The sequence below is a fragment of the Neovison vison genome, chromosome 1 (assembly GCF_020171115.1).
Source record: "Neovison vison isolate M4711 chromosome 1, ASM_NN_V1, whole genome shotgun sequence".
Lineage (NCBI taxonomy): Eukaryota > Metazoa > Chordata > Mammalia > Carnivora > Mustelidae > Neogale > Neogale vison.
The window spans coordinates 96,089,875-96,161,963 of NC_058091.1; the positions used below are offsets into that span (position 1 = coordinate 96,089,875).

The following is a 72,089-nucleotide window of genomic DNA, read 5'->3' on the forward strand; positions in this document are numbered from 1 at the left end:
TTTTGAAAATTTTAAAAATTAGCATCACAATCTTTATTCTTTAATCCCCTGTTAATTCTTTGTTAAGTACTTCCAGACATATTTTGAACACTTGAAGTAATGACATGCATATTTTAATTTTTTAAATATATAATATTTGTTATAAGTTTTTAATATTCTCTATCAGTTTATCATATCTCTTAATTAGGTCTAATAATTTTCTTTCCATTTCTTAATATATTGGGGAAATTGAGAGAGTTACAGGCTAATCTAAGAGTAGGAGACAAACCATATCTCCTCTAGTATTCAAAGGTTCAGGGTATATGACCCCTGAACTGCCCTGGGATCTCTGTACCTCACTGGTGAAGGAACAGTGGTGCCTTTCCATATTAGGGAAAAGAAGCTCATGTCAATGCTGTTCTTTGCACACGTTTAAGCCTTGGGCACATTTTAAAAATTCACAATGATCCCTGAAATTTAGGCCAGCTGTTAGTCTGCACATCTTGGATTGTTCTATTGTCCATGCCCCCATATAAATCTGTACAGAGCCCAGTTTTTAATATAGAGTTCTTATCATTGAGAATCAGGAGTGTGCTATCGTTGCTCGTGGTATCAAATAAAAGTCATTCAGTCTGGCTTTTCTTCATGTTTTCCTGTAATCTGGATCCATTTTTGTGCCCATTTGCTCTCCACTGTGAAACTTAAAACCTAATCAGATCTGTCATCAATGCCGCTCTTTTACTATCTTTGCTTCATGGGTTTTGTGGACATGTATTAGTATACACACACACACACGCACACACACGCACGCACATGTGTGTTCCAGCTCTTTAGTCTAACCATGACACTTCCCGTGACAGTGACTCTGAACTTAGCATGAGATTTCTTTCTATAAGTAAGTGTGTTGCTTGTGCACAAACTCTCCTGATAAGCTTTGGTCATGGGAGTAATGTTAGGAAGCATTCAACAAGTTGCATTATAATTTGTATCACATTTCCTTGGAGATGTTTAGCATATGAAATTTTGGAGGGGTGTCACACAAACAGTTCTCATCCCTTTTTTTTTTTTTAAGATTTTATTTATTTATTTGACAGAGCTAGATCACAAGTAGGCAGAGAGGCAGGCAGAGAGAGAGAGAGGGAAGCAGGCTCCCTGCTGAGCAGAGAGCCCAATGCGGGGCTCGATCCCAGGACCCTGAGATCATGACCTGAGCCAAAGGCAGAGGCTTAACCCACTGAGCCACCCAGGTGCCCCAAACAGTTCTCATCCTTGAAGAAAAACTTGGTTTCTATTGCGTATTTCTTCCTTTCTTTCCTCCCTTCCCCCTTTTCTCTCTCTTCCTTCCTTCCTTCTCTCCTTTCTTTCTTATTTTTTTTTTAAAGATTTGCTTATTTATTTTAGAGAGAGAGAGAATGAGTGGGAGGGGCAGAGAGAGAGGGACAGTGAATCTCAAGCAGACTCCCTGATGAATGTAGGAACCTGACCTGGGCTCAATCCCACAGCCCCAAGATCAGAACCTGAGCTGAAAACAAGAGTCTGATGCTCAACTGACCATCAGACGCTCCTCCACTACTTCTTATAAATGACATGGCAGATGATGAGAACCTAGAGAATTTTTGTTTATATAAACTCTTAGAAAGAAAGAACATAATTACGGGGCATGAGGGGGGAAGCCCTGAAACTGAAAACAAAACAACAGGTACTAGAATTTCTGTGTGGTCATACACTTCTCCAGGTTACTTTAATATTCAGACTCACTAATATTTACATCTTCATTTGAAATAAGGCATACAATGTCCTCTATAGATGCATTACATTCTGTATGTAATCAGTGCTGAGCACATATTTTGTTAATGTAAGGAACACAATTTTCCTTCACTTTACAAATGTTTACAGATATAATAATAAAACAATGAGACATTTAAGCCTCCTCCAATTAAGCACTTCGCCTTGCAAGTAGTAATACTTGACTCTTCATTTGCTTTGTGGATTTTTTAATTGCTCAATTTAAAATAGAAATAAGGTTATGGAATGAAAAATTACACTGCAGGTTAGTTGGAATTTTGAAAACTTCTTTTGCAGTTGTAAAACAGAAGTTAATGTTAATGGGTTCAAAGATGGTTAGATCCTTTTGTTTTCTTGTCTTCTTGGGAAGACATCAGGAAGGTTGGAGACATGGGGAAGCAGGGGAAGGACCCTCCTCTAGCAGAGGTTATTGTCAAGGTGGCCAGTTAAACCATCAGTTGAATTTTGTCAACATGTTTCAGGAAGTATCAGGACAGGAGTGGGTAGAATTGATGTAATCTATGGATGCCCATAGATGATTAGTAAAATTTAGCATCTCTAATATAATTAAAACCAAATGAAACTTAGCAGAAGCTACTGAAGGAAAGTAAAAGATGTAATCCAGTGGAAATTTCCCCAACAGCAAATTATACCTGCAAATAACAAATATTATTTTATTTCCTTGTCACAGAGACAACTAGCTTTGCAGAATTGTTGAACTGACTGGGACCCGCATCCGAAACTTCGTTTTTGTGCCTTACAGTTACTGTATTCATCATAGTAGAGGCAGGGGTTAGCTGGAAGAAAAAAGCATGTTTACACTATATTACCTCCAAAATTCACCATTAATAAAGAACGAGATAATCTTCTTAAAGACTTCAATGGAACTATCCAACTACCCCGCCCCCCGCCGCCCCCATATCTTAATTGCCTCTGAAAATGACCAATCTGTTTCCCCTATCTGGGAGTTTGGTTTTCCACATACAAGTGAAACCATATAGTGTTTGTCTATGTCTGACTTATTTCACTTAGAATAATGCCTTCAAGATCCATCCAGGGGTGCCTGTGTGGCTCAGTGGATTAAACCTCTGCCTTCAGCTCAGGTCATGATGCCAGGGTCCTGGGATCAAGCCCCATATGAAGCTCTCTGCTCAGCAGAGAGCCTGCTTCCCCCTCTCTCTCTGCCTGCCTCTCTGCCTACTTGTGATCTCTTTCTGTGTCAAATAAATAAATAAAATCTTTTTTTTAAGATTTTATTTATTTATTTGACAGAGAGAGATTACAAGTAGGCAGAGAGGCAGGCAGAGAGAGAGAGGAGGAAGCAGGCTCCCTGCCGAGCAGAGAGCCCGATGCGGGACTCGATCCCAGGACCCTAAGATCATGACCCGAGCCGAAGGCAGCGGCTTAACCCACTGAGCCACCCAGGCGCCCCAAATAAAATCTTTAAAAAAATCCATCCATGTTGTCATAAATGATAAGATTTCCATTTGTTTTATAGCTGAACAATATACATTATATATAATGTATATATATATATTATATATATAATATATATACACACATAAATATACGTATATGTGTGTATATACATATATATTTATTTATATTATATATTATATATTTTTATACACACACACATACATATATATATATTTATAATACTTTATCCACTAAATCTGTCAATGGATCCTTAGGTCATTTCCATGCCTAAGTTACTGTATCTTCTTGAGTTAATGTTTTTGTTTTCCTCAGATAGCTATCCAGAAGAAAAATTGCTGGATCATATGACCGTTATATAGTTAAATTTTTGAGTAGCCTCCATAAGTGATGGCGCCTATTTACATTCCCATCAGCATTGCATAAGGGTTTCCTTCTCAATACCCCCTTGCCCCTACTTATTACCTCTTGTCTTTTTGATGATAGACATTCTAACATATATGCAGTATATCCTTGCATTCTCTTATGATCAGTGATACTAAACACCTTTGCATGTACCTGTTGGCTGTATGGATATCTTCTTTGAAAAAATATAAATTCAGCTTCTTTGCCAATTTTCTAATTGGATTTTTTATTCAGCTTTTTCAATTCTTTATATATTTTGGAGATTAACATCTTATCAGACAGAAGATTTGCAAATATTTCATCTCATTCAATGGGTTGTCTTTTCATTTTGTTGATAGGGATGGTTTTCCTTGCTGTGAAGCTTTTTAGTTAGATACAGTCTCACTTGTTTATTTTTGCTTTTGTTATTTTTCTTTTAGTGTCAGTTTGCCCCATGATTTTCTTTTCTTTTTTTTTTTTTTTTTAAGATTTTATTTATTTATTTGACAGACAGAGATCACAAGTAGGCAGAGAGGCAGGCAGAGAGAGAGGAAGGGAAGCAGACACCCTGCATAGATGACTCAGGGCAATCCCATGACCCTGGAATCATGACCTGAGCTGAAGGCAGAGGCTTTAACCCACTGAGCCACCCAGGCGCCCCTGCCCCATGTTTTCTTCTCATTTTATGGTTTTAAGTTTTATGTTCAAGTCTTCAATCCATTTGAGTTGATTTTTATGTGTGGTGTAATATATGATTCCTGTTTCATTCTTTTGCATGTGGCTGTCTGTCTAGTTTTCCCAGTACCATTTATTGAAGAGACTGTCTTTTCCCTTTGTATGTATTTGGCTTCTTTGTTATAAACTAATTGACCCTATATGTATTGGTTTATTTCGGGGATCTCCATTGTTTTATATATATTTTATTATGTTCAGTTAGCCATTCTGTTCCATTGATCTATGTGTCTGTTTTTATGCTAATACCATACAGTTTTGATTACTATATATAGCTTTGTAATATAGTTTGAAATCCAGAAGTATGATACCATGAGCTTTAGTCTTCTTTCTCAAGTTGGCTTTGGCTATCTTTTGTTATTCCATACAAATTATAGGATTATTTGTTCTAGTTCTTGAAAAATGGCTTTGGAATTTTGAAAGTGATTGCACTGAAACTGTAGATAACTTTAGATAGTATGGAAATTCTAAAAAATATTAATTCTTCCAATCCATAAGCATGGAATATATTTTCATTTATTTATATCTTCAGTATTTCTCAGCAATATCTTATAATTTTCAGTATATAGGTCTTGGTAAAATTTATTCTTAGTTTTTTTCATCTTTCTTATGCAATTAAAAATAGGATTTAAGAAAATTTCTTTTTCTGATAGTTTGCTGGTAATATACATAAAATAACTGATTTTTGTATATTGATTTTGTATCCTACAATTTTTTAAATTCAGTTATTAATTCCAATAGTTTTCTAGTGGAGTCTGTATGGTATTTTATATATACCATCATGTCATCTGTAAGTAGAGACTGTCTTATTTTTCCTTTCTGATTTTAATTACTTGTATTTCTCTTTCTTGTCCTACTACTCTGAGTAGGACTCCCAGTACTATGTTAAATTAAAATGGTAAATGTAGGCATTGTTGTCTTGTTCATGGTCTTAGAGGAAAGGCTTTTCAATTTTGATTGGTGAATATGATGCTTGTTGTGGGCTTCTCACATCTGGCCTTTATTATGTTGAGGTAATGTGATACCTGTGCACCCAGCTTGAGGTTTTTATCATGAAAGAATGTCAAATTTTTTCAAATGCTTTTTCTGTATCTATTGAGATGACTATATGATTTTTATTCTTCACATTATCTGATTTGTGGATGTTGAGCCATTTTGGCTATCTTAGCATTAATTACACTTCATTGTGGTGTATGATATTTTCAATATATTGTTGCAATTGGCTTGCTAACTTTCACTGAGATTTTTCCATCTATGTTCCTCAGATATATTGGCCTGTATTATTTATTTATTTATTTATTTATTTATTTATTTATTTATTTATTAGTATCGCAGTGTTGTTTTCTGATATTAGTATCAGGGTAATGCTGGCCTCATAAAATGAGTTTGGAAGTGTTCCCTTCTCTTCTATTTTTTTGAAAGAGTTTTAGAATTATTGGTACTAAATATTTAAATGTTTGGTAGAATTCACTGGTAAAGCCATCTGGTCCTGGGCTTTTCTTAGTTGGGAGATTTTTTATTATTGATTAAATCTCCTTACTAGTACTTAGTCTGTTCAGATTTTCCATTTATTAATGATTCAGTTCTGGTGTGCTGTGTGTTTATTTCTTCATAATTTAGTCTTTGTAAGTTGCATTTTTTTTTTAAATTTTTTCCAATTTATTTATTTTCAGAAAAACAGTATTCATTATTTTTTTCACCACACCCAGTGCTCCATGCAATCTGTGCCCTCTATAATACCCACCACCTGGTACCCCAACCTGTGGGTTGCTGGGGGGAGGGGGGTTGGGAGAAGGGGGGTAGGGTTATGGACATTGGGGAGGGTATGTGCTTTTGGGTAACTTGGAAGGGGAGATGAACCATGAGAGTTGTATTTTTTTTAAGTTTAGTTTTGTATGTTGTATGTACAAATAGGATAAATTCCTATTTATCCAATTCTTCAAATTAGTTAACCAATTTGTTGCTATACAATTGTTCATAGCAGACTCTTATGTTCTTTTTTTTGTTTATATATATCGGGTGTAGTGTCTTTGCTTTAATTTCTAATTGTAATTATTAAACATCATCTATTTTCTTTTCTTTCTTTTTCTTCTTCTTCTCTCTTCTTTACTCCTCCTCCTCTTCCTTCTTCCTCCTCTTCTTCTTCTTCTTCTCTGCTTCTTCTCCTTCTCCTACTTCTTTCTCTTCCTCCTCTTCTTCTTCTGGTAAGTGTGGCTAAAGCTAAAGATTTTTCTATGTTGTCTTTTAATTAAAGAGCTCTTCCTTTCATTGATCTTTTTCGCTGTCTTTTCACTTTCAGTTTTATTTATTTCCACTCTAATTTTTGTTGTTTTTCTCCTTCTACTAACTCGGAGCTTAGTTTGTTCTTTTTGTTTTGAAAATAAAGTTCATTTGTTAAGCTTTTATTGTTGTTGTTGCTATTATAAGTATTTGTTGTTATGAATTTTCCTCTTAGAACTGCTTTTACTGCTGTTATAGTATATAAATTATATTAATATATATAATTTGACTTATTTTATACTATGAATTTTATTTTTATAAAATTTACTTGAATTACACTAAACTGCTTTTTTGTGTATATCCAGGTCTTATATTTTAAGCATTGTTTCCATTCCAGTGTGGCCCAATCTGAGATATCTTTCTCTAATAATTCTTATCTTCTCATGCATTTATATGTGAACAGAGTTTAAGATATTCATCTTTTATGGCATAGATTTAATCTTCTTGAGTAATACTTTCCCTTTCCTACTCTCATTTTACTTCTATTACATTTTTATACCATTATAGACATTCCTCTTATGTCTTGGATTAAAAAAAACCTACCCCATCCACCCAACATAGGTAATTAATAGATATTCTATTTTTCTCCAACCACATTTCTTTTCAGAAATGGGATGCAAAAAGTGAGGTTGAAAGAAAGAGAAAAAGAAAAAAAGAGAGAGAAAGAATAAATGAGACTTAGAGTATCTATCTCTCTCTCTAGAGAGAAAGAGGAAATTTGAAAAAAAGTATCTATTTTCCTAATTTTAAGAATTAACAAAGTGACTTATTTAGGTTTGGGAAAATAGGTCTTCTGGCCTTCTAAGTCTGAAGTTAAAGGGCCCTTTTCCTGGGCTAGTTACTTCTCTATAAACTTGTTGAAAATTATCTTATCAAAATTATGCTCAAGGATTAGGAGTTATATTTTCAGGAACCTCTAGAAAAAGGAACCCATTTGGTTAGTACTGCTTTGTAGGTAAGGTTTATTTAAGAAATAGAGCAAGTGCTGTAAGGGGACAGTGTGATCATCAACTGATATCTTCTAATGCGTCAGTGGGAACATGGAAGAATAAGGATCACTCCATAAGAAATTATATGCCCTAATAAGTGGTCAGATAGGTAGGGGAGCTATGGAGCAGCAAGAAGCTGAGAATGTTGGTATCCTGAAAACAATATGTCTAATTTCAAGGTTGCAATAAGAGAGCCGAGGAACTTTTTTATAGAGCAGAGAAAAATATATAGTTATATTAACATCTTATCCAAGTTTTCCTTATTAGGGTCATTAAAGTTTAGGGTGGGGGGCTTGAGTTTAGACTTAGACATTCTAATATTCATTCCCATAAATTTAATCCATCATCTTCTTGGTCACTCACGAAGGAGAAATAAGAAATAATGTTGATTTTTCCTTGTGTGATGATTCAGAAAAAAGTTATAGAAAAGTGCAATATTGTCAATCCTTAACTTGAAGTACACATGGCTCCCGGGTCTGCATTAAGCAAACTGAACGTAAAACTTACTACAAAGTTTATTTTCACAGTCATTTGGACAATCTCCACATGGACTTCCTGCATTATAAGGATTATTCATTTTGGCAGGATCATTTCCCCTTAAAAAAAGGATAAAGAAAAAGGTGATGTAATAATATTGATTCTTAAACAATGCATATAAAATGTTACTCACTATTTATAATCAGCATTGAAAACAATTTTTGAAAACCACTTCTAGATAATGATGATAATCTTTAAGATAGGTTTAAGATTTCTAGACTTGCAATGATGACAATTTATCTTTCTGAATGTGTAACGGGCAACTGTGGGCTCCTAAGAACTTTAGAATTTACCCTATTCAGATAGTTAAGTTCTAACAAGACTGGAATCTATGAACAGTGAAATCTTTTTTTTTTTTTAAAGATTTCATTTATTTGACAGACAGAGATCAATATAGGCAGAGAGTGAGAGAGAGAGAGGAGGAGGAAGCAGGCTCCCCGTGGAGCAGAGAGCCCGATGTGGGGCTCAATCCCAGGACCTGGAGATCATGACCTGAGCCGAAGGCAGAGGCTTAACCCACTAAGCCACCCAGGCACCTCTGAACAGTCAAATCTTAAGCAGAAGAGCTTTAGAGCCATTTATAATTTGTCACTTTTATTTATTTATACCCATAAGGATTTGGTAGGCACCCATGTAAAAGGACATGTTGAGAACATTTTAAGTGTGTCAAGTTGGAAATGTTCTAATTTAATCTTGCACAAGATCATGAGAAACTTGATACATGTTTCTTTTGTGTAGAAACATATGGAGCATTATAAAACACGAAAATCTGTCAATATGACTAAATCTAAAGTGGTAGATTTGGGGGAGAGAGAGTGGATGTGAATTTTTAGGTCTAAGCTAATAGGAAATTCAGATAAGACAGTTTTACCTGCAGATATCTAAGAAAACAAGGTGGATTATAACTGAATCTTACATAATGTGCTTGAAAAATAAAGTAAATGTTCTGGTTACAATAGCATTCTAGTTGATATTGTTCCCTTTGATATCTGAATTGTTAGAATTTTATTTTATTTTTTGCCTTTTTTTTTTAAAGTAAGTTTTATGCCCAATGTGGGGCTTGAACTCATGAACTGGAGATCAAGACTTGCATGCGCTACCAACTAAGCCAGCTAGGTGGTCCCAAATTTCACTTTATAAAAGGAACTTATTCCTGGGACGCCTGGGTGGCACAGTTGGTTAAACAGCTGCCTTCAGCTCAGGTCATGATTCCGGCATCCTGGGATCGAGTCTCACATCAGGCTCCTTGCTTGGCGGGGAGCCTGCTTCTCCCTCTGCCTCTGCCTGCCATTCTGTCTGCCTGTGCTCGCTCTCGCTCCTCTCTCTCTGACAAATAAATAAAATTAAAAAAAAAAAAGTATGTTTAAAAGGAACTTATTCCTTAATTAGAGATTTTGTCAGACTCTTGGTCTAATCTTTGCTGCAGAATATTCTCTATCACAGTTCCATGTGTTTTACTTCTGTAATTGTCAGTTCACCCACCAGAAACCACCACTAGCCCCTGAAAGATTTAGTACAATTGATGTGTTGTAGATGCAAAGAGATCTTACTGACTTTGGTGCTAATTATATAGATAAAATCATAAGAAATATTAACTACTAAAATCAAGACATGATAAGACCAGAAAATAACTCATATAGAGCACTTATATAAATATATCTATTGAATCTACAGATACTAGAGACCTCATTTAAAGTATAAATATGGTAACATATTAACAGATAAATAATTTTTACTGATTCATATTGAACATTTTTTATTTTGCAACACACATGGGGGAATAGCTGTTAAACATTATGCTTAGAGCTCATAGTATGATGGAAAATTTGCATATTCAACTATATAGGTACAGATAGCTGAAGGAGACATATGCAGACCACTCATTAACTTTGCTTAGCAGAATATGTTTAAACAGGCAGTTGGAGTGAACTATTAGAGGACTATAGATCAAGCTCTGAACAATCTCTAATTTCTCATGATTACCACTGGAACCACACAGTGTGCTCCTGTGACCTTTTACAATCATCTTTGTCTGAAATTGATCGTGCCTATAGAGCAACCACAGTTGAAAGAGCAAAGGAGTCCACCTTCTCCTCACTGAGGCAATCCGACTATCTCTTCTAGGAGTGGTTACTCACACCTTGATCACACATAAATTTAATTTCTAAAGAAAAAGCATATATCAATAGTTAGACCAGAAAGCTAAATAAAGGAACACTTTAATTTTCCATTTGTTTATTCTTGATATGCCACGATATTTCTGCCCTTGCATTCTAAATATACTTTAGAATGGTTGAAGTAGATATCCTTGTTTTTTTGCTTATGCTAATCAATAACACAGGTAATAGCTTTGAATTTGGCATTCTATTAATAAAATATAAATAAAAATTATTTTAAAAATATGATATAAATAAAATTGTGTGTGTGTGCGCGTGTGTGTGTGCAATGTTTTTAGGCATTAGCTAAATGACATTTTATCCCTAAGGTTCCACTTAAATTAAATGAAATATTTATTTGAGTTTTCTTATATATTCTTTGATAAACTGGATTATGTAAGAGGGATATATTTCTAAAGGCTTTGTGACACCAAGCTGTATAATACATACTCATGACAATAGTGACAAACATAGAGAAACTGAGTTGCCAGTCTTTTGGGGCATGATGATATTCCACAGCCAATGAGGTAAGAAGTGGCCCAAACAATCTGTAATGATAAAGATTATTTTATTAATAATTTGACTTGGGCTAAATGATTACAATATGAATATTGTTATCCATGGCTGAAAATAAACATGTTTGCTTTTAGAATGCTTTGAGCATGGCTTATTAGGAATTAATAGAAACAGAAAGATTTGCATGTGTCTGGATAACACACATATATATGCACACTTATTGGTCATCCTTAATCCTGGCTCATTTTATTATCAACTGTATATGGAAAATCAGGGAATATGATGAAGGCTGGTTGGTGATTGTATAAAAATCAAATAACGGGAGGAATTTTATTTAATTATCAGAGAAGAAGTATGGTATAGAGTAGAATTTGCCTTTAAGGCAAAGTATCTCAGTGTCAAATTCTATTTCTACCACTTCCTGGTTGTATGGCATTTACCAGTTTATGTTTTGAAATTTTATTTTTCTATTTGTAAAATTTTATAAAATATTAGTATTATCTTCTATATCACAGGTGTATTGTGGGAATTGGATAATAATTTTTCTTAAGTGTTTGGAAGAGGAAATATTAGGTTACCATCTGAGTGTGAACTAATGTCTTAGTGGAACTAATGGTCTTAGATATATATAGTGAGTTTGGTCTACATTTATCTAAGAGAAATAAAAGGTCAGAATTAATGTCACAAATCTGGCAGATTTTTAGTTCTCTGGGTGATCATTTTATTTGTATTCTCTGATTGTTTGATAAGGCAAATTAAATGAATAAAGAGTCTAATGTTATAACATTCTTAGATTCCTAGAACATATCCATTTTGTACAAGGGTATAAATTTTAAAATAAGAATGCTATTTGCTGGTCTTTTATTTAGAATATCTGCATTGTTATCCATAAGTGATTAATTCTTTGATTTTTAAATGGGCATTCCTGAAAAAGCAGACCAAAGTTGTAAGTCTTATGCTTTCTAATATCAAACCTTACCACAAAGCTATAATAATTAAAACACTGGTAGTGGCATAACAATAGACATATAAACCTTAGAACTAAACTTGAGTCCAGAAATAAATCTTCACATGGTCTTCATATATGGAGAAATGATTTTCAAAAGGGTGCCAAGATGAGCCAACAGTGATAAGACTGTCTTATCCCAAACAAAGTTGGAAAAACTAGATATCAACATGCAAATAAATGAAGTTGGGCCCTACCTTTTACCAAATTACAAAAAAATAAGTCCAAATGAATTAAATATATAAGTGTAAGAGCTGAAACCATAAAAAAATTCTTAGAAGGAAACATAAGGAAAAAACTTCACAATACTGAATTTGGCAGTGATTTCTTGGATAAGACACCAAAAATCAGACAGAAAAGGAAAAAAAATAGATAAATTTGGACTTTATCAAAATGTAAAACATTTGTGCATCATAAGATACTATTATCAGAATGAACAGGCATTCTATGTAATAGGAATTGATGTTTGCAAATCATATACCTGCTAAAGGATAGATATCTAGAATATCTAAAGAACTCTTACAACTCAGCAACAAAACCCCAAATAACCTGATATAACCCAGCAATTCTAACTGGAGAAAGAACTTCTACAGAAGTAATTTAGGTTAAATGAATTTCTGAGCTTGGGACCATAATCTGATAGGGCTCCTGTCCTTATAAGAAAGTGCTGGCACTCATGCTTTCACTCTCTCTCTCTCTATCTCTCTCTCTCTTTTTTTTCTCTCTCTCTGCAAGCATGCACAGACAAAAGGAAAGTAAAGTCCATGCACTGACATAATGAAAAGAAGGCAGAAAGAGAACTCTCACAGAAACAAGCTATGCTGCAAAAGTTCATAGACTTCCAGCCTCCAAAACTGTAGAAAATAAATTTCTGTTGTTTAGTCCATCCAGCTTGTGGTTCTTTGTTACGGGAGTCCAAGCAGACCAAAACAGCACGGATGTGGAGAAATCAGAAGTGTCACTGCTACTGGGAATGTGTCAAATAATGCAGCTGTTCTGGAAAACAGTATACCAGGTCCTCAAATAATTCAGCATATGATTACCATGTGATCCAGAAATTCCATTTCTGGGTATATACTCAAAAGAACTGAAAGCAGGATATGAACAGATATGTACACACCAATGTTCATGGCAACATTATTACCCATAGCCAAAAGTGGAAACAACCTAACACCCATCAGTTGAATGAATGGATAAACAACAGGTAGTATATACATACAATGGAATATTATTCAGCCTTTAAAAAAGAGTAAAATTATGACCTGTGCTACAACATGAATGAACATCAAATGAGGATATACTGCTAAGTGAAATAAGGTAGACACAAAAAGACAAAAATTGAATGGTTCCAGTTATCTGTGGTATCTAGAGTAATCAAATTGATAGATACAGAAAGTAGAATGGTTCTTGTCAGAGGCTGGGGAGATGGAGAAGGGAGAAGTCATTGTTTAATGGGTACAGAGTTTGGGAAGGTGAAAAGTTCTGAAAATCTATAGTTGAGATTGCTTCATAACAATTTGAACGTAGTTAAAGCTACTGAACACTAATGCTACATAATTTTAAAATGATTAAAATGGCAAATTTTATAAAATATATTCATATATGCATATACAAATGATTGTTATGTGTTATATATGTATATATGCAAATAATTATATATGATAAATAAAAATAATATATGTGTATATTTTACAGATATACTGTAAAATATACATATTTTATCACAATAAAACAAAATATTTTATCACAATAAAACTAAATAAATAAAACTAAAACAGAGGAAGAGGATTCTCTGTATTATAAGGTACTATTATTTTCATCCTTTAGACATATTAGAAATATAATTTATAAGTGACACTGATGTTTTATGATTTTGTTAATTCCCAAAAGTCCAAATATATAAAAAAAGGAGACTAAAGAGTTAAGCAGCTTCTCTAAGCCATCTATTGAGGGAATCACATTTCCTTATGTTTGAAATTATAACAGGAACTCAGTGGGTCAAGTTCAAGTTTGCAAAAAGTGGGTAGAATGATTTTTCTCAGTCACCTGTTTGCCACGCATTCTTCTAGACATTTAAACAATATGCATATTTGCCAATATGCAGCTTACCTGAGTGTAATGCTCAATTGTTAAGCCATCATCTGTTGATATCTGTTCCCCATACTTGAAATATTTAGATTCATTGTACCAGATTTTAATTACACTTGACCACGAGATAGGATAAGTTGTCAAATGCATATTTTCTCCACAAAAAGTATCTGAAAGGGAGAAAAAAGTCTGTGTCATACTTGAAGAAACTGGGAAATATATTACAAGGATATTTTCCTCATTTTCATTTTACAAATATTTCACCAGTTATCCAAGCAATGTCTTATTTAAAAAACAAAAAGAAAAACAAAAAAACAAAAAAACCTCAGCAATATCTCTGCTGGAAATCTCTGCTGGCAACTTGTGGTACTTAGGTTTGGTGAGAAGTTGATAGGAGGAGGTGATGTGCAAGCTTAGAAATCAGGTCAACATTACAGACTCTGCCACTTCTGAGCTGTTGAGAAGGGTGAAACCAGTCCAAGTAGCTCATGGGTTGTAACAGGACCCATGACTTGAAAACAGCCACAGAGAGGTATTCATTATGCAAGAGCCTTGGAATAAGTGTTTGCTCATTTAGCCATCCACTTGTGATACGGGTTCTTGATCACAAATGGTATTCAGGAGTGATTTACCTTTCTCTGGGGCAGGAAAGATTCTTACTGTTAATTCATGCATCAACAGTGGGCAAAATGGCCAATAATTTGTAAATATGGAAGTTACATTAGTATTTTAAAAATATTTTGTAATAAACAAGTATCTCATAAGTATTAATAATGTCTACTTGTATAGGAAGTACTAATAGCTTTTCCGGAAACCAGCAGTGATTCACCTGATATATATGCCATTGAGATGGGCTCTTCTATGAGCACCTAAATTTGTTCTCATGTACAGCTCAGTAGAGTTGAATAGAACTCACCTCTCAACTCTATTAGTGTTTCAAAGGCAAAGGTAGCCCTAGGGTGATATAGTGTATAGCTGAAATAACTACATAGAATGGAAAGCTTCTAGCTATCTAGCTGTCCATCCAGTTATAGTTGTATTACTCAATTATTCTGTAATGCCAAGAGCTTTGATTCTTGTTTCTGATGATAAGAATCTGAAATTTGAAATTTGAATATCCAAATTTAAAAATTAATAATAAGAAAACAGTGCAGTGGGCCACAATCCACTGTCATTTATGGGGCCATATATAGACTGAATGACTTAACTTACCTTTTGCCAGGTTACTTAATGTTCCATAAGGATTTTTGAGTATGGAGGTGAGTCATGCAGATGTATATACCTACTTGTAATCCGCCTCTTAATTGAGTTGCTTTCTCGTAATTCACACTGCTTTGACAACATTCTTGCATTCTGTGCAGCTTCTTCACTCCAATCCTACAGTGGAAGAGTAAAATATAAGAACTTTGTCTTATTGGCATTTCCATGATAATATTCTAGTTTATTGTTTCTAAAAATCCAAGGCTAGCAATATCCTCAATTTTATAATCTAACAATTTAAATAATAATATTAAATATTCTGGTTGGAAGAGGGAGACAAAACTTTGACTCACCATGTTAGCCCTTGAATTTATAAAATCAAAATTTGGTAATAATATTCAGATATAGCTTCTCTTTCAGAAGTGTGAAAGAGTTCAAGTAAATTCTTTCAATAAAACAGATCAGGGTTAGAAATCCATTCCATTATTTATTAGCAGTTTCATCTCTGACACATTATTTAATCTTTTTGAATATGTTCTTCATCTGTAAAATGTAACCCATCATTCACGCCTAATAGCTTGTTCTAAAGTCTTAATGTAGTAATTTATGCAACACAATTGTAGTATGACAAATCTTATACTATGTGCTCTATAAATAAACAATGGCTAGGTACGGTGTCACACATCTCCATCTAAAATTATAAATAATAATAAAAATAGTAGCTAAAACCGCATGTCAGGATCTGTTACCAATTCTGTACCCATATTTTCAAATTTTGACCCAGAGCAACTCTGTAAGGAAAGTACTATTGTTATCCCCATCTGCAAATGGCGAAACAGAGATGTTGCATAATTTCTTAGGGTAACACAACCAATAAGTAGCCAAAAAAGAATTAGGATCCACATTATTCTGTCTTCAGAATGTGTGCTCTTAACTCTTAATCTGTGTCTATTGTGTTGAATTGAAGCATTTTGTCAGGCGTATCTCCAGGTTAAGTTGAAAGGAGGCAAAAAGTCTATATCGTTAATCATGGGACTTTGACAAATGTTCTTCCTAACACTCTTTAATCCTTACCTCTGCATACAACACATCACCAACAAAAGTTGTAGACTTCAGTTTTTACTACCAGCTTTGACATAAATCATTCACTTACTCTTTAGAATAAGTTTTGGATGACACCTGACTTAGATTTTCACCATTTTTCCTGGTAGCAAAGATGTTTCACTGTTATACGTGTATGCTGCCATCTGGGTTAGTTTTACAGAATTACCCTTCACGTTGAAGAAATTTAGTAAATCTTGAGATGAACTAAGTAAGTCATTAGCCGTTTTGTAAGGTTTGATTGCTTCATGTGAGAAAAGTTATAGTTTAGTAGTGGATATATCTACCCGAGGAAGTGGAGATGATGCAACAATCCTGTGAGGACACAGGATCTCCTGGTGGGAATATCTTCATTGCATGCCTTAGTTAAAAACAAAAACAAAAACAAACAAACAAACAAAAACCCTTGCTTATTATGACCAGATATGACCAACTGATTACGACTATCTATAAGTTATCTGGGTGACTTACAACTCATTGCTTGTTGTATATGCCGTGATGTATTACCAGGCCACTTTCTGAACTGAAGCACTAATTTCCTCTTAAGCTAGGAGTCCTGTCCACTGACAGTTCTACTGTCTGTCCTTTGTAAAAATTGTCCTGCACCCAGGAGCATAACCCCTTCCGTGGGGTAGTCCATACCCAACAACTGATGGATATGGGAACTGTAAATTTCAAGCCACTTCCCTCCTACTCAGAAGGGTTGTCTTGGTTGTACTAAGCTTCTTGAAGAATTATCTGAGCCCTCTGTTGTGACTATATCACAATCCAGCTTTTCCATATGTCCACTGCTGCTTTTCTCTCTACCTCCACAGGTAGGTATCCATCTGGTGATTGTTCTCCAATAAACATTCTGCATGCTAATCTCCATCTGAATATGCTTATCTTGTTGCATAAACTACCTGCATCATTCATTACATACAGTCTGTGGTTCAGACCTTTAATGAAGCTGTCTAGGATATTACCTCTGATTAATACTGGTAAGATGCTCCTTTCTTTCTGTGACAGACCCAGGATTAAAATCACAAATGAATAGTCAGGGTTATTGCATCAAAGCTATGAATTCTGGCTTTAATATGTGGTTCCATTTAATTGGTTTCTAACCCTATGTATGGAAACTTTTAGAAAATCTCTGCCTGGCAGTTGTGATTGCCTTTTCAGCCCTGCTGTAATCTGTCAGTTCTTTTCTAGCCACATCCAACGCATTGTTTATGGAACAGCTCAACTCTCGTATTCCTTTTAAAATATGATTCAGTCTTACTGGTCACCTAATTTATAGTCTTGTTGATCTCTCCTGCCTTTACACTTTCGCACCTGAATGTATTCATTCTTACATTAGGTTCTAAAAGTTCCTTTGTAGTTGCCTTTAATCCACAATAATATAATCTCTGAAATCAGAGTCTATACTTTCCATTTATTCTAAAATTTCTTTAGAACCTCCTAGGTACATGTGTTTGCTCCTCTGGAAACCAAGGAGTTTGGACCCTGTTTGTACTAAAGGAGGTGCCTGGCGCTGTGCCATTTGCATTTGCATCTGTACTTAATTCAGTGCTTACTACTTTGGATGCTAGCTAATTTCTCTGAGGTTCAGACTCATTATCAATAAAATGGAGATGACAGTATTATCTGGATCACAGAACTATTGATTTAAATGAGTTAATGTAACAAAGTTCTAGAAGAGTGCCTGTCAATAGTAAGCACAATATACATGTCAGACACAGCACTCACAATGCAAGAAAGCCTGTGATAGGTACTGAATTTTTATTGTTTTGTTTAAATAACAGTTTCTCTTTTAAGGTGACCAAGAGATGAATTTCAAAATAATGTTTTTCTTCACTTGCTTCCCACTTTCATCATTTGCCTGAGGAGACGTTCCCTTAGAATCACTCTCCAGAGCGAGTGCTAATTAGAATTAGAAATTTCTAATTCTTGTACACTAGACCCATCCAAGCAAGGTTAAAGGGACCAGGATAAGGTTGCAGAGAAACCTGAGTGATACTTCTGGGAGATAAGACTTATGCAGCTAATCAACTGGTACTTCTGAGACTGTCCTAAATTTGTTTTTTTCTGTAGCACCTACTCTGCTCACACACCAGGTTTATAATGGATAGACAATTCTCTTTTTATGGGATGCCAGGGAACTGGGAAATAGGTTTGTCAATATTGGTTTATCTGGCAGGACCCCCTGACTTCGAATCTGGACATCGTTATGCCCCAATAATGGGTCCGTGATTAAAGGAGCGAGACTGATACAAAGCAAAGGTCAAGCAAAGCTTTTTTTTTTTTTTTTTTTTTTTTTTTCAAGCAAAGCTTTATTTCGCACCAAGCATCAAGAATCTAACCGAACGTTCGGGGCCGCACCTCTTACAAGAGAGGGCGACACTTCTCTGCTTCACAGTCTAGCTTTTAAGGGCAAAGTACATGCGGTCAGGCCTGGCCACACACAGGTGACCAGTGAGAATGTAACACACACAGGAAACTCCACAGTGATGCTAGGTGACAAATTGAGTTACAGTTACCCTAGTAGACATTTGAACCAGCCTATCACACCTTGATTGGGATTGGCGCCAAAAAGGGCTCCCAAAGGGTGGGGCCCATACTCCTTGGTAACCAGGGAGACAGTATGCATCCCCTCCACTGATCGATGTCTCAACCTGGCCACCTTTGTATCTGGGCTTTGTTACCTGTAAATCCCCTGGGGGAAGGGGAATAGGGACTGTTTCTAAATAGGTCCTTACAGACATCTTGATTCTCAGATGAGAGTCTAGTCTCGGCTGCTGCCCAATGAAGCCAGTTATGAATTGCCTCTATAACTTATAGCTCGCTGTTATGACAGTACTGGCTGGCAGCATCAGCTTCAGCTGGGAGCTTGTAGGGGTCTCCACTAGAGACTTTCCAGATCAGGATCTCAGACAGTGGGGCCCAGGAATCTGTGTTTTAAAAAGTTCTTTGGCAATTCTTTCAAGATTAAGAAGCACTGTCCTAGGGTACATTAGGAATGAAATTAGACTTTCTGAGTTGGAATTGTTGCTCTGTCATTTAAAAACTAGGTGATTTTGGGAAAGTTACTATCTCTGTGCCCCCATTTTTTAAAATTTAATTAATTTAATTTTTTAATTTTAAGATTTATTTATTTGAGAGAGAGAGGTTACACGCACACAGAGGGAGAGGGAGAAGCAGACCCTGCTGAGCAGGGAGCAGATGTGGGGCTCTACTGGGATCATGACCTGAGCCAAATGCAGATGCTTAACTGACTGAGCCACCCAGGGGCCTCTGTGCCTCCATTTCTTCTGCTGTTAAGTCATAGATTTGTTTGGGAAGACTAAAGTTTTAGTATACTGAAAGTGAAGAGAACTTAATAAAAACTCAGTAAACACTATTACTATTATTGACATCATTGTTGCTGTTTAATTAATCTCACCATCTTGAGCATGTTGCTGGCTGACGGAACTACTCCTCTCCTGAGGGTGTTATGTACAGTAACGATTTCTTCTTGGACAGTTGCCAGTTCAGTGAGGAGAGTATTATATGGAACATATGGAACTGGAGTTGGTTTTGCCTGTGATCAGAAATTTAATTTAATTAGTCTTATTTCTTTTATGTGTAATTCACCACTTATATTCCTAGCAGACCTACAGCAATATGAATTTGTAGTTTATATTTACTAGACAATGATCTATAGGATTTTAAAATTAATGATTGGTCAATAGATTATTTTCCATTTCTCCAGTGCTAGTCTTTCAGGTTTCTGAATGTCATTTTACCTTATACAAGTGTATAGCTTAAAATACAGGATATACTATGATTGGGGTTTTTCAAATTTATGATTGGTACTTTGAGCCATGTAAAAGTACTTTTTAGGGCCATATAAGCCACAGTGAAAGATATCTTGACATTATACTGACTTCCCTTCCTTGGCTCCTATCCCAACCCATTTCCTGCAAGTGTTCTCTTTGGTTCTTAAATAAACCACTTGCACTCGAATACTGTTTAAAGGATGTGTCTAATCTAAGATATTAATTATTGAATACAAAGCCTCCAGTGTCTTCAACTCAGATTCTACCTTTTCTCTTATGCTTGTGAAAAAACATTAGCATTTACATGCATATATGTAAGTATAAAATAGAATTAGAATCAGCTATAATCCAGAATTAATGACTATTCTTTTAATTTGTTTACCCTTTATCTTGCAACTAAGAAGAAAACTAAATGGCTTTAATATTTAAGGTTTTAATTCTATCAAGAGCAACTTCTTTTTTGTGTATACTATATATCACATACACTTCATTCCTTTTGTTTAAAAAGTGGCAAAACATACATAGTATAATTTGAATAGTATCTGTTTATTTCTCAAGTACCATAGGAACATCAGCAATTTCTGAACAAATAGGATCCAACACCATACCTTGCTTAAATTTAGTAGCTATTTCGTTTATTATATATCCACATAAAATAGGAATGGGAAAAAGACATAAATATGGAATCCAGAAGACCCATCTAGAGACTATTTCCTGTGGATATCATTTCCTCAAAAACACAGTCCTATGTGCTATTTTCCTTCATACTTCAGGTAGCCCTCGTCTATACTCGAAGAGAGGTAGGGAACGACCAGATTTCCCTTCCCATATCCAAGTTAAATTTTCTTTGTTCCTCCGAACTCTGCTCCAGTGAAACTCATGACATATTGCTCTTCCATCTCGTTTCTGAACATTCATTCTCCTATAACGTTTTTGTATCACTTCCTCTCATTCATTGAAATTGGGCCTTCTGGTTTTTTGGGGTGTGTGTGTGTGTGTGTGTGTGTGTTTAAAGATTTTATTTATTTATTTATTTATTTTTTGAGAGAGAGAGAGAGAGAGAGAGAGAGAGAGCATGAGCTGGGTCAGGGAGGGGCAGAAAAAGAGTAAGAAGTAGACTCTCTGCTGAATAGGGAGCCCCATGTGGGGCTTGAACCCAGGACTCTGAGATCATGACCTAAGCCTAACACACATGTTTAACTGATTGAACCATCCTGATTCAACTGATTGAAGTTGTTTCAGAAGGCCCAATTTCAGGGGATTGACTGCAGAAATAGACGTGGACAGGATGAATTTGTTTCAGAAGGCCCAATTTCAGACTGAAACAAATTCATCCTGTCCACGTCTATTTCTGCAGTCAACACAAGGGACTTCAGTATTCACATGGATAGTTCCAGTCATCTTCTATCTCAGACTCTTGAGTTTTTTTCTCTCTTAGACCTCTCCTTCAAGTCTCATTAGTCTCCACCATGGTGGTCACAGCCTATATTTTATAATCATACTAAATGCCAAATCACCTGGTCAAACTTTTCCCTGCCTAATCAGAATTTCCTGCTGTTTCAGGTTGCTAAGGTCAATCACTCTATTTTCAACATAATCTATTCTTCTAGCTCTTTTTTCATTATCTCTATTTTCTCTCTCTCTCTTTTTTTCTATTCATGTTCTCTCTCTTTTATAAGATTTTATTTATTTATTTGACTGAGAGAGACACACAGTGAGAGAGGGAACACAAGCAGGGAGAGTGGTAGAGAAAGAAGCAGGCCTCTCACTGAGCAGGGAGCCTGATGTGGGCCTCGATCCCAGAACTCTGGGATTTTTACCTGAGCCAAAGGCAGACACTTTATGATTGAGCCACCCAGGTGCCCCTATTCAAGTTCTCTTATTTCAACAAATTCCTTGCTAAAATTTTGAATCTTTCCCCATCCATGGCCATTTAGAAACATCCCCACTTTGGGTGAGACCACAAATTTCCCTGCCCATACAGAATCAGATGAGCAATAGCAGAAAAATATTCCACAAAATGCCAGGTATTGGTATCATACAAAATCCTGATGTCTAAACTCAAACAGTCCCTTAATTTTGCTCATCAATTCTACTTATTTTACCTGGTTAGTTCACTTTGTCTTTCTTCATAATGTTATTGCAGAATTTTTGCACTCTACCCCAGTTACAGTGATTTCTCTCAATAGATTTTGCTATGTCCTACTTTCCCCAGTAAAGAGACAGTCTCTGATGCCAGCTGTTTCAGCTGCTCTTGGTCAGTCTACTAATCTGCTTCTATCTGTTCTCATTCTTTTCTCCTTATCACTTGTGGTACTACAGAACAGATCACACTTTCTTGTTTTTTAACCATCTTATGGAGGTATAATTGACATGTAAAAGCTACACATGTTTAATGTATACAATTCAATGAGTTTGGGTAAGTATACACCTGTGAAACCATCATCACCATCAATATAAACAAACAGAAGAACACAAACATATCAATCACCTCTCAAAGTTTCCTCCTGCCCCCTTTCCTATAACTATTGTTATTATTTTGTGTATCTTATAAAAACATTTAACATAAGATTTACCCTCTTGGCAAATTTAAAACTGGATGTCCACATGCAAAAGAATGATATTAGACCCTTATATCACAACATACATAAAAATCAATTTACAATGGATCTGAAAGGTCCTATAAGACCTAAAATCATAAAACTCCTAGAAGAAAACATAAGTAAAAATTTCCTTGACATTGGTCTTGGAAAGCACAGACAATGAAAGAAACAATAAGTAAGTAGGATTGTATCAAACTAAAAAGCTTCTGTATAGCAAGGAAACAATAATAAAGATGAAAAGGCAACTTAATGAATGGGAAAATATTTGAAGCTATATATCTGATAAGGAATTAATATCCAAAATATAGAAAGAGCTTGTATAACTAACAAAAACAAAACAAAACAAAACAAAATACCTGATTTTAAAAATACACAAAGAACCTAAACAGACATTTTCCCAAAAAAGACTTCTAAATGACCAATGGCTATATGAAAAGGTTCTTAACCTCATTAATCATCAAGGAAATGAAAATCAAAACCACAGTGATCTATCACCTCACATCTGTTAGGATGGTTATTATTAAAAACAAAATTTCAGGGACGTAGAAAAAAGGGAACTTTGATATACTGTTGGTGGGAATGAAAAAATGGTAAAACCATAATGGAAAATAGTATTCTCAAAAAAGTAAAAACAAATATCTTCTCCCATTCTGTCAGTTGTCTTTTGATTTTGTTAACTGTTTCCTTTGCTGTGCAAAAGCTTTTGATCTTGATGAAATCCCAATAGTTCATTTTTGCCTTTGCTTCCCTTGCCTTTGGCGATGTTCCTAGGAAGATGTTGCTGCGGCTGAGGTCGAAGAGGTTGCTGCCTGTGTTCTCCTCAAGGATTTTGATGGATTCCTTTCTCACATAGAGGTCCTTAATCCATTTTGAGTCTATTTTTGTGTGCGGTGTAAGGAAATGGTCCAATTTCATTTTTCTGCATGTGGCTGTCCAATTTTCCCAACACCATTTATTAAAGAGGCTGTCTTTTTTCCATTGGACATTCTTTCCTGCTTTGTCAAAGATTAGTTGACCATAGAGTTGAGGGTCTATTTCTGGGCTCTCTATTCTGTTCCATTGATCTATGTGTCTGTTTTTGTGCCAGTACCATGCTGTCTGGATGATGACAGCTTTGTAACAGAGCTTGAAGTCCGGAATTGCGATGCCACCAACTTTGGCTTTCTTTTTCAATATCAGATAAAGGACTAGTGTCCAAAATCTATAAAGAACTTAATAAACTCAACACCCAAAGAACAAATAATCCAATCAAGAAATGGGCAGAGGACATGAACAGACGTTTCTGCAAAGAAGACATCCAGATGGCCAACAGACACATGAAAAAGTGCTCCATATCACTTGGCATCAGGGAAATACAAATCAAAACCACAATGAGATATCACCTCACACCAGTCAGAATGGCTAAAATCAACAAGTCAGGAAATGACAGATGCTGGCGAGGATGCGGAGAAAGGGGAACCCTCCTACACTGTTGGTGGGAATGCAAGCTGGTGCAACCACTCTGGAAAACAGCATGGAGGTTCCTCAAAATGTTGAAAATAGAACTGCCCTATGACCCAGCAATTGCACTACTGGGAATTTACCCTAAAGATACAAACGTAGTGATCCAGAGGGGCACGTGCACCCGAATGTTTATAGCAGCAATGTCCACAATAGCCAAACTATGGAAAGAACCTAGATGTCCATCAACAGATGAATGGATAAAGAAGATGTGGTATATATACACAATGGAATACTATGCAGCCATCAAAAGAAACGAAATCTTGCCATTTGCGACAACATGGATGGAACTAGAGCGTATCATGCTTAGCGAAATAAGTCAAGCAGAGAAAGACAACTATCATATGATCTCCCTGATATGAGGAAGTGGTGATGCAACATGGGGGCTTAAGTGGGTAGGAGAAAAATCCATGAAACAAGATGGGATAGGGAGGGAGACAAACCATAAGTGACTCTTAATCTCACGAAACAAACTGTGGGTTGCTGGGGGGAGGGGGGTTGGGAGAAGGGGGGTAGGGTTATGGACATTGGGGAGGGTATGTGCTTTTGGGTAAATTGGAAGGGGAGGTGAACCATGAGAGACTATGGACTCTGAAAAACAATCTGAGGGGTTTTTAAGTGGCAGGGGGTGGGAGGTTGGGGTACCAGGTGGTGGGTATTATAGAGGGCACGGCTTGCATGGAGAACTGGGTGTGGTGAAAAAATAATGAATACTGTTTTTCTGAAAATAAATAAATTGGGGAAAAAAAAGTAAAAACAGGTCGTTCTTTCAAAAGCTATTTATCCCCAGTGCTGTTTACTCCATTCTCTTCCACATTTCCCCAAATCTGACATTACTCATTACCTTTCCACTATAACTTCAACCAATTCATTTTCCTTCCCACTTATTCATGATCATTTTGCTTGTAACTTAAAATAAACAGATAAAACTTTTCATTTACTTCACTTCCCCATTCATTTGCTTTCTATTTGCCTTCCCAATCAAAATTCCTGAAAATGTTGCCAGTTCTCACGGCCTAGTTGTTAGTCTATTTGTTTTCTATCCAGAGTTTAAAAAGAGAATATACCATACTGTTTACTTTTATTGGACAAACAGCAACAGTTTATTATTTCCTTTAACTAGGATTCATGTTTAAATTTTATGCAATGAATTTGTGTTTGGGGCTTAATTTGTCTTACGATGTTGTTTTCTTTTAAAATTCTTAAGCCTTAATTTTCTGAGCAAACTTTCTGTAACCATGCAAATGTTCCAATAACTATCTGTCTATGGAATGTATACCAGTTGTTTTATCAACGTCTTCAACACTCATATTTTTCCTTTGTATTCTTGGCCAGTAAGTAGATGAGGCTCTGGTTCTCCTGACTGAAAGAAATTCTTGTTACATACTTTTTCATCTGGACTTTTAACTCTGATCCTGATTCCTTCTTTCACATGGCAGCCTGAGCCAGGCTGTCTCCTAGAACATATACTAAGTGACCTAGACTAGCCTAGTACTGATTAGGTCTTAAAGGCAAAATTTGCTTTCTCACTGTGTTTCTCCTTTTCCTCTGATGGCGGGTTTGCTTCAGCTCAGCTTTTCCTTACTGAGAAGTGTGAAGGTCCCACTTCCACGTTGGGAGAATAAAATGGAAAGAGAACCAAAGGGGAAGAAGGAGAACTCTTTTTAAGACTGTACTTACAGCATACTGGAGAATTATTGGGTGTTGGATGAGAGCTCTACCTGGTTCATCGTTGAGGACGAGGTGTGAGTGATAAGACCCAAATCAGCACCCCAATTATCTGATGTATAGAGATTTTCTTTTATTTATAAAATTAAATGTATTCCATTTTTAACTTCTCTTACCTAGCACATGAAAACATAAAAACCATTCATTTTCTATACCAAATCTCTTGACTTTAGTTCATCATAAAAATATTTTGAGTACATGGAATGCCTGGGTTTTTCAGTCATTAAGTGCCTGCCTGTGGCTCAGGTCATGATCTCATGGTCCTGGGATGAAGCCCCAATGGGGTTCCCTGCTCAGTGGGGAGCCTGCTTTTCCCTCTACCTCTGCCTGCTGCTCCCCCTACTTGTGCTCTCTCCCTGTCTCTGTCAAATACATACATCTTAAAAAAATATATTTTGGGTAAATTAAAAAATGAATTTTTTTGAATCATTGAGGCTATTTAGAGGTACACGTTGTTGGGTGACCACAAAATATTAAAGACATTCCTTATACCTCTGAGTGTTTTGTTTTTATTTTGTGATTGTTGAAGTTCTTGTCTTTAATGAGTAGTGAGGTGCAGGCCTCATACTCCATTGCTTATAGAGCCTCACACTTCTCTTCTTCTTGTTCACACCTTGCATTTCATATTAATTTTGATGTGTCCAATTCTTGTTATAGTCACGAATCAGAGGGTACAATTGGGATATTGATAAAATACTTTCTTTTCTGGGTTAAAAAAATCCAAACACTATTTTTCCCATTTAGTTTATGGAGAATGCATGGTATATTATAAAGTAATTCCTGCTTTATAGTTTTAGCTGTGTGTGTGTGTGTGTATTTGTTAAGTTGTTATTTCAATTTCCCTAGTTAAGATATGGTGTAATACTAGCTTCAGGTGTTCAATATACTAATTCAACACTTCCATACAATACCCTGCGTTCATCACAAGTATACACCTCAATTTCCATCACCTATTTCTTCCACTCCCTCCCCTCTTCCCTCTGGTAACGAACAGTTTTTTTCTCTATGAGTCTCTTTTCTCTCAAGTTAAGAGTAACTCTCTCCCTTTTTTCCCCTTTGCTCCTTTGTTTGTTTCTTAAATTCCATATATGAGTGAAATCACATGGTATGTGTCTTTCCCTAACTGGCTTATTTCACTTAGCATAAAACTCTCTAGTTCCATCCATGTTGTTTTGAATTATCCAGAAGAGCTATTATGAAATTGGCATGACCCCATGAAGCCAAACTGGCTAGGTTTACTTTCAGGGTCTGCCACTCCCCAGTTACCTGTCATCGCCACATAACTTCACCTGCCTCTGCTTTGGCTCTTTTCTCTGCAGTGTGAAATTACGAATAGTACTTGGCTACTAGAGCAGGTAAGACCAGGGTGAGTAATGGGTACAGCGTCCTCACAACAGTGTCTGAAACAAAATGAATTCTTCAGGGTAGCTCTTATCCTTTTCTGTAAAGCAATTATGAAACATACAATCCTCACATACTTGTATAATCCAAACAGGCAGGAAACCAGTAGCAGCAGCCAAATACAAGAAGTATTTCATTGTCATCCCTGAGAAGAAAACATAAATTTAGATTACTGTCAATTCCTGGGATTACGTTTTATTATAAACCTGTTTCAACCCTCTTTTGCAGTATATTTGCATTTTCTGCAAAAAGAGACCCACTGGATCAAAACAAAGTTGAATATGCTAGTGGACCACAGAGGAAGACAGAACTTCGATTGGAAGAATGATAGATTTTATGTCTTAATCCCTAGAACCTTTGAATATGTTACATTACATGACAAAAGATAACTAAGGTAGCAGATGGAATTCAAATTGCTAATCAGCTGACTTCAAAGTAGGGAAATTGGGGCACATGGGTGACTTAGTTGGTTAGGTGTCCAACTCTTGATTTCAACTTAGATGATGATCTCAGGGTTCTGAGATAGAGCACTACATTGGGCTCCATGCTCAGTGGGGCGTCTGCTTATGATTCTCTCTTTCCTTCCCCCAACTTGAGAGCATACATGCACACACATACTTTCTCTCTAAAATAAATAAATCTTAAAAAAAAATAAATAAGTAAAACAGGGAGATTATCCTGGATCATCTATGCAAGTTTACAAGGGTACTTAAATGTAGAAGAGGGAACCAATGTCAGTGATGAATAATGACAAAAACTAGACCCACCATTGCTTTGAAGACAAAGGAAGGGAACTTGAGCCAGAGAATGTGGGCAATCTCTGGAAGTAAGAAAAGGCGAGGAAATGGATTCTCCCCTGGTGCCTCCTAGTTGAATCTTGATTTTAGCCCACTCAGTGAGACCATTTGGACTTTTGACCTCCACAACTGTAAATTTATATTGTTTTAAGACACTAAGTTTATAGTAATTTGTTACAGTAACAACAGGAAACTAATATAAAAACACAAGATTATATTTGACCTCTATTGCCTATAGAGAAGACATGTGATCATAGTCCTAGTAATTTATATACATGACTTAGAGACATTCTGTATATATGATCACTCTAAGAATGGTTGTCATTGTAAGTCAGGCAAATCAGAGTTAATATACCCTCTCCTTTATTTCTGTTTAATAAGGTTGCTGACTCTAGGGTATTAAATTTATTAGTATAGGTTATTAAATTTGGTTAGTACTTTCTTTAAACAATCTGCCATGCTTATTTCTGAATTCATCCTGTTGAGTGGAAGGCATTAAAAAGCAACAGTTTTGTTCTTATTTTAAATAAAAAATTAAATAACTTGGGCTGAATAATACACGTAATACGATTTGCTGCTGTTCTCAAGCTTCTGCCCACTGCTGAAGAGGGGAATTCTGTAAATCAATTCTTTCAGGAAACATGAACATGGAAACAATCTCCTCTTTATCACTCCTCTTTGCTTTTTTCAACTCTTTCTTTCCCTTCCTTTCTTTTCCCAAAATGTCACATACTTCCAAACCTTCAGATTTATAGTAATATAGCAACATGGAGAATGAAATATGAATTCCATTCTTTTACTTAATCCTCAAAAAGTCCAGTAAAACAGATATTTCCACCTGTGTTAACTGAAGAAAAAATAAAATAAAAAAGAGCTTCTGCAATATAGTAGATTGATATATATTTATCATACACACGTTAATATTTATACCCATCCACAGTGAAGTGTTGTTATTCAAGTTGTTCCCCATTATGAAGCTGTCTGTAACTTTTGTTGCTGCATTTTCTGACTGGAAATATGGGGTGATGGTGTGTGTGCTCATTGTCTTAATGGTTACAATGCTTTCTTGAGTATACACTAACATATATCTTAATTATACCTCAAAAAACTGTTATAAAAGTTTTAAGAAATAAAGAGTTATCCATTTCACATGAATCAGACAACTGGCATTAACAATTTAGATTTTGTCTTTCCAGTGTTTTTTTCCTTATATCCAAATTTAATACTTAAATTTACACCTAAGCAAATAATTTATATAAAATATTTTATCCTATTTTCCCCAGATTTTCAATTAGTATACATTATACTATACTTCATCATTATTATTACTTATGTATATTTTTAACACAGACACCAAGCCATTTTTAGGATTTTTCTTTTGAATAACCATAGGACTCCAAATGGTGGAGTGTGCTCCAAAATTGAAATAAATTTAAATCTTTAGACTTTTTTTTAGATGACATAGATGTAATTTTATTTCTAAGTGTACCTGATAGATAATAGTGTTTAATAAATATTTAATAAATGAATTGGTTTTGGTACAGTTGAAATAATTGGCTACTTCAGACACACACAAGCACACACATGTATCTATTAATTCACTTTAATGATATGATATAATATATTATATCTTATTAATCTTTTAATTAATATCTTATATTATAGATATAATATAATAGATTAGATATAATAAAACTCATTCTGATCCTGGAGTTAAAATACTACTGTTTTATCCTAGGTTCTCCTATTATTTATGATGCTGGCAAATATACAAGTTCTCTGAAAATCAACTTCCTTTTCTTTAGAATGAAATCAGTATGTCAGAGATTCCATATCAGGAATATATAACACAACCAGGTCTTTAGCTTTAATTTTTTTTTATTCAGAATGCTGCGATCTGCTTAATGGGCTTCATAATCCAAGTTTAAAAGCATATCATATTTTATAAGTGAAATCTAATTAATTCTGATAGAAGTCCTTTGAAAACATACAGTATTGCCCATATTATCATAAATATATAAATACACCCTGGACATTTTACATGTAAATATAATAACTTTTGTCTGTCGTAACTGGGTGAAAATCATTATTTTATGTCATAAGATGCATAATGAATTTGACACAATCCTGTGTAGTGATGATTTAATGCCAGTATTTGTATCCTATGCAAGAATTGAGAGCAATCACAAGTAACTATTGCAACTCTTGAGAATGATTACATGACAATTAGTGTCAGTGAGAATTATAATTAACTTGGCATTTTGGGCTCCCAAAAATCTTTGATTTTTTTTCAGTAGCATATGATTTATTAATAACTAGCTAAAGCTCTTTGGTGTCTTGGTGTTAAATATCTTATATTTATTATTGATATATAACTGACATACAATATTATATTGGTTTCAGGTATACAACATAATGATTTTAGTATAATAATAAAATATTGTAAAATAGTCAATGTAAAATAGTCAATGTAAATAGTCCTTGTAAAATAGTCAATGACAATTGTCAAATGACAATAAGTTCTCTTACAAGATTAATACAGTATTATTAACTATATTCCCTCAGACTTAATTATTTATTTGTCTGTTTATTTATTTTTTAGACTAATTTATTTTATATCTGGAAATTTGAACTTCTTAATCCCCTTCACCCATTTCACCCTCCCAACTGACCCCTCACCACCTCCCCTCTGGCAACCACCAATCTATTCTTTGTATCTATGACTTTGGGTTTGGTTTGGTTTGGTTTAGTTTTCAGATTTTGCATAAAAGAAAGATAAGGAGATATTTGTCCTTCTTTGTCTGACTTATTTTACTTTGCAGAATTAAGATCAAACTAAGGACAAATTCAAAGTTAAGGGCAACTGTGCTGGAGGATAAGTGCTAAAATAGAACCCTCAGCTTTTTGAGTCCCAGTTTTGGTTTGAGGTCTATGAATAGGTAAAATGTGCACACTCAACCAAAAACTCCTCAGAGAACAGAGACTATGAGGAAAATAGGAGGATACCTTTAAGAGTCAGACATACACTTGGAGCAACTGAATCGGAACATGAAGGTAAAGGTTAACATGGGGGCAGCAATAGTGTATGTTAAGCATTTTTGAATGAGGCTTGAATCCAGGCCATTATGAAGGTATCTTTTTTGATCAAGAATTATTATGAAGTATGGACTTTGGGGTCTGGGCTAGTCCTCAGAGACAAAGTTTCAAGAGTCAGGCTGAAACAAGCAATAGGCAGAGATTTTGGCAAACAAGGAATACTGCAGATACAATACTACACAAAGGTCCAGACACAGAGGTTAGGATTGGAGAGCATGACGCAGAGGTAGAGTAGAGGTTGTAGGGATGGAAGAATAAGTGGGTCTAGGGTAAGAGGTTCTGGGGACCAGACTGAGGCATCTTCACTGGAGAATTAGAACAGCATCGGTCCCAGGGCCTGGACAAGAGCTAAAACCTCCAGAATGGTCTGAATCATTCTCCATTGCTTGGAGGACTACAAACTTAGAAATCAAGTAGGTTATTTTAACCAAGGAATTATAGATGCATATACTCACGGAAGGGCAGCTTTTCTGAACAGAAATACTATGAGAGCAGCAGAAATATCACTTTCAATACCGGTACCTCGGTATCAGTACTTACTTATCACAATTATTTCAGGTGCAATAGGCAATTTTAAGCCAAACTCTTAAAATATTTTCAGATAATAATACCAGAAACTTGATGCACTGGTTGATGCACTTCTGTTTTTTTATTGTATTTAATCTTAATATATAGGCAGAACATGGATTTTTGCAAGTTAATATTTAGCAGGAGGAAAGATCAAGAATGAAGGAGAAAACTGAGAATTGATCACTGCTTCTAACATGGCCTTGGGAAGACATTCTCACATATTAACTGGTTAGACCAAGACCTTCCCAAAAAGCATGATGTCCCTTCCTGCCTGAACCAAAGTCATAAGAATAAACTGTATAAGGAATATATCATGACTTTTTTTATCTTTGCGTCTGTGAATTTGTCAATTTAGAAAAAATTACTAAGGTAAAAATTATATTTACTAAATTCCATAAATTTCAGTATACAAATTGATACATTTGTGAATGTATATACTGTGCAACCACAACGAAAGCAACCAAGAGGATCCGTCATTCCCTCGTTCAGTCAGTAAGTCCCAAGAATAAAAACCATTCTGATTTCCATAACGGGGGGTTAATGTTATCAATCTGAAATTTCACATGGGTAGAATACGTGTTTTTGGTGTTTAACCTTTCCCCCTTAATATTATGCCTATGAGATTCATCCATGTGGCATGTAAAATTTATTTTTGTTAATACCTGTGCAGTATTCTACTGTATGTAGACAATATAATTTATTTACCCATTCTATTATTAATGAACATTTCATTCATTTTCACTTTAGATCTATTTATGAGTAAAACCTATATAAACATTTTGTCCCTGGGTGTTTTGGTGCATATTATTATTCACTTTTTTGGGGGGGGATAGATATCCAATAATGAAATTATTGAATTTTATGGTATATACATGTTTTCTTTTAGTTGGTACTATCAAATATTTTTCCCAAGGAGTTCTAGAAATTTATACTTTTATACTTCCATCCACTTTATATTTACCCATACTCAGTATTTTCAGCTTTTTTTCTTTTTAATTATCCATTTGGTTTTTGTAATGGTATTTTATCAGTTTTTAATTTGTATTTGTCTAATTACTAATGATATTGAACACATTTTTGTGTGGTTTTTTTTAGTTTGTTCATTTATTTATTTATTTATTTTTAAAAGATTTTTATTTACTTACTTGAGAGAGCTCAAAAGTGAGAAAGCTCACAGAGGGAAAGGGAGAAGACGACTTGCTGCTGAGCAGTGAGCCTGATGTGAGGCTTAATCCAGGACCCTGAGATCAAGACCTGTTTGACTGACTGAGCCACCCAGGTGCCACCCTCCTTTCAAAATTTTTTAAAAAATTATTTAAATTCAACTAACCAATACATAGTACAGCACTAGTTTCAGATTTAATAGTCAACAATTCATCAGTTGTATGTAATACTCAGTGCTCATTCCATCCAGTGCCCTTCTTTTTTTCTTTTTTTTTTTAAGATTTTATTTATTTATCAGAGAGAGAGAGGGAGAGAGCGAGCACAGGCAGACAGAGTGGCAGGCAGAAGCAGAGGCAGAGGGAGAAGCAGGCTCCCCGCCGAGCAAGGAGCCCAATGTGGGACTCGATCCCAGGACACTGGGATCATGACCTGAGCCGAAGGCAGCTGCTTAACCAACTGAGCCACCCAGGCGTCCCCATCCAGTGCCCTTCTTAATGCCCATCACTCAGATACCTCATCCCCCCACCCACCTCCCCTTCTGCAACCCTCAGTTTGTTTTCCATAATTAAGGGTTTCTCATGGTTTGTCTCCCCCTCTTATTTCTTCCCATCCAGTTTTCCCTCCCTTCCCTATGGTCCTTGGCACTATTTCTTATATTCCACATATAGTAATACCATATGATAATTCTCTTTCTCTGATTGACTTATTTCACTTAGCATAATACCCTCCAGTTCCATCTATGTCCATGTAAATAGTAAGTATTCATCAGTTCTGATGGCTGAATAATATTCCATTGTGTATACATACCACATCTTCTTTATTTATTCATCTGTCAAAGGACATCTCAGTTCCTTCCACAGTTTGGCTATTGTGGACATTGTGCTGTGAACATTGGGGTGTAGGTGCCCCTTTGTTCTGCTAAGCTGTATCTTTGAGATAAATACCTAGTAGTGCAGTTGCTAAGTTGTAGGGTAGCTATATTTTTTAACATCTTGACCAAACTTCATACTGTTTTCCAGAATGGCTGGATCAGCTTTCATTCCCACCAACAGTGTAAGAGAGTTTCCCTTTCTCTGCATCCTCATCAAAATCTGTTGTTTCCTGTCTTATTAATTTTAGCCATTCTGACTGGTATAAAGTAAGATCTCATTGTAATTTTGATTTGTATTTCCTTGATGACAAGTGATGTTGAGCATTTTTTCATATGTCTGTTGGCCATTTGTATGCCTTCTTTGGAGAAATGTCTGTTCATATGTTCTGCCCATTTCTTGACTGGATTATTTGTTATTTTTTGTTTTTTTATTTGTTTTTTTTTTTTTTTTTTTTTGGTTTGGTTTGGTTTGGTTTTTGGTTTGACAAGTTGTTTATAGATCTTGGATACTATCCCATTATCTGATATGTCATTTGCAAATACTTCTCTCATTCCATAGGTTGCCTTTTAGTTTTGTTGACTGTTTCCTCTGCTGTGCAGAAGGTTTTTATCTTGATGAAGTCTTAATAGTTCATTTTTGCTTTCATTTTCCTTGCCTTTGGAGACATGTCTAGCAATAAGTTGCTGCGGCCAAGGTCAAAGAGGTTGCTGCTGGTGTTCTCTAGGATTTTGATGGATCCCTGTCTCACATTTAAGTATTTCTTCCATTCTGAGTTTATCTTTGTCTATGGTATAAGAGAATGGCCCAGTCTCATTCTTCTACATGTGGCTGTCCAATTTTCCCAGCACCATTTATTGAAGAGACTGTTCTTTTCCCATTAGATATTCTTTCCTGCTTTGTTGAGTATTAGTTGACCATAAAGTTAAGGGTCCATTTCTGGGGTCTCTATTTGGTTCAATTGACTTATGTGTCATCTAGCATCCAAGATCTATTTGTTCTAAAATTTGTTCCTTACAAATTTTAGGGTTATTTGTTCCCATTCTGTGAAAAATGTCAAAGGCATTTTGAAAGGGATTGCATTGAATGTGTAGATAGTTCTGAGTATGAATGAATGATAGTTCTTGAATATGACTGACTGATTATTTTGGCAGCAGTGTCACATAATTTCTGAAAAAGAAGATACCTATCTTGGTACTTTAGAATCTATGCAACTAGTTGGTAATCTTTGTGGTATTTATTCTTCCAATCCATAAACACGAAATTTTTTTCCATCTCTTTGTGTCTTCCTCAATTCCTTTCATAAGTGTTCCACATTTTTTAGAATATAGATCCTTTACCACTTTGGTTAGATTTATTCCTGGTATCTTAATCGTTTTTGGTGCAATTGTAAATGGGATTGATTCTTTAATTTCTTTTCCTTTTGTCTCATTATTAATGCATAGAAATGCAACTGATTTCTGTGTATTGATTTTATGTCTTGCCACATTGCTGAATTTTGGGGTGGAGTTTTCTTGGGTCTTTCACATAAACTGTCATATCATCTGGAAAGAGTAAGAGTAGACTTCTTTGCCAATTTGAATGCCTTTTATTTCTTTTTGCTGTCTGATTGCCGAGGGAAGAACTTCTAGTACTATATTGAATAACAGTGGTGACAGTGGGCATCCCTGTTGTATTCCTGACCTTAGAGGAAAAGCTCTCAGTTTTTACCCAATGAGAATGGGGACACATTTTTATATATTTATAAGCAATTTTGATACCATTTTTATACTACATTTTGTGAAGTCTGTCAAATATTTTGCATGCTGTTATAATTAGGTTGACTATCTTTTTTATTATGATGATGATTGATTTGTAGGAATTCTCTATATGTTCTTGATATGAAGTATTTGCCAAATATATGTGTTGTAAATATTTTCTCTTAGTCTTATTTTTGAACTCTTATTTGTATCTTTCTTTAAATAAAAGTTTTTCAATTTAAATATGTCCAGTTTGTCTTTTTTTCTTTATGGTTCATGTGTGTGCTTGTGTGTATGTGTGTGTGTGTGTGCATGCACATGTGTGAGAAAAAGAAAGAGAGATCCTACTTAAGAAATGTCCATCATCCCAAAGTCATGAGTCATGAAGTTTTTTCTTCTAGAACCTTGATTCTACACTGACGAAAATATTGAAGAAAAAGCTGAAAGACTACCAGATACTACGATTTTCTACAAGGTTATAGTAATTAAGACAAAGTACTAGAGGCACAAATATAGATATGGACCAAACTAATATAATAGAACACACATACAATTTCATGTATACACTTACCTGATTTACGACAAGCCAGGAAATGCCTGTTGATTCCCCAAAGTAAAAGTTGAAACTAGCCTCTCTTCAATTAGAAGAGAGATAGAGGGCTACTGTTTGCTTGAATATGACTGACTGATTATTTTGGCAGCAGTGTCACATAATTTCTGAAAAAGAAGATACCTATCTTGGTACTTTAGAATCTATGCAACTAGTTGGTAATCAGCCCTACATGAAAAATAGTTTTCCTTCACTCTACTACAAGATATTTATGGGAATGATCTGAATTATTAATATTACCTTGCATTTGTATGTATAAGCTAATGAATTCTCTTGTTAATATCACAGAAATAACAAGCATTTACTTTTAGATTATAATGGATGATGTTAAGGTAAGACCATATATAATATTTATTTGACATCGTGACAATAGGATAAGGTACTCATTTATCATTAACCTCACTTTTCAAGAAAGTAAATTAACATTTAAAGACACAATATAACTTACCCAGTTTCCCACAGTTTCTAAAATTCAGTGTCGAGAATAAGAACCAGATATTTGGCTCCGTGGTGTGCTCTTGCCTTCAAAAAATACTCTGCAGGGACAATTTGCTCTATGAGGAAGTCAGTTCAAAGAAAATTCTTGTAAGAGATCCAGGAATTAAGGGCATGAACGTATAATAATCAGAACAAATCTAAAGACTGTGAAGATTGCAAGTCATGATTGTGGATGTATTTCTAGTTTAGGATCTGGACAACGTCATCAACAGACCTCACCAGTCTTAAACTTCTACATGTTGAACAAGTTGCAAAGATTAGTTGCATGATTCAGTGGAGACACAATCAGAGAACAAGAACACAGAAAGGGAAAGTGGCCCCATGGCCCAGTAAGAGAGACAATTTATCAGCCTTATTACATGCATGTATGCAATCATTCAATAAATATTTATTGAGGTATTACTAGGAATCCTGCCTTCTTGTAGTTACTGATGTCACATAATATAACCAAACATAAAATACACAATCTTATGAAGTTTGAGTTTCTGGGAATGAAAAGATAGTCTGTTTTTCTTTAGGAAAATAGGAAATTGTTCAATAGGAAAACCACCAATAATATGGGAGCATTCTATTAGAAATTTGTCCAGAAGTCATGTGGAAACAACTAACTGAAATGTCTGAATATAATAAGTCATGTTCTACCACATACTAAATAGCAAAATATGAAATGCTTCAGATACTATTTGAGCTAGATGACAATAAATAAATAGGACTTTAACAACAAAGAAAAATGGCATGGATAGAAATCATCTATGGTAGTAGAAAAACCACTCTGAAAGTAGGTATAATCAGATGGTTTTGATTTATTATTCTGAAAACTTGGGAAATGTCTGTATTTATGAGTGTGTGGCCATTTATATTAAAGTTTCTATCTACATGACTGACTGGTATCTTTTCCTTTTTCTCTTTTTTCCCCATTGTGGAGTTTGCCTTTGTTCTCTAGAAGAAAGGAGACATTATTATTTAATAATAATGTTTTCCTCAGATCTTTCCTGAGAAAAGCCAGCTGAATATCTACAGTGAGCAAAAGAAAGTAAAAAGTGTGTAGTCATGAGTTATTTTGTGTTATGTGTTGAGGTGGGGGATATGAAATAAAAAAATAATAGATTGGAGGCTCTTAAGACAGAATTTTCTGGTCTTGCCAAAGAGTTCGTAATGAATATATGGAAACAGTCTGCAGAAAAGGAGGACTATACATCATTCAAAAATTTCTCACTGTGGCCATAAGAATATTTCTGTTACTGTTGATGCGAGATGGTATTAAGCTGGAAGCATGCCAGAGCTCATCTATAAATCCTTTAACATTTTGCAGACAGAAAATTTCACATGACTTCTGAAGTAAATCTCACAAATGAATGAGCAGCTTTTTTTTTTTCTTCTACATTGTAAAATGAAAGCTGAAAAAGAATTCTGCTGCTTCATCAAACCAGCATGGTTTATATATTGGAAATGTATAATTTGTCATTTATGTCTTGCTATGCTGTTGTTTATAAAGAAGAGTGTTGATTCAATGGCAAGTGTTTATGGAAACTTAATTGCTTTGGTTTTATCTGCTGGTCCTGTCAATTCCTGGCATTGCTGTACCCAACACAATGCTGTCCGTATTTATATCACTGATGTCTTCATATAGAGTTGCTAACCAGCTTCAAATATGGTTTTAAAGGAATTTGGGAAGTGTTGGAAAGCAAAGAATAACTTGATTTGCATGTGAGCCCCAAGCATGGATGCCAGTTGGCTGCTTCTGTTCACATCTCTCCTATTTTCATACATTGTTCTTTTTCTGTTAAAGCTTCTTCACATAGTAAGAATGATCTGCCATTACTTTTTTTTTTTTTCCTGAAACAAAAAAGCAAGACACATTGGTCTAACATATGATATAACAACATTATGGAATTTTTTTTTCATTTTTTTTTCAGCATGAATTTTTTTAAAATTTCTTTTCAGTGTAACAGTATTCATTGTTTTTGCACCACACCCAGTGCTCCATTCAATCCGTGCCCTCTCTAATACCCACCACCTGGTTCCCCCAACCCTACCCCCCACCATTTCAAAACCCTCAGATTGTTTTTTCAGAGTCCATAGTCTCTGGTAGAAAATAGTAAGACTGTGTTATGAACCATGAGGAAAAGAGCCTAGTTCTGCCAAAGAACAGAAGTTTTGGAGAGAAGAACTGTAGGCTTCAGGTAGACGTCAACCTGAAATTAAAGGGGTGCTTAAAGTAAGTCCAGGTGTTGCAAGCCCGGAAGGTAAAATGGCAGAGAAGTATGCTGTGGAGCGAGAATGCCTGGTCTGAATCCTGTGGCTGCTTTTCATTGGGATAATTGTCGCTTGACATCTCTGTGCTCCAATTTCCTCATTTCTATAAACAGGTAATCTTAATGTCCACCTCTCAGGGTTCCTCTAGTGATTGTTTTAATGTATCTGAAGCATTGGATGAGTTTCAAGCACTAAGTATTAGTTATTTTCATCATCATCATTACCATAAATCTAATATCCATGAAAGGACCTACAACCTGAAAAAGAAAGACATCAAGAAAAATACAGGAAAGTTTAGTTTGAAGTGATAATTACATACATGAATCGGGAACCATGACATATGTGTATTTACTATGTAGAAACAGGATCCTTCCAACATGATGCACCCATTCACTTAACGAACATTGATCAAGTGCCACTTTGGGGCCAGGTGGTATATGAAACAATGAAGACAGTGTGCCTGGGTGGCTCAGTTATTAAACATCTGCCTTCAGCTCAGGTCATGATCCCAGGGACCTGGGATCGAGCCCTGAGTCTGGCTCCCTGCTCCACAGGGAGCCTGCTTCTCCCTCTCCCACACTCCCTGCTTATGTTCCCTCTCTTGTTATCTCTCTCTGTCAAAGAAATAAAATCTTTAAAAAAATGATGAAGAGGGACGCCTGGGTGGCTCAGTGGGTTAAGCTGCTGCCTTCGGCTCAGGTCATGATCCCAGCCTCCTGGGATCGAGTCCCACATTGGGCTCCTTGCTCAGCAAGGAGCCTGCTTCTCCCTCTGCCTCTGCCTGCCACTCTATCTGCCTGTGCTCGCTCTCTCTGTAAAATAAAAAAAAAAAATGATGAAGACATGGTTGTGAACAAAACAACTGCCCTATGAAAATGGAACTGCTTTACAGTGACTTTGTGACTGCAGGAAATAGATACAGTTATGAGAACAAAAAGAAGATGTTGCACAGGACGTCAATAAAATAGGGAGATAATCCCTGTTGAAGAACACGAACCAAAGTTAGATTACCAGGAAATTGTGAGAGCACATTAAACAATAAACTTGAAACTTCCTTCTGTGTCCTCATGTTGAGATGTTTTCTGAGGGAATACCCACTTAAAGTGGTTCCTCAATGTGTGCACTCAGACTTACAATATTTTGGGGTACACTATTCAACAGAAAAATGAGAAACAAATAGGGACAATGTACCAAGAAATAAGTTATGTTAAATATAAAAGAGTGTTCTTTTTCCTAATATGTCTGGTTTATGCTGTTGGCATTAAAATTTTTTCCGTAATGAAATTTTCATAATAGTAGATGGAAGATTTGAAGTTGTTTTTAAAGGTTAGTAGACACAGTTGACAAAATATAAATCTGGGAACCCACTTGATCTCCAGATTTCATTTCTCCAAATAGTTTAATTTCAGTGAACTGAACCATTAATGTGAGCTACTAATACATTTCAAAGGCTATTGGACTGATAGCCACAAGCAAATACCTCTTTATGAATTGTCTCCTAATTATCTGGTTGGCTTAAATAGATTTTTCCTTATTTTTAAAATGAAGAAATTAGAATATATGCTTCCCAAGTGTTCTACTTGAATAATAAGCCATGTTGAATTTTTAGCTTTTCCCCACAGTCCCAAAGTTGTCTTGTTAGGAAAAAATAAGTGAATGAGGGGGGCCCACTTCTAGTCAGTGATAGAACTTTAGCAAACCAGTAAAACACATTTTACTATCAATGCTAGTTTGTATTATTTTTTGCAGTTATGGAAAAATAAACATGGTGATTCCAAACCATGTTAAAGCTAAAAAACTTATTTAGTTTCTTAAGGCAAATACCAGTACTCAGTGCTATAGTTATTGTTTTTAATAAACCCAACTGATTTCAGATAACTAGAAACATTCAGAAGAACTGCATGTTTTCCTTCTGTTCTGCTAGAAAACTTCAAACCATGATCTGAAACATGATCTGAAAATAATACCTATACAAGAACAGGGTAATGACATTTGATTTTGACTATAAATGTAAAACAAACAAACAAACAAATGAACAAAAAACCAAAACCTTTCAGTTTTTCTGCACAAATTAAATCAGATCTGAGCCCTTTCTTAATTCACCTCTTGCTTTTTGGCTTTACAGAATTATTTATTGCTCCCTTGTACTTCCCCGGTTGCCTGTCAGCCTTCACTTTGCCTGGCAAACGGAGAGACTGTCCCATATGGATTACATAGCAGGAGTATCAGTAGTTCTAGATCTTAAAAATTAATGAAAATATGGGCTCTAACTTCTACAAAAAAGGACGTAGGAGCAAATTGTGACTAATTTTAAGTATTTGGTTTTTCTCAGGATGTACATTAGAAAATCATGAAGTAAACCTACCATGTGTTTCCTTCACTAAAGTCAATACTTCTGAACTCACTTTCTCCACACAGAATGCCCCCTGTGGGTCTTCATGGTTTTTATGATGTTTTATATCATTAGTTAACAAACCATGTCCCTCAAAATTTGAACCTGCCTACGTCTTTGCTCACATTTGCCTTTGTAACCTCTTCAGGCTCATTTGGAAATCTCTGCCATTGTTGTGTTTGCTAAGTAAATCACTTCCTAGCTGTTTCTGGTAGGGGTGGATGAGATAACACAAGGAGCGTGTTTACATAACATGTAGTCATTTTTCTTCATTTAAAAAAAAAACAAAACTGTAAACTGAATTGGCTCTTTTTACTTTATAATTACTTTCCCTGTTTGTTGGCTTTGGTACCTTTTATTTTTATGCTCAAAATATTTGCTGATCTACGGCTGTCAGCTCATACTTGAAAATGAAGCCCTGCAGACACTAACTGGAAGTGAAGTATGTGGGGGTGGGGCTTAGCCACCGGTAAATTTGACCATAGTGTAATCACACATCAGAGTGGCTTTTATTTTAGAGGTCACCCTGAGATACACGATACCTGGCCATTTCCCTGTCAGAGTTAGGTAAACTATGTTGATGGAGAAGGGTATCTCACGGGATGCTTAAGTCCAGGTATGGCTTCTCTTGGTTTCCAAATCCAATTCCAAACAACAATGAAATTTTAACACTTATAACTCTACTTTCACTCTTGCTGTTTTTCTCCTCTTTTCTGATTTTTTTGGTTTCTGATTCATGCATAACCAGTAAATTATTGCCCATTGGTGGGTGGTAGCAATAACCAAGAATTTTGTCTGACCATTTGGTGTTACTTGGTTGATGGAGGACAGAAATCTGTTAATCATTTTCATTTATTTGTCTATTTGAAAACTCAGATAAATGAATAATTTTATGCCTTCTGGTGAGGGAATGTGCAAGTTTTTGTATTTATGTGACCTCTGGCTGAAGATGTCCAACTGAAGCTGTAAGCTCTGGATGTGTTTGTACATCTGTGAGTCTGTGTGTCTATATTCAAGAAAAGCATTGACTTTCATTGCATTAGTATGAAATGTTTCCCTACCTCCAAAAACATTAGTAAACTGTTATAAAAGGGATGTGCATGACCGTACAAAGCATGCCATGTGAAAGACTAAGGCATAGAACAATTAGAGAAATAATTTTACTCAGTCTATTGCAATAAGGAAATAGGGATAGGGAACAACAAGAAACAACAAGGTACAACAAGAAAAGGATGAATCTGGGGTTTTAGAGGCAGATAAACAAAGGAGTCATAAGTATATGAGAGACATGAAAAAGGAGGGAAAATTATCATATCTCTAAGTATGTGAGAGCAGGATGGTCCTTTGTGATTAGCCTTTTCTCAGAACACAGAGGTGGGGGGGGAGGTTCTTAATTGTTTTCTAGGAACATGCTACTCAGATAAAATTGATGTTACATGTATTCAGTTAATCTCTCAACATGTTTGCATATGACAATTCTTATTTATACCTTCCATGTTTTTCTCTGTACAATAGAAGTAAGGTTATTTTGATTAGAAGTTATAAATAATACTGTCACTGAAATTTATTTAAGGAGTAACACTGACAGAAACACGTGTGTGTATATGTTCTTTTTTTTTTTTCCTGAAGAGAAATAGAATAGTTTTATCTTAAAGTTTCAGTTTGTGCTAGAATATGAAAACATATATAACTACATACAAAGAAAGGCAAAACTATTCAATCACAGCTGGATGTAAGAAGCGATGGCATGGATTAATGTTTTTACAAAGTTTGCTCAGTTCCAATGGGTTTCCTCCTTTCTTTTATTGGTTAATGCCATCCTCTTCATTATGAATGAGTATTCTTTACCTTCTAGGTAATGTGCTTATATAACAAAGATTCCTTTCCTTACCAGAATTGTTTTTAATTATTTCAAAGGAGATAACACCCTTACCTCTCTGCTTCTGTGAGAGGTAGAAACCTAACTGTGGTGGGGTGCCTTGATCCAAGTTATAATACTACTTTCTGTCATAAATATGAGAAGTTTTTTATTTATTTTGAAAAAAAAATTAGCAAACAGAGATTATATTTGACTTCCCTCCAATTTTGTCCAGGAATTTTCTTCTAGCTCATCCTAGACCTTAAAAATCCTACAGCTCTCCACTTCAGAGTAATTGAGTTGACCTACTTCTGATCTCTCCCCTATTGCAAAAATCTTTCTCTCCCTTATAATTAAAGGGTTTTTTTTATAATTAAAGTTTTTTTAAATAAAAGTTTGTTCTTACTAAGTTTAGATTTGTTTTTGATTTGAAATTATTACATTTCTGTAAGAACCATGATTTTCTCTTTAAAAATATTTAAACATCTTAAATGTCAAAATATGGGAGCTGACCCCAACCCCAAGGGGAAAATACCCTTTTAATTTAAAGGGTAAGGTATAGAATTGTCTGTTGGTATTCTTGGAGCAGTGGGGAAGATTATAATTTAGAATTCTGATTTTGCAGATGAAGATTACCATGTAGCATCAATTTATCCTTGTTCTATGCTTCATTTTGCATCCCTGAATTCAAAGTTTTTTTTGTTCAATTTCTCCAAGGTATAAATCTCCCATTTTCAGAAGGTGGGGGGCATATGCCTAGAGAGATAAAGAAGGGAACTGAAGAAGGCCTGGAAGAGGTTAGCTCTTCTAAATAAAGAATTTTATCAATTATTTCTTATATACCATACATTTATGTACATTTATGTTTTCCAAACTGGGTTATAAATTCATGTTTTAAAAATAATGTCTTTCTCACTGATAGTAGTAGTATGAGACACGTAGGCATATTTGTTGGTCAAATATGAGATAAGCTTATAGTCACCATATTTGTTTACACCTATAAGTTGCAAAAACCCCTGAGTTTGTTATCTTCTTTTATATATAATGAAATATTCTGAGTTTTTAAATTATTTGATTATTATTACTATTATTATTATTTTAAGGACAAGCATCATCATTCAAGTATTATTATAGTTGCATTTGTGGAGTCTGCATTTCTGCTGTGACAAACCAGACTGAATTCCCCCCAAATTAAAAAAAAAAAAAAAGATCATTAATAGTATGAAATTTTAAGTGTGAGAAGAAAGGGATTTTTAAAGTGAGCCCTCTATATGTTCCACAAAGGGCTTCCCTGAATCTAAAAGAAGAAATGACTCAGGAATTCCTCTGTTTAGGAGTATAGGGGAAATGTAATTTTAGCAGTGCCAAAAAGTGGTACAGATGGGATGCCGAGATAGCCAGGCAGATGGTGCCAAGGCAAGAATGGCAGCTGCGGGTGCTTGAGCGCAGAGCAGATGGTGCGCTGACATAGGCCAGAGCAGCTATCAGCAGTGAGAAGTACAAGTTCACGATGGAAGACTCGGCAACAGCTGTCCTGAACCTTGTACAATATGAAGTCATTAATTTCGACGATCATTTGTCGTGGGCACTGGTATGGAGTGTTAGGGGAAGACAACTAATGATCATCGATCAGAGGATACCTCTATAAGAATAGTCATTAATTAAATATTTTCAACAATCCAATTGGGTAAAACTATTACTCTTTGCATGTATCCTGTCAGGAATAAGAAGACCTAATATTTGTACTAGGCATCATTGTTGATGGTTTTCAAGCACTATCAAAACACGTAATTTCCTAATCCTTAAAGCTAGTTTTTCTCAAGGTATGAAAACCTTTAGATGTATAAGAAACTCACAGGATATTGGCTTAAAAATTGCAAATTTCTGAGCTCTTTCCTGAAAGAGTTATGTCAGGAATTCTAGGAGTGAAGACATAAATCTGTCAATGACAAGCTTCTCTAGGGATTCTTATTCACTCTACATATAAGTTCCCCATCTTAAGGATATTTGGGGGGAAATTAGAAACAATGAAATCTGTGTGAAATATAGTATAGTTGCAAATGAAAACAATATGTTTGTCATCTGCATATCGGAAATCAGATGGGATGGTTTTGACATTGTATGTCTAGATCCAGAAGCTCTGATGCATTTTCTCCATCTTTTTTGCCATTTCTAAGGTCAGCTTGTCTCTGCTGGGCCTCGCTCTGGAAGGTAGGAAGGTTTATCTCTCAAGCAACTTCTCTATTCATGAACTCTGTTCTGAATGGGGTTATAAATATCATCCTGGAAAACAATCATCCCAGGTCTGCAATAAGGACCTTTTCTTTGGCTGGCAAGTGTAATGACCGGGAGGGAGAAGTGTGTATGGATCACTTGAGAGATAAAATATAGCTTGATTGAAGTTACAAACAAGATGGGATGGGCCTACAAAATCCCTAGAGAGCAGATCAAAATAATCAGATGCTAAAAAGTTTGACCTTATTATCGAGGAAATTAAAACACTGAAAGATTTGCTCAGGCAATTGACAGCTTTAGATAATCATTTTGGAAAGATCGCCTTTATCATTCACTATATTCTCAGGTATAAATATTGTCCTAAGTCTCCCTGAAATCTCAACAAAGGAATCTTAACAATGGATCTCCTCTCATATCTCCAACTTCTTACCTCAAAATGTGCTTCTTTTAAAATTGATGAAGGGACAAAAGAACATATATTTTTCAAAGAATTTACTATGGGACCCAGAATTTGTAATCCCGCAGTGTTTTATTTCTAGGAACAAGTGTAGGAAAGTCTTTTGTCCACATTTAAGAAGAAGGAAGAGGAGGAGGAAAAAGAGGAGGAGGAGGAAAGAAAGAATGTTATTTATGTAAGGAATTTATATATTTGTGCCATGATGGCAAACTTGATTTTATCGAATTCTCTGTGATATGAAAATGCCCCATCTAAAAACTGATTTTGTCTATGTCCTGACCTAAATATTAAAAAAAAAAAAAGCTAAAGATTAAAAGTTGTCAAACAACTTGGGAATTTGTGACAATATAAGAAAAATAGTTCTTCATGATTAAATGCTTACAAACATGTTAAGATCTTAACATGTAATATCACTTGATTCTCACACAATTCTATAAGGAGGTACTAAAATAATTCCCATTTTCAGACAAAAGATTTGAGAATGTAAGATATTAAATAGCATGGCTAAAATCATGTAAGAAGTAAGTGACAATGTTTTTCTGTCAAGACATAGCTTCTCAATTACTATGGCCATCATACCAGTGGAACAGATTTTATCTTCAATTTCCTAATTCATAAAATGGATATAATACTTCCCCATAATACTATACCTGAGAGTATTAAATGAAGCATACAGACACACAAAGTAAGTAAGGCAATAATTTATGCTTATCATCTTCAATGTGCAAACTCTCAAATCACTGTGGCTTTGGAAGAAACAGAGTATTGCTTACTAGTAGGTTTATATTCTTAGGGCAAGAAGTAACTCATTTCACATTTGCTCACAGTGTAATGGCTGGAGATGTATGAGGGCTGAGAAGTATGGAGAAGTAGATGGAGTATTTGGTGAATGGCATTGTTACTCAATGAAATACAGCCAACAAAATCATGTTTTGATCTCAAGAAAGGATTGTCATGATATAAATCTTAATTTTGCCTTAAATTTCATATAATTATAGGAAGTATTTAAATGGAAGGGGAGCCTGGGTGACTCAGTTGGTTAAGCCTCTGTCTTCGGCTGGAGTCATGATTTCAGTGTTCTGGGATTGAGGCCCTCAGTAGGCTCTCTCCTCATCAGGGAGCCTGCTTTGCCTTCTCTCTCTGTTTGCCTCTCTGCCTGCTTGTCTTTCCCTGTCAAATAAATAAATAAAATATTTAAAAAATAAAAATAAATGGAAGGGAAAATTTTGATCTAATTTTCAAATACTTTAAGCTATATAATTTCAACCTTCACACTGTATTTTAGTTTTTTTTATAAGAATTATCACTTTCTAAATGGTCCTCAAATCACAGATTTTTAAAAAGTAATTCTGACATTTATATGTCTTTATTTTTATACATAATTGTTAATTATTCTGCTTTGCACAAAACACAGTGAGACTTTATATTCCTGGTTTTAAAATATGAACAATTAAACTAGCCACATTAGAGGAGGATATTTCTCCCTCCTTTGTGTCTAAGAACCAGGTTGTAGTCATATCGTGACTCATAATTAGCAAAATGCCAGCAGAAACCCCCTTTCTCATGCAGAGTCTAAACAAAGAATAGCAAAAAGTCATTTTTTATTTATAATATTAAACACCCTACATAATACACATTCATGAGAATGTTTTCCTTGCCTCTTACTTATAATTCTGAGCTTTTCTTATGATTTCAAGAGCACATTATAAAAATGTGGCTAACATTTTACAAATATATAATTGATTTGATTAAGAGTTTATTTTGCCCACAAATTTTCTTGCTTCATAGATTTCTATCAGTACATGATAACCATAACCAAGGAAATGATTAATTTGAATTCTAGGAATTCCTACAGGAATAACATTTTCCTGGCAGTGTTCATGAATACTTGCAGATGTGCCAAAAATAAATCATGAGAGAGTGCTATTTGTCAGGATATTAGCCCCAAAATGGGTTATTGTCAGCATCTAGCAGATGTGAGGTGATGACACAGTGGCAGGTCATATTCCCAACTAGACTTGGCAGTCCTTTGAGTAATAGAAGCCAAGGCATGTTAACTTTGACTTAGGGTAAAATACCCCTCTAAAATTTCTGTTCTTCTCTAACCCATAAGTCCGCAAGGCTTCTTAGGCCAAAGAATGTATCTAATCCTAAAGGTAAATAACCAAAAGTAGCCTGGATTTAACACCTGCATTATGTGTAAACTGGCTCTTTAGAAGATTTATAGATAAAGAGGAAGCATCTGACTTCATGAAGGTGAGGTTTATTCTAAAGAAAATATTAAACTCTTAGTTTTGTATTTTATTTGGTCCCTTTACTTCTAGTGTGTCTGTGCCATTGTCATTTACTTTAGAAGTTGTTTCTACTTATTTTCTACTTACAGATTTATAGGTATGGTTATAAGAAGCTCACTTATATTAGGAGAACTCATTCTGAAGTTCTTTTCATAAAATATGAGATCTTTTTCTATGCTTGAAAAATGGATTTAGTTCACCATGTAAAAGTATTAATTAATTTGCTATAGATATTTACTTTTTAATAAAGTAAAAGAATTGAAATGAGTCTACTCATATTTAATGAGTAGACAGTCCAAAAATGACATTGCAGATTTATTTATTTATTTATTTATTTTCCAATTTATTTATTTTCAGAAAAACAGTATTCATTATTTTTTCACCACACCCAGTGCTCCATGCAAGCCGTGCCCTCTATAATACCCACCACCTGGTACCCCCAACCACCCACCCCCCCCCGCCACTTCAAACCCCTCAGACTGTTTTTCAGAGTCCATAGTCTCTCATGGTTCACCTCCCCTTCCAATTTACCCAAATTCCCTACTCCTCTCTAACGCCCCTTGTCCTCCATGCTATTTGTTATGCTCCACAAATAAGTGAAACCATATGATAATTGACTCTCTCTGTTTGACTTATTTCACTCAGCATAATCTCTTCCAGTCCCATCCATGTTGCTACAAAGGTTGGGTATTCATCCTTTCTGATGGAGGCATAATACTCCATAGTGTATATGGACCACATCTTCCTTATCCATTCATCCGTTGAAGGGCATCTTGGTTCTTTCCATAGTTTGGCGACTGTGGCCATTGCTGCTATAAACATTGGGGTACAGATGGCCCTTCTTTTCACGACATCTGTATCTTTGGGGTAAATACCCAGGAGTGCAATTGCAGGGTCATAGGGAAGCTCTATTTTTAATTTCTTGAGGAATCTCCACACTGTTCTCCAAAGAGGCTGCACCAACTTGCATTCCCACCAACAGTGTAAGAGGGTTCCCCTTTCTCCACATCCTCTCCAACACATGTTGTTTCCTGTTTTGTTAATTTTGGCCATTCTAACTGGTGTAAGGTGATATCTCAATGTGGTTTTAATTTGAATCTCCCTGAGGGCTAATGATGATGAGCATTTTTTCATGTGTCTGATAGCCATTTGTATGTCTTGATTGGAGAAGTGTCTGTTCATATCTTCTGCCCATTTTTTGATTTGTTTGTCTGTTTCATGTGGGTTGAGTTTGAGGAGTTCATTATAGATCCTGGATATCAACCTTTTGTCTGTACTGTCATTTGCAAATATCTTCTCCCATTCCGTGGGTTGCCTCTTTGTTTTTTGGACTGTTTCCTTTGCTGTACAGAAGCTTTTGATTTGGTGAAGTCCCAGAAGTTTATTTTCGCTTTTGTTTCCTTTGCCTTTGGAGACGTATCTTGAAAGAAGTTGCTGTGGCTGATATCAAAGAGATTTCTGCCTATGTTCTCCTCTAAGATTCTGATGGATTCCTGTCTCACGTTGAGGTCTTTTATCCATTTTGAGTTGATCTTTGTGTACGGTGTAAGAGAATGGTCGAGTTTCATTCTTCTACATATAGCTGTCCAGTTTTCCCAGCACCATTTATTGAAGAGACTGTCTTTTTTCCACTGTATATTTTTTCCTGTTTTGTCAAAGATTAATTGACCATAGAGTTGAGGGTCCATATCAGGGCTCTCTACTCTGTTCCACTGGTCTATGTGTCTGTTTTTATGCCAGTACCATGCTGTCTTGGTGATCACAGCTTTGTAATAAAGCTTGAAATCAGGTAAGGTGATGCCGCCAGCTTGTATTATTCACTCGTTTCCACTATTCCGGTGCAGATTTATTTTTAAGAAAGCCCTATGAAAATATTATGTGACATTTGTTCTTGTAATCAACAAAACTTTCTCTATCTATTCAGAAGGATTTTCTTAGTTACCAACTCCTTGGAAGTTACCTACTCATTGAAAGTTGATATGCCAAGTTGAGATGACTACAGGATAGAAAATTCATCAAAGAATAAAGTTGGTAACTTTCTAATGTGCTTTTTACTCATCATTACAGGTAATTCAAGAAACATGTTTATCATATCTGAACCTAGGTGGTAAGATGAAGACTCATTATTTTATGTTTAGTTAAGAACCTATCTTTAGGGGCTCTTGAGTGTTTCCATTAAGTGAACTCATGATTTTAGCTCAGGTCATGATCTCAGGGTTTTGATATTAAACCTCTTGTGGAGGGTGCCTGGGTGGCTCAGTGGGTTAAACCACTGCCTTGGGCTCAGGTCATGATCTCAGGGTCCTGGGATCGAGTCCCTCATCGGGCTGTCTGCTCAGCAGGGAGCCTGCTTCCCTCACTCTCTCTGCCTGCCTCTCTGTCTACTTGTGATCTCTCTCTGTAAAATAAATAAATAAAATCTTAAAAAAAAAAAGAAAAAAGAAAAAGCCTCTTGTGGAGCTCTGCACTCAGTGTGGAGCCTGCTTGAGGTTCTCTCTCCCTCTCCCTCTGCCCCTCCCCTTGCTTTCACTCTCTCTCTTTCTCTAAAAAAAAAGGACTTGTTTTTAGGTATACCTACACCGTAAAGAAAGGCTTTACTTTTTAGTCTGGAATATATAAGATCTTTGCAAAATGTTTCGTGAGCAAAATATATATTCAGAATATCTCAGTGTATGAGTTTTGAAAGAAGGGATAAAGGAGTAGCATATACTGTTAGAGTAATTTTTAATATAATAAGAATGAGGATAATGTGTTGGAGGGGATGTGGAGAAAGGGGAACCCTCTTACACTGTTGGTGGGAATGCAAGTTGGTGCAGCCTCTTTGGAGAATAGTGTGGAGATTCCTCAAGAAATTAAAAATAGAGCTTCCCTATGACCCTGCAATTGCACTACTGGGTATTTACCCCAAAGATACAGATGTCGTGAAAGAAGGGCCATCTGTACCCCAATGTTTATAGCAGCAATGGCCACAGTCGCCAAACTGTGGAAAGAACCAAGATGCCCTTCAACGGATGAATGGATAAGGAAGATGTGGTCCATATACACTATGGAGTTTTATGCCTCCATCAGAAAGGACGAATACCCAACTTTTGTAGCAACATGGACGGGACTGGAAGAGATTATGCTGAGTGAAATAAGTCAAACAGAGAGAGTCAATTATCATATGGTTTCACTTATTTGTGGAGCATAACAAATAGCATGGAGGACATGGGGAGTTAGAGAGGAGAAGGGAGTTGAGGGAAATTGGAAGGGGAGGGTAACCATGAGAGACTATGGACTCTGAAAAACAATCTGAGGGTTTTGAAGAGGCGGGGGTGGGAAGTTGGGGTACCAGGTGGTAGGTATTATAGAGGGCACGGATTGCATGGAGCACTGGGTGTGGTGCAAAAAATAATGAATACTGTTATGCTGAAAATAAAAAATAAATTAAAAAATAAAAGAAAGATAATAAGAATGAATATAATATCATCTATCATTTTGTATCTTTACTGCCAAATGCTCAGCTAGCCATTTTATCTCCAAAAGCAACCCTGGAGTTATTACACTTTATAGAAGACAAAGAGGTTATCTAATTACCCAAAGACACATAGTTATGAAATTCTTGAGGTAGGATTCTAATTCAGTGTTTTGTATTTCTCTGCTCATGATCTTTCCAGGGCATGACACTGATCTTATCTCATGAACATTTTTCTCAATATTAGACTTTTTGGTCTAGACTCCAATATTTGCATTAAAGTCAAAGAGCCATGCTTCCAGTTAATAAATTAAGAACTGACCTAGAGGGGCGCCTGGGTGGCTCAGTGGGTTAAAGCCTCTGCCTTTGACTCAGGTCATGATCCCAGGGTCCTGGGATCGAGCCCCATCGGGCTCTCTGCTCGGCAGGGAGCCTGCTTCCTCCTCTCCCTCTCTGCCTGCTTCTCTGCCTCCTTGTGATCTGTCTGTCAAATAAATAAATAAAATCTTTAAAAGAAAAAAAAAAAAAAGAACTGACCTAGAAATGAAAAGATATAATATTGGAAATGCATGGTTAATTTTGTTCATTGCAAACATGTTGAATTTCTTTCACCTAATGAAATTTATTCTCTTATTTTAAAGCAAGTTTGTAAAGCATCTTAAGAATTAAAATATTTAGTCCCTAAATAGTAACATTGGTTATTAACAGTGCCCAAATAAACTTTTCATATCACTTTTATGCATCAAATTTCACAGAAAGCTTCTACTGCTTTTGATTTGAGTTTTACTATTAGTGTATTCATCAAATCACCTTATTCCCCAACACAGTATTTGAAATTTGGTTACCACAATGACACATTTGCATGTGACTTTAACTCTTCCTTCAGCGTGGCAACTAAAAGCAAAAGAAATGGCAGAATAATGAATTAATGATTTTGGAGATAAGAAGTATTTATTATGAGTGCTATTTGAGAAAGGTAAACATTTATAAAAAAGTACAATCTTATAATGCATGGGAAATGAATTCAATTTCACTTCTGAGTCCTCATCTCCATTAAACACCCGTACAAAGTACCCAACAAATGCCAATGTAGCCAACAAAATGCAATGATCACTCAGTGGTCTCTTTTATTTCTTAACTTCCACCTTTATCTTTCAACTGAGGATGGAGACTAGCCTTACTGATATGTGAAAGCCTGGAATAATGAAAACAAGGAGTTTAAACTAAATGTAGATGTGTAAACCTTGATATTTTAAACCAAGAACAGACCTCCGAGAAAGACTTGGTTAGAAATTTCAACAAAACCCCCTTAAAAAATGTGTTTGTTTTTAAGTAAATAGATAATGAAAAATAAAATTTGGAGTAACTAGGAGAAATATTGACATAAAAAGTCCCTGTCAGGGGCACATTTGGCAGAACATACAACTCTTAATCCTAAGGGGGTGAGTTCAAACCCCAAGTTACTTGAAAAAAAGAAAAAAAAATCTCTGTCAGTCAATCTTAGAAGGACACTGCCTATGTGGAGTGATAACAGTTGCTATGTGATCAAAAACAAACAATCAAAAACAAAAATTGAAATTAAAAAAGTATATCTATTTAAGTTATATACATACATATTTCAAAGTTGTTATTAAGGATAGAATACAGAAAATTAAGGAGAGAGAAAAGTGGGGAGAAGTACAGACCTGGTTGCTAGTTGTACCAAAATACAGTGCTGAGGGTCTCCAAAATGGAATATTGCAGAATGTAGTGTTCCCAAAATGGAGTATTTTGGAATGTAATTAAATTCAAAGAGCATTTATTGAATGCCTAACAATTTCTTACTACTGGCTTATATATACAGAAATAACCTGTTTCTTATGTTCACTATGAGTCAGAAAAATTTTTTTAATATCAGATATAATGTAATTATTTTCATGGCTTTCTTGTTTCCTTAAAGTATATATTTTTTTCTTATGTGTTCAAATTCTTTGTTCTTTACATTTGTTATCTCATTTAAATCGTACTGTGAGAATGAATCTGTACAATCTAATTTAGTAAATGTTGATAGAGACCTACTCATTGAAAGTTGATATGCCAAATTCAGATGTCTACAGGATAAAAATTCATCAAAGAAGAAGCTGTTGTATAAATAAAAATAACAGGTAATCATTAGTAAAAAATGTGATTTATTTTGTGTTTCACATAGAACTTAGCTCTGCTCTATTCAGAATAGAAGCCCCAAAATTCTTTTTGACTAAGTAAATGAATGGTTCAACTTTATTTATTTATTTATTTATTTATTTTTGCCAGCACAAGCGAATTTATGTATTAATTCATTCAATTCTCGCCATCCACTCATTTGCACTTTTCGTATATTAACCCCTAACAGCTTTACGTAGTGTAAAAAAACATAAACTGGGGTATGTTAAAATTTTAAAGACTTTAGTTGCACATTTATCCATTTTTTTTCTTTTTTTCAAATTTTTTATTTTTTTATAAACATATAATGTATTATTAGCCACAGGGGTACAGGTCTGTGAATTGCCAGGTTTACACACTTCACAGCACTCTATTTTTATTTTTTATTTTTTTTTACATATTGCTTCATTTTCATTTGGAAAACTAGCACAGAAAATTTGGAGAGTTGGGCACAATGAAATTTTGACTTAAGTCAATTTTACTAACATTGATAAGATTAATATATGAATACTTATAAGAAATCAATTCTTTCCAATGGAGGAAAAAAATTGTCTACCTATTTCTGGATAGTATGTATATTTCTTCATTTGGTTTTGGCAATTTCAAATTGAATAAACTAATAAGAAATTTTATTTGTACTATACTATGCTATAAATATACTATATTTATTACAAATATTAATATTACTTATTTTTGTACTGAAGCAATAAAGTGATTTAACGTGATATTAGATTTTAAAAAAACCTGTTGTGTCAAATACTATTTCATACTTTAAAATATTTTATAGAGTAGGATATTTTATAGAGTTTTTCAAGGTAAAACTATATTTTACAAGGTAAAGTCAATTGTACTTTATTAATAGTATTCTGAGATGCCTTTTTGTTGAAGACTTATACATGGCAGGATTACATATTCAAGTTTTATAGTCTCTTAAATTATTGATTGATCAATTGATACATTAGTAGATCCCAATAGTTTTTTTTTAAGGTTTTATTTATTTATTTGACAGAGAGAGACACAGCAAGAGAGGGAACACAGCAGGGGAGTGGGGGAGGAAGAAGCAAGCTTCCTGCTGAGCAGGGAACCTGATAGAGAGGCTCAATCCCATGACCCTGGGATCATGACCTGAGCCAAAGACAGATGCTTAATAACTAAGCCACCCAGGCGTCCCCCCAATAGGTATGTTTTGACATATTAGATTTTGTATCCATGGGCTAAATATATTAAAACTGTAAAATATTCTGTATACCAATCTTAAAAATGATCTAGGTCTCTCCGCACTTGTATCTAGAACCTCATGCTTAAATAAATATTCTGCTTTTATTTGGGACCTATTATATTCTGTATTTTTTTTCACCTTTGGATTTCGTAGCAGACATAATTTATTATAGCACTGTACAAGTTTACATAAAATTATATTTTAGAAAATACTTCTGGGAGGTCTTCTGGTAAATATGTTAGAGATAGTATCACTGAATCCCCATACTAAAAACACACATGAAGAGGAAACATTATTAGTAAATATTTTAAAAAGCACACTTGTGCTCGAAAGCAGATTGACTTTATCTGGGGGGGCAGAAGCAGAATGAAAAAACACAACATGGCAACTGAAAGAGGCAAGCTGGCAGGGCATCATAATAATTCGCAACGTCTTGGTGTTCAACTCCCACAAGAAGCAGCTCTAAGAATGTTCCATTCTCTGTGAAGGAACAGAGCATGGGTTTGCAAATGGAGACTGGAAATAGCTTTGATTCTGGTTAGGATGGTAGCCTATAATAAGCAGTATCTCTGTCAAGGAGTGTCAAGGAAGGGCAGGGACAATACCACAATCAAGAAATGGGCCAAATGACTTACTAACTCTGGAAACGGATTGTTTATGTTTCCGTAAGACAACACTACAGAATCCGAAATAAAAAAGCTGGTTTTCATATAAGAATTCTGGGGTCCTGCAAAAACAAGTGCATAGCAAACAAACATGGAAGAGTAAGTGTGGAGAGAAAACAACCAGCCGGCCAAGAAATTCCTTTCCAAAATATGGCTGTCATAAGAAACATTAATTTAATGGAAAGGATCCCAAGAAGAAATTACTCCTGAGGTAACATAAATAAAAGAATAATTTAAAAAAAGAATTAAAATAAAACTAAATAAGCTTCTCAAAAAATATGACTAGCATTCTAAAAATAAACAGAAGGCTATGAAACAAAAACAGTTGGATATGTATCAAGAACTGTTGAAAATTTGAAAAAGAACACATTAGTAATCTCAAAAACAAGGAAATACAGTCACTCAAATGTATGATCCTTCACTCACATAAGGGATCTTCAGCTCATTCAAGATTGAATGGATGGAGTTGATTTTGTCATGAAAGAGTCTAGGATTTATAGTGTTACTATCCATTAAACAACCTTTGATTTGAATTACCCTCAAGAAAACCTTGACACTGCCTAGTAGAACAAAAAAAAAAAAAAAGAAACATTAAGATTACATGTCAAAATTTCCTGAGTCAGTGAAATAATTCCCCCCAATCCAGACTAACAGACTTTAACATATCAACATTCTGAAAAGCCTGCATTGGAAAAATAAAATAAGAGGAATCAGAGAGGAAGACAAACCATAAGAGACTCTTTTTTTTTTTTTTTAAGATTTTATTTATTTATTTGACACAGAGAGAGAGATCACAAGTAGGCAGAGAGGCAGGCAGAGAGAGAGGGAGAAGCAGGCTCCCTGCTGAGCGGAGAACCTGATGCGGGGCTTGATCCCAGGACCCTGAGACCATGACCTGAGCTGAAGGCAGAAGCTTAACCCACTGAGCCGCCCAGGTGCCCTGAGACTCTTAATTATAGAAAACAAACTGAGGATTGCTGGAGGGGAATGAAATAACTGGGTGATCTAGGTGATGGGCAGTAAGGAGGGCACGTGATGGAATGAGCACTGGGTGTTATATGCAACTGAAGAATCACTAAATTCTACCTCTGAAACTGATAATACACAATATGTCAATTAAATTGAATTGAAATATATTTTTTTAAGCCTGCATTGATATGAGCTGCTCTGTGAAGACCAGAGCTAGGAGGAAAAAGGTGCAGCATATATCTCAAGCATTTATTTTGAGGTCAAGTAAAATGGCCCGGTACTTGAGTTTTCTCATAGCTAAGATCTCAACAGTCATCTCGTTGGAATAGCCATGCATATTAGTTTTATGCCTAATTCAGCCATCCATTATTACCTCTGGGGCCCTCCACGCTAACTGGGCCACTACTATTTCAGCTAGAAAATATTTCTAGGGAAACAAAGTCAGCTGACAGATGACCATTCGAGTACTACTTTTCGTTAAAGAATATACTTATTGCAATGGTTTAAATGGTTACAGAACATTTGTTAAATCATTTTATGCATACATGACTCTACTTAATGCTAAATAAGAAGAAAAACGTTAAGTGCAGCCCATTTAGGCCCTCGGGGTCTGGATTGTGTGGTATGTTGGAAATGTTCAGTGAGCCAAGAAGCTGTCAGCACCACGGTTTCTGGTGCCAAGAGAGGCCTGAGCAGCCTGCTCAATGCTGGCTCTCTTCTTTCCCTGACAGTGATACTGATGATGAGAAGGACACCACGGCTGTTGTTCTGGTCCTTGTCAGAACAAGGAATCACAAGTACATCTATTTGAAACAGCCTTAGAGTATCTTCTAGGAACCAAATACGAAACATTCTTAGTTTGTGAGAGACAGAGGGGGATTGGAGGCCAGTAAAGACTTCAACTCAACGTGGTACATGCAACCCTTTATCTTCCGCAGCTATATTTCTTTCTGATTGTAAATGAGATTAATGGGGATTTGAGAAGAGATTCACCCATCCACTTAGCTTGCAAAATTTTATTTCCAATTCTACTACTGAATTATTTCCATAGCTACCCAGTGCAAATATCAGATCAAATAACTTTGGAATTTATGTCAGTATTCAGTGTTTATAGTTAATGAAAGGGGAAAAAAATCCCAAAGATATAAGTAAAGGATAATTAAGGCACCAACCAAATCTGACCCAATCTGTTTTATTGGAAGTGACAATATTCTGTCAAGGGCAGGTGTTCATCAACAAGAACATTATAAATAATTATTCACTAAGCATTCAATTACAAAAATGACTACTGAATGTAGTTGATATTCTTTAATTTTCTTATGCTACAGTTTATATAATATTATAAGGAATCATTTTGCAATGTGTTTTCCTTGTTAAGATTGTCGTTAGACGTCATTTGCTCACTTAATGTTAATAACATAACAAAATCTATCACAAGGAACACAAATCATGAAATTAATAAGGTTCTGGAAATTTTTTTTTTAAATCAAAACAATTTCTGTGTTATTGCAATACCTGTTTGACCTCTTAATATGTCTCGAGCAGATTTTAAACACACACACTAGCTGCTCTATCTATTACCTATGGAAGCATTAATTCATGTATGTACCAGCCCTCTGGGTTGCTGAGGGGAGTACTTGACATGCTGAGTATTAACTAGTAATATTACATGCACACAGTATAATGTGTTTTCTTTCTTTTTATTGTAGGGAGCATTACGACTGTTGAATTAAAAAGTAAAGAGTTTTCTGGAGGGAATATTTTTGATCCTTTGCCATCCTGAGGTTTAGCACATGCTAATAATGATTAACTGAAAACTTACTGTGTTCTGGAGGTACTTTGAAGAACATAGAGAAAATATTTTTATTGCCAAGAATTGTACAGTTGAGATTGATCAACACATTTTTTTCATGGAAACACATTATAAGTTCTCATGATTCATTATTTCACTCTTGGAACTTATGTTTCTCAACAGCCTCACCTGCCCTGCCACCTATCACCTTTTTTGTACTGTCTGTCAAAAGTTCTTCTACATTTAATTCTGACATAAAGAATTTAGGTAAAACTCTTGATAGTTTTCTTCAGATAATACTTTTAATATTATCTAAATACTTGCTCACTAGGCACATGGACAATCCAGTCTTGTATTATTTATACATTTTCTTAAGTCCTATCTCTGGGCCCCATCAGGTCTTTAAAAGTCTGCCTTTGTTTTAGCCAGTGCTTGATTTCTAATAATGCAGGTTTGAACCTATTCCGGAAACTTTAGGATCCTTATCTGATGGCAGAAAGCATCCACAAGATGTGGCACTCACCTGAGCCTGTTGGGTAATGAATGAGGGGTCAGAGATATATTATGGCAATTAGGACATAGGATTTGGAATCAGGCTGTTTGGGTTCTAACCCTAATCTAATCTAATTCCCCACCGTACCACTACCTGGTTGATTACTGGCAAGATCTTCAGCCTTTCTTCAATTTCCTCCTACGTGAACTGAGATAGTATTGCCTAGCTCATAGATGGCTGTGATGCTTGGCAAGAAAATGCATATAAAAACTTAAGGCCAGTTTCTTACACATGTAAACACTCAAATATTTATATATATATATATATATATATATAGATATATATCTATATATATCTATATATATCTAGATATATATATCTAGATATATATAGATATATATAGATATATATCTATATATATATATATATATATATATATAGAATCTCCAATTCACATATATTATGGAATATAACTAAAATGTGTTCTGATAATGATATGAGGGTACCAATACAAACTGACTTATTTAATAATATAATTTACTCTAAGTGAGTATCTTTGATTTTTATATTTATTTTCTATGAAATATTAAATTGTAAAGCTGGACACCAAGATTGACATTTTCAACAGATGTGAGGTGTAGATATAACATTAAGGCTCAAAAAGCCACGTTTTATTGTAGCAGTTAGCAATTAAATTCCCACCCCAAATATATATGCCTCAAGGAATTTAGAAAAAAATACACCTGTCTGAGAAGTGTTAGACAGTAGATTCTGGTATCAAGAAACTGTACTATTCACAGTGGTATATAATTCATAACCAGAAGAATGGCTGGCTTCCAACTAGGGAAGAGATTCTATACAGAGCAAATCCCAGTGAAAACCATTTTCAACAATCTGAATATTTGAAAATATATGACTTTAGCTTTAGAAGCCTTTTCAAGTACACAAATAAAGACAACATCAAGATGAGTAACAATCACATTCATTTTTACACAGCTAAATTAGTTACTTTTCTGTAGTATCTAATTACCTATAAAAGAATAAAAGCAACATTCAAAATAAAAGCAGAAAGAGGTATAATGTGCTGATAGAGAGTACACTGAGAAGTCCATGAAGGAGTGCAAGGAAGGGGCGCTGGTTCTGAAGGAAGGCTCACATATACTGTTGTCATCTGTAATTTCTGGTCTCAAGTCCTATGACGCTGTTGCTCAAAAAGTGTCCACTGACCTTCAGCATTAGCATTGCCTGATGTCGAATCTCAGCCCATTTACATGCTCCAGATTTAGATTTGAGATAATTATCTCTTCTTCTATTAAGGAAAAAGGATCTTACAAATATTCTTTGTTTCTATATTTCTGGGCATATTAGGGGTAGAAACAGATACATATATGCATACACACATATGTGAAACATATACATTGGTTTCTCCTCCTATATCTTTAGGTGACCGAGATGGTGTTTGAAGCACTGAGTCCAAATGTTACCAATTTTTATGATACACTGTAATACTAATCCTCAAAATCATCATTTTTCTAGAGTTTATCAGTGAATTTAATATGTAAGTGATTAAAAACTTACAAAGCAAAACATAGCCCAGTGGAAGGAAAGGGTGGGAAGAAACGGTTTACTTATTAAAGTGTCTGAGAACTTGTATTTTTTTATTTCATTTTATTTTATTTCTTTTCAGTGTTCCAGAATTCATTGTTTATGCACCACACCCAGTGAGAACTTGTATTTACACTTATTTATCTTTCAACAAACCTGGCTGAGAACTGGAAGATTGAGACCTGTATCTCAGGTCAATGCAAAAGACCCCAAAGTGAAGAGATTCAGTCCAGGAGGACACTGAATAACAAACGAATTACAGATTAAACTTTACCCTGGCCTTGCCAAATAGGGACTGGGAAAAAAAAATGTAGTTAACAATAGCAAGTTTCTTAGAGCTTGTATGAAAAACAAAACAAAACAAAACAAAACAAGAATGAAAATTCTCATTTAAACTATAACCGGAAACTGGCACTACTTCTCATTTCATGAAGATAGAAGCCTGTCGCTTGCACTGAGTTCTGATGGTCTTGACACATTTGTGCTGGAAGTGGGTGTCTGCATGAGTCTGTGTGCAAATGTGTGTGGGTGCATAGAACTTTGTCATGAACCCAACCATTGAAAATTAGAGTTCCACGACCACGAACATTTAATATGTTTCTGCTCCAGGACCTCTTACTTTTTTTTTTTTTTTAATTATTATTTTTTTAAGATTTATTTATTTATTTGACAGACAGAATCACAAGGAGGCAGAGAGGCAGGCAGAGAGAGAGGAGGAAGCAGGCTCCCTGCTGAGCAGAGAGCCCGATGCGGGACTTGATCCCAGGATCCTGGGATCATGACTAGAGCGGAAGGCAGAGGCTTTAACCCACTGAGCCACCCAGGTGCCCCGACCTCTCACTTTTTAAAGTCATATATGATTTTTTTCATTGAGAAGGGTCAAAAGGTTTCTGAATTGAACATAAAGACTCAAGGTTTGAATCCTGGGCTTGCCATTTACCCTCTGGTTTGCTTTTTTTGAACATCATTTTCCCATTTACAAAACGATGTGATTGTAATAAAGGACCAAACTGCTTTCTCGTTCTGGAATCCATGATTCTATGACCTGAATCTCTATGAAGATTATCTGTAAGAATAGCCGAATCATTCTTTGAGATAAGATTAATCTCATTTAAATCACTGAACATAAGGGTATGTTTATCCTACAACTTTTGAGTACCCCCTCTTTATGAGGTATTGGGGTAGCATAATTCCAACAAGTGGAAAATTTGGGGAAAGGGTATTTCTAGATCTATGAAAACGTCCTTAACGTAACAGTTTGTAAAACTCAGGTCATTTTAGAGAGAAGATTCAGTTTTTCTGGAAAGCAGAGTTTGTACAGGGCTTATTTTGAATATTGTGGTAGGTAGGAAAACCTTTTATGTGAAAGGGATTATCATGTTAAGCCTTCTTTTTGTTTTGTTTTGTTTTTGTTTGTTTGTTTTTTAAGAGGAACAGGTTGTTGACAAAGAAAAACCAGGGAAACAGAGTAAGTCACAATCTTTACTGTATTCCTTTTTTTTTTTTTTTGATTTTATTTATTTATTTGAGAGACAAAGATCACAAGTAGGTTGAGAGGCAGATGGGGGCGGGGAGCAGGCTCCCTGCCAAGCAGAGAGCCCAGTGTGGAGCTCGATCCTAGGACCCTGGGATCATGACCCTGGGATCATGACCTCTGAAGGCAGAGGCTTTAACCCACTGAGCCACCCAGGAACCCCTCACAATCTTTAATGTATTCTTAAGTGGCTCAAATTATTATTTTTCATACAAAATAATAGGTAAGGTTATCTGTTATGTAGAATACTTTTTATCTAGAGTGTTTTTGTGGTGTTCTTTCTTTGCTGGGGAGTAGATGTTCAGGTTTGAAATTAGTACTGAAATACTTGAACTCAGTATGGAATCTATCAGAAAATATCTGCCATTCCAGAAACAGTGGCCAGAGAAAACACTGTCTTTATCTTGTCATGGATTTTGTTGTTATTTATGACTAGATAAAAGAAAAAAAATTAATGCAAAAAGATTTCTACTTTATGTTTTTTCTGCAGTTAAATAAATTATATAGAAGTCTTATAAATGATGACATAAATACATTTTTTGTAATTAATTCTTTCTTTCTGTTAAAAAAGAAGATTTGGAAGCTGCTGAACATTTAATTTGTCATTTTTCTTTTCTCCTCCTTTTCTTTTTTCTTTTCCTTTTTTTTTTGTGTGTGTGTGTCATGATTGTGCTTGAAATTGTGTCACCCCATCCTTCCATATTGTCTTTTCAGGTTTTTAATAATTTATCATCTTTGCATCATTACACAAATTATCCACAAAACAATCTCCTTCTATGTGTTACCTTCACAAATTGCAAATGGTGTCATTGCTTTAGTGGCTTGCACAAGTCATTAATCAGGAACATTTTAATTAAATGTAATGTGAGAATTGTCTTTCATGAGCAAATTCAAGGTGTGGGACCTAACAGACAAACTGACAAAGAGGAGTATTGGTTCTGTTTATTTGGGTTTGGTAGTGTTGAAGTCTCAACTGATGGCTCGGACCTTCTGAGGAACTGGAAAGAATAGAAAAAGATGGTACATGTTGTAACACATTTTTTTAAGATTTTATTTATTAATTAATTTACTTATTTATTTGACACAGAGAGAGAGATCACAAGTAAGCAGAGAGGAAGGCAGAGGGGGAGGGGGAAACAGGCTCCCTGTTGAACAGAGAGCCCGATGTGGGGCTCTGAGGACCCTGAGATCATTTCCTGAGCTGAAGGCAGAGGTTTGGATCCCACTGAGCCACCCAGGCGCCCCAACACATTTCTTTAAAAAGTCACACACCTGAAAAGCACTATTCAGAAAGAACATGTCTCACTTATTCATGTGAGCCTTGTGTTGGTGAAAGGTGACAAATTTGGCAACTTTGGGGAAAGAGTCTTCCATCCAGAGATGGGATACCAGATATACAATGACAAGGATAAACCTCCCACCTCACCTCCACCAGCTCATCTCAGCCAGGCAGAAGCTGGCAGCCTTGGAAATGCCTGCTCATGATTCACATCCTATGCTTGTTCGGCAACTGACCTCTCTGCAGAGACCACCAGCAGGGGAGTTAATTACTATGTCTGTAAGGTGGACCCTCCCCACCAGGAGTAGCTGAACTGAGGTCAGTTCTTTCACAGCTATCCCATATCCCAGCTGTGAACAGTTATTAACCAGAGAGGACTTGTGCCAAAAATGATAGAGTGAGGATTTGCATTGGACCTGGCAGGCTCCATAATGAATCCCTGGAGTCCCCAGGTTCCCACTCATCTTGCTACAATTCTAAAGTGAGATCTTAAAACTCCCTGAAAATTCTTTTTTCTTTTACAGGCTGTATATTTTTACTCTCTGTCTGGCCTCCATTTCTCTCTGCATAAGCAGTTTTAGGCTTTATTTAAGTGTTGCATTTCCAAGTGTTCATGACTTTGTGTGGGTCTCGGCACACATCACTCATGCCTTATTTTACAGGGTGAGTGGGTAATTAGCATCTTTCACAATTAGCCAGGATTTGCTCTGCTAATTTCATTCCCTGATGAAGGTGCTAACTTGGCGTGAAACTGTAATATGTTGGGTGATTTATTAAGTCTCTACTGATGGGTAGAAATCACATGCCATGCCTTTACTGTTGAGAAAGTTAACAGCATCCATTTGTAAGAGATGGTATTTGAAAAGTGATGTTGGTGTGATTGAATGTGTGAATGTATAATGAAGTCAACCCAGATAGCCCTTTTCTGATTAAATTGTATTAAAATTATGTGGCAGTTCTTTGAAAAGAGACTCTTAAGAAAGAAATATGGGCTCATCTTTTAAGAGTAGCTGTCAGTCACATTCTGTCACTCAGGGCTATGGAAGAAAAAGTCATACCTGTTTTTTAAGCAACAAATGGAAGATGCCATACTGATATCAAAGTGTTTTACCCATGCACGCTGTAACACATAACTATTCACAACACAGGGAGCACACTTTAAAAAATCCCCACATTTAGCAATTTGGCACATATATCATTAGATTTACTATGAGTTTCCCTTATCTTATTTATACTCCAAGCATAAGTCCTTAATATTTACTATATTCATAAGCAATCAATAAATACTGTCTTGGAAGTTAGATTTCTGACAATCTGAGTTATACTTGTTGCTCTTCCTCGTTTATCCAGAGTTTCTAAAAGACTTTGTTTTTAAAGTGCTTTATCCTGGGACACCTTGGTGGCTCAGTTGGTTAAGCGGCTGCCTTTGGCTCAGGTCATGATCCCAGCATCCTGGGATCGAGTCCTGCATCGGGCTCCTTGCTCGGCGGGGAGCCTGCTTCTCCCTCTGCCTCTGCCTGCCTCTCTGTCTGCCTGTGCTTGCTCTCTCGCCCTCTCTCTCTGATGAATAAATAAATAAAATCTTAAAGTGCTTTATCCTGATTAACCCTGGAGAACATCACTTTAACCAAGTGATTAAAGTTAACATCATCAGCGATGGGGAAACTGACATTTATATGCCTTTTGATGAGATGCTTTACGAAGGACATTTGATACGGTATTCTTGTACAAAATTGAAGAATCAAGTATCAGGTATTCATCAGAAAAAAAACAGCAGAAATAAAGGCGTACACTATAACTTCCTTCCTAAATAATTTTGAGGTGTGCTTTAAAAAAGATCTATGTCAGGAAAGGCAAAGAATGGCTTAAGAATGGTGTCAGATTAAAGGACACAAAGGAGATCTGAAACTAATGTAATGTCTATCTCATAGTGGAGTCTTGTTGAAGTAAATTGCTCTAAAGATGTTATTGAGATAATTTGTTAAAACTTGAATATAGATTTTATATTTGACAATAGTATTGCATCAATTTTGGGTTTCCTTAATTTTATAAGCATACTATGACTATGTAAGTAAATGTCTTTGTTCAATGACAATATATGCTGAAATATTTAGAGGTGAAAAATCTTTAGACCTACAACTTACTGTCAAATGATTCATTCAATAAATAAATAAAATACTTATACATGCATACATTGTACGTCTCTTAAGAAAAATGAAAGTCTCTTTCATTTGCAGATGTAATCTTGGCAGTGTTCTGTAAGTTGAACTTTTTTTCAAAATAAAAAGTGAAAAATACATATTATGTGGAATCACGTAATATACTGAATGGAATTCATCCTAAGTGGCTTAGGATGGTTTCAGTTTTTGAAAGTCCTCAAGACTCATTTAGGTTTGGCTTTTAAGAACTGAAGAATCATATGCTCAATAATAATTTAATTTAGTATTCTCATGCACTGAAATTCTTAACTGTTTTTACTTACATGAAATCAGAGAGAACCAGAATATTTAGAACTTGAAAGAATATTTTAAAAAAATTGAAAATAATTTCCCAGGAAAAGTTCTATATCCATCCAAGCCATAAATCAAGGGTGACAGCAGAATAAACAACATTTACCAGGATGTAGGTTTTAGAAACATCTATCTACCACTCACTCTTTCAAGAAGCTAATGGAGGGCATAATCCACCATTATAAAAGTAATAACACACAAAGAAGAAAGAGAAGGAAATGAGACCAAGAATCAAGAGATACAAAAAAGAAAGAGATTTTTAAAATATCCCAATAATTAAAGGAAATCCTAGGATTCCTAGGACTCTTGGTGTATAGCAGTTTAGGGAAGGAGAATTAAAATAGATCATCTAAGAGAGATGTTTCAGAAAATGCAATTGGACTATTGGACAATTTGGACAATTAGCAGATCATTTTGTATGTTTGAACACATTGAAGGAGTTTTGTAGTTGTGTCTGAGATTTTGTAATAGATAAATTTATAAATAATTATCAATGATTATTGTTTTAAATTAAATGCAAAGAAGCCATATATAATTGCATTGTATTTTTTCAGTATATGTACTTTTTATTAACATATACTGTATAATTTGTTTCAGGGGTATAGGTCTGTGAGTCATCAGGCTTACACATTTCACAACACTCACCATAGCACATACACTCCCCAATGTCCATAACACAGCCACCCTATCCCACCTCACCCCACAGCAACCATCAATTTGTTTTCTGAGATTAAGAGTCTCTTATGGTCTGTCTCCCTCCCTGGTCCCACCTTGTTTCATTTTTCCCTCCCTACCCTCTATGACCCCCTGCCTTGCCTCTCAAATTCCTCATATCAGGGAAATCATATGATAATTGTCTTTCTCTGATTGACTTATTTCACTCAGCATAATACTCTCTAGTTCCATCCATATCGTTGTAAATGGCAAGATTTCATTTCTTTTGATGGCTGCATAGTATTCTTCTCTGTGTGTGTGTGTGTGTGTGTGTGTACACACCACATCTTCTTTATCCATTCATCTGTTGATTGACATCTAGGTTATTGTGGCCATTGCTGCTATAAACATTCAGGTGCACATGCCCCTTTGGATCACTACTTTTGTATCTTTAGGGTAAATACACAATAGTGTGATTGCTAGGTCATAGGGTAGATCTACTTTCAACTTTTTGAGGAACCTCCATACTGTTTTCCAGAATGGCTGCGCCAGCTTGCATTCCCACCAACAATGTAGGAGGGTTTCCTACATTGGGTTTCCTACATGTGGGTTTCTCCACATCATTTCCAACATCGTTTCCTGACTTGTTAATTTTAGCCATTTTGACTGGTGTGAGGTGGAATCTCACTGTGGTTTTGATTTGTATTTCCCTGACACCAAGTGATGTTGAGCACTTTTTTCATGTGTCTGCTGGCCATTGGGATGTATTCTTTGCATAAATGTCTGTTCATGTCTTCTGCACATTTCTTGATTGGATTATTTGTTCTTTGGGTGTTGAGTTTGGTAAGTTCTTTCTAGATTTTGGGTACTAGCCCTCTTTATCTGATATGTCATTTGCAAATATCTTTTCCTATTCTGTTGGTTGTCTTTTGGTTTTGGTGACTGTTTCCTTTGCTGTGCAAAATGCTCTATTCTAATGAGAAAGAGAGGATTTAGATGAAAATTTAAGCTTAAGGGAAAGTTTTAGAAAACAGGAGTAATTTATATGGGTTCATAGGATAAAGGGAAGAAGTCAAAGTAGAGAGAAAGGGAAAATCATTGAGGTATCAGAGAGAAACCAGAGCATGGACTTTTCTTAGAGGTAGTGGATTAGCCTCAGACAGGAGAAGCCCCTCACTAAGACAGTAAGGAGGCAATACTAAGAGGGTAGAGAGAGTTAAATAGCTCATGATTGGCTGACTTTTTATATTTTCTTGGCAAGTGATAAATGAGTCAAGGTGGTAGCAGGTGAGGCCCTGACAAGTGTGAGAAGGTATGGAGGTCCCATTTTGGATATTGAGGAAAGTTGCTGAACATAGATTTAAATGATGGCTAGAAGGTGATCAGGGACCACATATTTGCTCCAGGAGCACACAACAATAATGTATAAAAGACCGGGAAGGTTGGATCACCCCAGGTTAGAGTTTCTCCAGGTGAGTTCAGCAAAGAAGTTGAAAATGCTGTTAAGAAAGCAGTTGAGGGTGCCTGGGTGGCTCAGTGAGCTAAAATCTCTGCCTTCAGCTCAGGTCATGATCTCAGGGTCCTGGGATCGAGCCCCACATTGGGCTCTTTGCTCAGCAGGGAGTCTGCTTCCTCCTCTCTCTCTGCCTGCTTCTCTGCCTGCTTGTGATCTCTGTCAAATAAATAAATAAAACCTTCAAAAAAAAAAAAAAAAGAAAGAAAGCAGTTGAAATTTATCATCAATGGTAACGGGGCTGAACTGGAAATGAATAGGGATGGAATATTTATTATGTATCTTTCCTTTGTTGAGAGAGGCAACCTAGGTCTATTATAAATACAGATATAACATTGTTTGACCTGAAGACTATAAGTTATAAGTTATATTTAATCACAAGATACTGATGATATGGCAAAAATCAAAACTATTTAACCAAGCATGTGTTGACCATTGTCCTTTTCTATAATATAGGACTATTAAAACAAGAATCATATGGGACTTTTTCTACTATTTAAAAATAGGTTTTCAACTCAACGCAGGGGAGGCAAAAAATAAAATAAAAATATGTTTTCATATAATTTTTATACATGTAAATGAATCAACTTTTAACTTGCAGTCTTTTCCACTGTAGTGACAGAGTGTATGTATGTGAACATGCATGTACACACATCTATGTACAGACACTATCATTGTGATCTGAAGACTAGTTATGACTTATGTATGAGTCACAGATCCCTGGACTGCTGGATTGGAGGATGGCAATGTTGCTGCTGTGAGCCTTCCCTGTGACACCAGACGGAGCCCTGGTTACGTATCTTCCAAGCCCATAGTAGTGGAGAGGCAAGAGGAGTTTCTCATTCAAAATGCTCCAGAGCTGGAATCTTTCTTGTCTGTGCTGTCAGCCTATGCCTCTGGGCTCTAAACTTTCAGAATGGACTCTAAAAGACTGTCCATTCATTCAGTTCTGTAGGCCATTTCATCTTGCTGTTTTGGTCATAAAAGACAATCTTGTGTCATTGGAAATAATGCAAAAGTATTTCTTCTTCAGTAATTTTTTGAATCCAATTTTATTTTTTATTAAAATATATAATAAAAAAGGAGAGATTTATAAATGACTTACTACATGTATTATAGAAAAATGCATTCATTTTAATATTTTTGAAAGAATGAAAAAATTGCAGTAAAATCTCTTTAACTGAAACTCAAGTGATTGAAAAGAAGGAGGAAAATTATAGAGTTAAGATTTATCAGTGCTTTTTAAATAAAGAAATTTGGTTATAACCTTGAGAATTGTCATTTGAGCGTATCATGCTTAGCGAAATAAGTCAAGCGGAGAAAGACAAATATCATATGATCTCCCTGATATGAGGGAGTGGTGATGCAACATGGGGGCTGAAGTGGGTAGGAGAAGAATCCATGAAACAAGATGGGATAGGGAGGGGGACAAACCATAAGTGACTCTTAGTCTCACGAAACAAACTGTGGGTTGCTGGGGGGAGGGGGGTTGGGAGAAGGGGGGTAGGGTTATGGACATTGGGGAGGGTATGTGCTTTTGGGTAAATTGGAAGGGGAGATGAACCATGAGAGACTATGGACTCTGAAAAACAATCTGAGGGGTTTGCAGTGGCGGGGGGGTGGGAGGTTGGGGTACCAGGTGGTGGGTATTATAGAGGGCACAGCTTGCATGGAGCACTGGGTGTGGTGAAAAAATAATGAATACTGTTTTTCTGAAAATAAATAAATTGGAAAAAAAAAGAAAACACATAAAGAAATTTAAAAAAAAAGAAATTTGGAAAAAAAACAGTTGCTTGTTCTAATTTACAGGTTCTTTTTTAATAATACAGCTTAAAAATAATAATAATAATACAGCTTAGATTTTTATGAGATTGTATTTTATAAGCAATAATAAAAATAATATCCAGAGATGTTGCAGTAAAAAAAGTAGTTATTTTCTAATTTATCGCTACATATTTCATCTTCAAAATGCATCCTGTTTTCCATTTAATAAATCAAAGAAAATACAAAAAGTGATTTTATTTCCAGATATGTGAAATTTCCATCAATAAATTAAGATCAGAAAAAAATATTTTTAATGTATCGTTTGACCTCGTTCTTTTGTTTAGAAAAATAAAATCAAAACAGAATGAGAAGAATCTTTGACTTACTTTCAGCTCGGATTTCTTGTCCCAATTGTTCTACTAACTGTATGACTTGAATAAATCATTTAATATGTTCAGATCTCAGTTACCTAGTCTGAAAAAGTGACATGCCTTTATCCTGAAATACAATGGTTTAATTCTTTCTTGCAAAAGGCCAATTACTGCTTTTCTATAAATTCAAAATTCTCTTCTCAGTTATCATCTTAATGACATCTTTTAAAAATGTAGGCATTTAATCTTTCTTGAAACTCCCTGCCTGGGATGCTGCTCATATGTACAGTACTTTGAAAATTAACTGCATTGGTACCAATGACTGCATCCTCTTGTCCTTTTTCCCCTTTACTAATTCCCCTTCTTTCCTTTGCTCTGCTTCTGAGTGTCCCTCTGAACTTCTCAGAGAATGGCATAGCTGATGAGTTTATGACGGCATGTATATATATATATATATATATATATATATATATATATATATAAAACACTTTTCTCATTCTAGTGTCATTAAAATTCATGTTTTAGAATGATATTGCCAGATATAGAACAATGCCCAATGGAACATAATAGCATGCAATAAATTAATTTGTTTCAAGGTGGAAGGAATCTAGGTGATTCAGATTTTTAAGATTTCTATAATTTTCTAAGTGTTCTAAAGTGAGCAGGAAGAGCCAATGAGTTATTCACTCATTTTTTCAATCTTTTTATTCCTTGCTAACCAGAGTGGATACTTAGAAAGGGGAAAAAATTAGATTTTGTTTTCCTAGAGTAACTGGACCAAAAAAAAGCAATTATTGTATGGGGAAGAATAAAGAGAATTGATACTAATTATATTCTTAGTTTTCCATTCTCCGACCACAAAAATTATAGTAAAGTTACCTGTTTTCTTTTCTTTTCTTTTTTTTGAGATTTATTTATTTATGTGAGAGAAAAAGAGAGAAGTAGAGAAAGGCAGAGGAAGAGGAAGAGAGAAAATCCTCAAGCAGACTCCCCAGTGAGCAGGACTGTGATATCATGACTTGGGTCAGACACTTAAGCGACTGAGACACTCAGATGCACTTTCTTAATGCAGCATTTCTCTTTTTAAAAACAACAAATTAAGTCAACATACATACTATTAATAATGCTCAAAGCATTTAAAAATACATGATTTTAATCGCACAGTCCCTCACTCTGTCACTCTGTGACTTCAGCACTTGTATGTCTTAACCTCTCAAATAAGATATACATATGTAGGAAAATACAGCTTCAAACAAAGTCACTTGTTTTCTTATTACTGAGTATCTACAGTTTCTATTTCTAGCAAAGTAGAAACTTTGTATCTTTATTACCTCTTTATAGATGACTTCCGAATTTTAGTCACATCCATAACTTCTTGCTTGATATACGTATCCTATTACTTGACTACCTCACATTTCTAATGTAGGAATCTATAATTTGAATAATTTATCTAAAATGTTATCATCACATTCCTTCCAATGAAGGTTCTTCTTCAGATCTTCTCCAGGACTACACTTCATCTCATCACTTATTCAGTCTCTCATGCTGGGAAACATGGAGCTAACTTTGATCCTTCCTTTTCTTTCAACTCTTTTATTTAGTCTGATCCCAAGTCAGGATGTATTTTTCTTCACAGTATCCCAGGGAAAATAGACCTGGAACTTGAGGGAATGGCTTCTAGGTCATAGTTGAAGAAGCAAACAAAGAGAAATAACCAGATGATAAACACATGACATTCTAAAGATCACAAACATCCTTAGTCGAGGTTAAGGGGCCATGGGACATAGTCGGTGAAGAAGAGTAAAAATGAAAAATAAAAAATAAAGAGTTGGGATCATGCAATGTCATGCTAGTTCAGAGAGGATGAAACCAAACAATACTGGTATTTTCTGAAGATTAAGTGACCAAGGTTATATAGAAAGACTGAGGAAAAGAGTGGTTGCAGTAATCTAGTGTGCAGTTAGGAAGACAATAAATAGAATGGTTATGTTCCTTTGTTTTGTTGATATAAATTACAGACAGATCATGAATA

At 35.4% G+C, this 72,089-nt stretch overlaps 1 protein-coding gene across 1 annotated transcript; it reads right to left on the reverse strand.

Annotated features, from left to right (window-relative positions):
* Positions 1–2,433: 2,433 nt before the first annotated feature.
* Positions 2,434–27,362, reverse strand: CRISP1 (cysteine rich secretory protein 1). Its single transcript, XM_044237611.1, has 7 exons — positions 27,297–27,362; positions 19,612–19,749; positions 15,176–15,266; positions 13,911–14,059; positions 10,730–10,827; positions 8,094–8,182; positions 2,434–2,561 (listed from the first exon to the last, which is right to left on the reverse strand). Exons 1-7 carry the CDS (start codon positions 27,360–27,362, stop codon positions 2,434–2,436), a joined length of 759 nt encoding a protein of 252 aa, XP_044093546.1.
* Between the last annotated feature and the right edge of the window lie 44,727 nt (positions 27,363–72,089).

What these genes read in the sequence shown, in the direction of transcription:
- CRISP1 (XM_044237611.1), bottom strand. Translation starts at nt 27,362, where the DNA reads ATGACAATGAAATACTTCTTGTATTTGGCTGCTGCTACTGGTTTCCTG. An exon ending in AATTAAGAGGCGGATTACAA is followed by an intron (nt 14,060 to 15,175) that starts GTAGGTATATAC and finishes TCTCCCTTTCAG; the next exon opens with ATACTTTTTGTGGAGAAAAT. An exon ending in CAATTGAGCATTACACTCAG is followed by an intron (nt 10,828 to 13,910) that starts GTAAGCTGCATA and finishes TTATCATTACAG; the next exon opens with ATTGTTTGGGCCACTTCTTA.